This window comes from Culex pipiens, chromosome 3 (assembly GCF_016801865.2).
Source record: "Culex pipiens pallens isolate TS chromosome 3, TS_CPP_V2, whole genome shotgun sequence".
NCBI lineage: Eukaryota > Metazoa > Arthropoda > Insecta > Diptera > Culicidae > Culex > Culex pipiens.
Window position 1 is genome coordinate 115,378,529 of NC_068939.1, and position 60,948 is coordinate 115,439,476.

At 37.4% G+C, this 60,948-nt stretch overlaps 4 protein-coding genes across 6 annotated transcripts; all 4 read right to left on the bottom strand.

The window, feature by feature from the left end:
• Positions 1-13,900: 13,900 nt before the first annotated feature.
• LOC120414013 (uncharacterized) lies at positions 13,901-19,778 on the bottom strand. Its single transcript, XM_052710173.1, has 3 exons — positions 19,398-19,778; positions 15,302-16,350; positions 13,901-15,190 (listed from the first exon to the last, which is right to left on the bottom strand). The coding sequence occupies exons 2-3, from the start codon at positions 16,347-16,349 to the stop codon at positions 13,953-13,955; spliced, it is 2,286 nt and encodes a 761-aa protein (XP_052566133.1). The 5' UTR covers position 16,350; positions 19,398-19,778; the 3' UTR covers positions 13,901-13,952.
• Positions 19,779-22,042: 2,264 nt separating this feature from the next.
• On the bottom strand, positions 22,043-28,755 carry LOC120414019 (glutathione peroxidase-like). The gene is made up of 4 exons (XM_039575035.2): positions 28,683-28,755; positions 22,774-22,974; positions 22,577-22,698; positions 22,043-22,306 (listed from the first exon to the last, which is right to left on the bottom strand). Exons 2-4 carry the CDS (start codon positions 22,955-22,957, stop codon positions 22,118-22,120), a joined length of 495 nt encoding a protein of 164 aa, XP_039430969.1. The 5' UTR covers positions 22,958-22,974; positions 28,683-28,755; the 3' UTR covers positions 22,043-22,117.
• Positions 28,756-29,039: 284 nt separating this feature from the next.
• Positions 29,040-33,152, bottom strand: LOC120414018 (uncharacterized). Of its 2 annotated transcripts, none has more exons than XM_039575034.2 (4): positions 32,994-33,152; positions 32,187-32,424; positions 32,008-32,129; positions 29,040-29,365 (listed from the first exon to the last, which is right to left on the bottom strand). In XM_039575034.2, the coding sequence occupies exons 1-4, from the start codon at positions 33,042-33,044 to the stop codon at positions 29,174-29,176; spliced, it is 603 nt and encodes a 200-aa protein (XP_039430968.1). In that variant the 5' UTR covers positions 33,045-33,152; the 3' UTR covers positions 29,040-29,173. The 2 variants fall into 2 exon arrangements, with proteins under 2 accessions (XP_039430968.1, XP_039430967.1); XM_039575033.2 differs by having other exon boundaries at positions 32,884-33,024.
• A 1,448-nt stretch (positions 33,153-34,600) lies between these two features.
• On the bottom strand, positions 34,601-56,215 carry LOC120414012 (uncharacterized). 2 transcript variants are annotated; one of them, XM_039575028.2, is made up of 4 exons: positions 55,690-56,215; positions 41,156-41,451; positions 36,182-36,551; positions 34,601-36,118 (listed from the first exon to the last, which is right to left on the bottom strand). In XM_039575028.2, exons 1-4 carry the CDS (start codon positions 55,712-55,714, stop codon positions 34,839-34,841), a joined length of 1,971 nt encoding a protein of 656 aa, XP_039430962.1. In that variant the 5' UTR covers positions 55,715-56,215; the 3' UTR covers positions 34,601-34,838. The 2 variants fall into 2 exon arrangements, with proteins under 2 accessions (XP_039430962.1, XP_039430961.1); XM_039575027.2 differs by lacking the exon at positions 55,690-56,215 and having other exon boundaries at positions 41,156-41,797.
• Positions 56,216-60,948: the final 4,733 nt, after the last annotated feature.

Here is a 60,948-nt window from a genome sequence, read left to right on the forward strand (position 1 = left end):
CAGACAGGGAATTTATCTGCGACATCGCAGAATGACACTCTCGCCACAGTTCTTCGTCACCCGTAAAAATGAAAAAAACCCTATTCTACCTGATCAAAACTTGAAAACACACACAATTTTCCAGCAAAAAATGTCAAAATCTAGACAAAATAAAACACATACTACTATAAACAACTCATTTATCAATAAGAAAAAAGTCAAGCTTGTGCTTTAACAGCCTCCTACTTTGTAGTTGTAAACAAAGTGGGATCATTCAAAAATCACGTTACGCATTCTCTCTACCCAGGTAAAACCCAAAAAAATGAAAAGAGTCGTAAAGTCCACCGTTACGAGATATCGATAAATGAACTTCGGATTCATGATCAGGGGCCAAAATTACTCCTTAGAGTAAAGTTTTACGAAAATTGAAGAGGGGTCGGGGCATTTTTTTTCCCCGATTTCGTGTGAGTTGGCGGAGAATTACCCATTACCAAAGATGTTCCTCCAGTTTTTTTTTCTATTGTTCACAACAATAAAGCTTATTTTTTTATCAGCACAATAATGACCTGTTGTACGACCACAAAGGGTTTGAGTTGGATTTTAAAATCAATCATAAAAGTTTACTTCGAGGCCTTTCTTAGCAAACAGTATTTTTTGCAATTCCGTCGTGAAACTACTCACTTTTCCTGTCATTTTTCAACGACGAAATAGCCTACTTTTCTGAACCAAAAATAACAGAATCGAATAGCAACACTTTTCAGAATAAATGCTGAAAAGTTCTACTTTTCAGCACTCAAATGGGTGCTGAAAAGTTGAACTTTTCAGCACTTGTTTCGAAAAGTAACACTTTTCAAATTTTTTTTGATTTAAACGATTTATTGACAAAATACATGAAAATTTGACTTAAAATTTCACTCAGTGTGCGTTTTTTGGAATTGCAAAAAATGTTGTATGGAACTCGTTGCAAAACTTGATTTTTTCAGCACTCTTCGTATTTATCCAACTCGGTGAACCTCGTTGGATAAATGTACGACTCGTACTGAAAAAATCCTCTTTTTGCAACTTGTTGCATAAACTACTATTACTTGACAGCTTTTCATTATTGTTCCATCGTAAATCTTTGTAAATTGTCCTGTCAGTTTCTTTTTTGCTTTTTTTGAATTAAAATTCCCTCCCCCACGTCCCCCTTTTAAAAAAATACTTTAAAAAGATAGGGGGACAAACAAAATTGCTGGTAATTTTAAATTTTCATTGGAAAAAACTTGTGCAATGGATTGTTAATTACCTGGGTGCTGAATAGTGGTTCGCAAAACGGCCTCAATTTTGAACTGCCAAAGTGGAACTAATTTACTGTTCGCCAAAAGTAGAGAGTATTGTTATCGATCATTAAAAATTGTTTTTTTTTTTTGCAAGAAAGTAATATGTGTGGTACATGTAATTTTTGCGATCAAAAACATCGTTCCAACTTTTTTTTCGCGTTTAAAAAAGCCGAAAATTCCGCAGAGGCAGTCATTAAAAAAAAAGGTGGAACGATGTTTTCGGTCGCAGAAATTACAGATTTGTTCAAATCAAGATCTGAAAAAATTAGGATCATCTAGACATTCCTACAAATCCCTGGAAACAAGAATCGTCCCGATTGATTGAGTTATGCTCGAGAACCAGCGAGTTAAAATTACCGTTCCAACTTGTTTGGGAGGCTTGGGCGTCTGTGTATGTTGGACAAGCGTTGGGCGTTCCAGTGTTAAACAAAAACTTATCAATTTAAATTATCATAAGCTTGGGACTCATAATCTTTTCATCTTTATACAAGATTAAATCAATGATTGCATCAGTTTAATCATGCCACCTTGTACCAGAGGCAAAAAACCTTTTAATCCCCGTTGATACCGTTAGTTCAACCCTCTCTGCGCGTCAACTCAATTGACTCAGCGCTTGGCTTCGCCGCGGGGAATATTTTGAATGTTCCGTTTCAATAAGGAAGTGATCCTAAACTACACACACACATCTTGAAGTTCCTCGAAGTTGGCAACGAGGAAGGGGTACCGCTAAACCAGACAATACCGCCCTTAGCTGAAATACCGTTTCAGCATCAGCCAGCCAGTCAACCTTAAATGCTTCGTCATTCCGAACCGGCCACTCTCGGAAACGCGACAAATCTCGCGTAGCACACCTCCAACTAGTTGAACGACGCCGCCAAGTACGACGCCGTTTGACCTCGGCAATGATCTTCAAGAATTGCTGCTGTTGGAGCTGATTTTTTTCTAGCTCACTTTCGGTTTCGCCGATTTCGCTTTTACTTTGTTCGCAGACTGCTGACTGGACCTGCATGCAGTTTGGAGCTTGATTTTTTCCAGTTTTGTTTTACATTTCGTTCGTGAAGCCTAGCTGGCGGGTCGAACTTCGACTTCAGCCGGACCGCGGACTGTAGAGTGGCGCACAGTGCATTGAACTTACGCGGGTGCCAAGTTTGGCATCTTCCGTTGAGGAGTGGTGAGTTGCTTCGAGTGCTCTTAACGGAAATTATTTAAATTTGGCTGATGGATGAATCAATTGATGTTTTCCAAACCATTGGCCATGATTTCATGGTGGAGTGACGTATTTCAAAAGAATTGCCCATACCAAAGCATCACCAAAGTGACGCTTGCCTTCAATTTTCACTTTTTCTCAGGCGATTCCCAATTCTAAGCAGCAGGATCCGATTCAGAAAATCTCCAATAGTACTAAAGTTTGGTCAGCAAGTTTCTTGGGCTATTTAGAATCAAAACCTTGGTAACAAGAGTGGATTTAGCCAAATAAAGGTTGTTGTTTCAACGGCATTTGCGATTACAGTCCAAACTCGATTATCCCAAGGCCGTGGCAAAATTTCACTTCGTATAATCGAAACTTCGGGTAATCGATTCACGATTTTTTTTCGTTGTCATATTTTTGATTGTTGAGCTTTACCTCTAAACTACTCTAAAATTATTTAGAATTTTTGAATCCATAATGGCGGCCACAATGACGGTGATGAAATACTAAAAAAATTAGCGAAATTTGAAAATCAGTAAAATGTAATTATTTTACATGCTGATAAGCAGGTCTCGCATGTTTAGTGCCAAAATATGGCGTCAAATTCGCATTTTGAAATCATTTAAAATGAATTTGACTTAAAATAACGACCAAGCCACGTAGCCCAGTGGTAACGCTTCCACCTCGTAAGCGGTAGATCGGGGTTCAAATCCCGGCTCGGACCAACACAACTAGTGATCTTTTCCCTTCTGGAATCGATTGCTTAGTATTGTATCGTCACAAACTGGACCTTAACATGACCTATGGCATGTTAACAAACCTTAACATGTTAACATTAGGTTGAGAATGAAACTACCACTGAATCTGCTTTGTAAATGCCGGCCCCGATACTCTTCAAGGGTGTTCCCCTCAGGAACTGGGAAAGATTTTTTTTTTACTTCTTAAGATAACGACCATCATTGCCTTGATGTAAGATAAAATAATGCTTGATTCCCCGACAATATTTTGTCAAATTTCCTTCTTAAAGTTCTTTAGAATTGTATCCTCCACACGATCCTAGACGTGTTTATAGTCCAGAATCGATTATCCGAAGGTTTGTATGGGACCTCGGATAATGGAATCACGAACGAATCACGAGCGAATTGTTCTGCTTATTTTTATATTTTCTTGTTTTTAACATCAATTTCGAGTTCTGCGAGCCCATTTTAGTCAAATTTAAATAGTAACATATTTAGAATAAGTAACGCCTCCTTTCCTCTAACTATCCCACATCTATTAGCTATTTCGAAGGTTATTTTTGCATTTTTTTTTCCTTCTCTGTCCAATTCGTTCTCCTTAGTAAGAGTAAACTCTCTCCCCATTAAGAATAAATCAGCTGTTGAAAGGTAGTCCATATCTCAGCTCAGGATAACAACTGCACCAATGTATTTGTTAAAGCAACCAAATAAACGAAATGAAACGAAATGAAATAGTTACATATTTCAAATTTCATCACCGCCATTTTAGCCACCATCTTGAATTTAAGAATTCTAAATCAATTTAGTGTAGTTCAGGGGTTGACAATCAAAAATAAGACAGCGATTTTTTTTCGTGATTCGGTTATCAAAACGGGCTCAACCGGCACAATCATGCTGATTTGAACAAAAAAAAGGGGTTGTTTCAGCAAGAAATTGTATCATGGTTTTCATGGTTTCCTATACCTATGAGGTAGAGGATGATAAATATGTTCTGGAAATTATCAATTGTCTGCAAGGGACGAGTACGGTCCCGACTCGATAATCTGAAGGCCTATGATATGGTATGATATGATATGGAACGCCCAACGCATGTCCAACTTACACGGACGCCCAAGCCTCCCAAAAAAGGTGGAACGGTAACATCAACTCGCTGGTTCTCGGGCATTACTCAACCAATCGGGACGATTCTTGTTTCCAGTGATTTGAAAGAATGTCTAGATTCACATCACTGCCACTCGTGAATCCTGACCTCATACCCATCTACTAACCCCCTCAAACTCATGTGATACTTTGTCGGAGATGCAGTCGATTGGGCGGTCTCTATCACTCAAGTATCGGACTAACATTCCCATCCACTTCCCCGTGACCCTACCACTGGTCGTGGCCGGCGCCGGTATTGATCAGCATGATAGGGGCCTTTGAGAAGTTGCGAAGCGAGGAAAGATAGCTCCCACTTATCTTCCACGGCTCGTGGATGTAACTTCTGGAGGTCCTGGTCAATAACGGAGTAGCAACTGCGGGTGGGCACCTATGCTTATGCTTATGCTTATGCTTATTTGAAAGAATGTCTAGATGATCCTAAAATTTTGCAAAACTTGATTTGAACAAATCTGTAATTTCTGCGACCGAAAACATCGTTCCACCTTTTTATAAACTACTGCCTCCAAACTGTCTCCGCGGAATTTTTGGCGAATTTATTTTACACGCGAAAAAAAAGTTGGAACGATGTTTTTGATCGCAAAAATTACAGATTTGGTCAAATTAAGTTCTGCAAAGTTCTAGAATCATCTAAACATCCTAACAAATCACTGGAAGAAAGAATCATCTTGATTGGTTGAGTTATGCCCGAGAACCAGCGAGTTGAAGTTACCGTTCCAACTTTTTTGGAGCCTTGGGCGTTGGAATAATTGTTTTGATTATTAAGGGTTGCCAAGGTCTCATGCTGTAAATGTAAAAAAAAATCATTCGTAAACGACTATATTTGCTTAAAAATTGGAATCAAAATTATATTTTTTTTTTAAATAATGTAATAAGAAATAATTTCGATGGTTTTGTTCGAACGCGATTCAGTTGAACAGGGAACGTCGGATCGTGTAACCCTAAGGAAGGTTTTTTTTTTTTAATTTATATTTATTCAAATTTCTTTTCCATGTACATTCATTCAGTTAAAATATTATTGAGTGTCCAATCACAAACGATGACTTTTCACCTCAATTTTAAATACTAGCAACTTTCATTTATTCATGAAATATTGTAGCTTTCGCTATTCAGTGATTTCAAATGTAGGAGGTCCTACATGTACAAAAGGGAAAAGGGATACCTTAAAACTAACTTATAAACTATATAAAGAGCGGATCAATGCAGCTGAAGACTGCAATGATTTTTGTCGAAATGCATCAATTATCTTATTGGACATAACATCCAAAGTGTCAACTTCGGCTAATTGATGAAGTTCACTGGTGCTGAACCAGGGAGGAAGTTTCAGAATCATTTTCAGAATTTTGTTCTGAATCCTCTGAAGTTTTTTCTTCCTGGTTAAGCAACAGCTTGTCCAGATCGGCACAGCGTAAAGCATGGCAGGTCTGAAAATTTGTTTATAAATTAACAGTTTATTCTTGAGACAAAGTCTAGAATTCCTGTTTATAAGTGGATACAAACATTTAATATATTTGTTACATTTAGCCTGGATACTTTCAATGTGATCCTTGTAGGTAAGGTTTTTGTCAAAAGCAAGTCCAAGATATTTCACTTGATCCTCCCACTTTAAATTTACCTCATTCATCTTTATAATGTGATGACTTTTTGGTTTAAAAAAATCAGCCCTTGGTTTGTGAGGGAAAATAATAAGTTGAGTTTTTGCAGCATTTGGAGTAATTTTCCATTCTTTCAAATAAGAATTGAAAATATCCAAGCTTTTTTGTAATCTTCTTGTGATGACACGAAGGCTTCTGCCTTTGGCGGAGATGCTTGTGTCATCAGCAAAAAGTGATTTCTGACATCCTGGGGGCAAATCAGGCAAGTCAGAAGTAAAAATATTGTATAAAATTGGACCCAAAATGCTTCCTTGAGGGACGCCAGCACGTACAGGTAGTTGATCAGATTTGCTATTCTGATAACATACCTGCAGAGTACGATCCGTCAAATAATTTTGATTAATTTTCACGATATAAATCGGAAAATTAAACCTTTTCAATTTCGCAATCAAACCTTTATGCCAAACACTGTCAAATGCTTTTTCTATATCAAGAAGAGCAGCGCCAGTAGAATAGCCCTCGGATTTGTTGCTTCGAATTAAATTTGAAACTCTCAGCAACTGATGAGTAGTTGAATGCCCAAGGCGAAATCCAAACTGCTCATCAGCGAAAATTGAATTTTCATTAATGTGCGTCATCATTCTATTAAGAATTATTCTTTCGAATAATTTACTAATAGATGAAAGCAAACTAATGGGCCGATAGCTTGAGGCTTCAGCAGGATTTTTATCCGGTTTTAAAATCGGAATTACTTTGGCATTTTTCCAACTACTGGGAAAATATGCCAAATCAAAACATTTGTTGAAAATTTTGACCAAGCTACTTAAAGTTGCTTCTGGTAATTTTTTAATTAAAATGTAAAAAATGCCATCCTCACCAGGGGCTTTCATATTTTTAAATTTTTTGATAATAGATTTTATTTCATTCAGATCCGTATTAAAAACTTCATCTGATGAAAATTCTTGTTCAACAATATTCTGAAATTCTATTGAAATTTGATTTTCAATAGGACTCAAAACATTCAAGTTGAAATTATGAGCACTCTCAAACTGCTGAGCAAGTTTTTGAGCTTTTTCTCCATTAGTTAATAGAACATTATCACCATCTTTTAAAGAAGGGATGGGTTTTTGAGGTTTCTTAAGAACCTTTGAAAGTTTCCAAAAAGGTTTGAAATAAGGTTTAATTTGTTCGACATCTCTTGCGAACTTTTCATTTCGCAGGAGAGTGAATCTGTGGTCAATAACCTTTTGCAAATCTTTTTGAATTCGCTTCAGTGCAGGATCACGAGAACGTTGATACTGTCTTCGGCGAACATTTTTCAGACGAATCAGAAGCTGAAGATCGTCATCAAAAATGGGAGAATCAAATTTGACTTGGACTTTAGGAATAGCAATATTCCTAGCATCCAAAATTGCATTAGTTATAGATTCCAAGGCTGAATCAATATCAGCTTTGGTTTCTAAAACAAAATCATGATTTAAATTATTCTCAATATGATGCTGATACCTGTCCCAATTAGCTTTGTGGTAATTAAACAGAACTATTGGGTCTGGTAACTGCTTCATGAGAAAGTGAAAAAGTTACTGGAAGATGATCAGAATCAAAATCAGCATGAGTCACTAAAGGACCACAATACTGACTTTGATTTGTCAACACCAAATCAATTGTTGATGGATTTCTAACAGAAGAAAAGCAAGTTGGCCCATTCGGGTATAAAACCGAATAAAGACCAGAAGTGCAATCTCTGAACAGAATTTTACCATTGGAATTTACTTTTGAATTATTCCAAGATTGGTGTTTGGCATTAAAATCACCGATGATCAAAAATCGAGATCTATGCCGAGTAAGTTTATTCAAATCCCCTTTGAAATAATTTTTATTTTCCCCAGTGCATTGGAATGGCAAATATGCAGCTGCAATCATAATTTTCCCAAAAGAAGTTTCAAGTTCAATGCCCAAACTTTCAATAACTTTTAACTTAAAGTCACGTAACGTGCTAGAAGTCATACTACGGTGGATAACTATTGCAACTCCACCGCCATTTCGATTCATTCGGTTATTAGTTATAACTTTATAATCTGGATCACTTTTCAATTAAGTGCCAGTTTTTAAAAATGTTTCGGTCATAACAGCAACATGCACGTTATGAACTCGTAAAAAGTTGAAAAATTCATTTTCTTTCGCTTTTAAAGAGCGAGCATTAAAATTCATAATATTGATGGAATTACTTAGATCCATGATTAAACTTCAGGGTAAGAACAACATCATTCGCAAATTTTAATCCAATCTGGATAGCTTCCATCATGGATGTAGCATTACTCATTGTTTGAATCAAACCAAACAGTGAGTTTTGCTAAAAAGTCATTTTTTCAAACGTAACATCGCCGAGATCAGAAGATCCCAAAGCGTTGCCAGCAGAAAAATTTTCAAATGAAATTTGAGGTACCTGCCCAATTTCAGAAAGATTGGTAGAGGATTTAAATTTCGTGGATGAACCCGAACCCGAAACGACGTTAGCATAAGAAATGCTATTGTTGTTACCTAACTTTTCCACGGTAGGGGTATTTCTAGCATTGTTCGAGTGAGACAGCACGAACGTTTGATTTAAAGATGCAGGTACAACCTGACTTTGAGAAAATTTCGGTTTGGATTTCGGCTGATGCTTAGCACGAGAATCCAAAACCTTTTTTCTGATGGGGCAATCCCAGAAATTTGATTTGTGATTTCCACCACAATTTGCACATTTAAATTGGGTGACTTCTTTCACGGGACAATTGTCCTTGTCGTGAGAAGAATCCCCGCAAACCATGCATTTTGGAACCATGGCGCAATGATCAGTACCGTGACCGAATGCCTGGCAACGCCGGCACTGGGTCAGATTCTGGCCATTACCGCCATGTTTCTTAAAATGCTCCCACTTTACCCGTACATGGAACAAAAACTGAACTTTGTCCAAAAGTTTCAAATTGTTGATTTCATTTCTGTTGAAATGAATCAGATAAAATTGTGAAGTCAAACCAAAGCGAGAAATATTCCCGTTTGATTTTTTCTTCATTGGTATTACTTGGGATGGGGCAAAGCCAAGCAACACCTTAAGTTCGTTTTTGATCTCATCCACCGACAAGTCGTTGGAGAGACCTTTCAAGACCGCCTTGAATGGCCGAGCATTCTTGGTCTCATACGTGTAGAAATTGTGTTTGTGGTTTTTCAAATAACCAACAAAAGTTTGGTGATCTTGTAAAGATTCCGTCAACAAGCGACATTCTCCTCTTCGACCAAGCTGGAACGAAACTTTCAAATTGCAAGTTTCCTTGCAATTCTTCAGTTGCGTTCGAAAGCTGGCCAAATCGGAGACGGAAGTCACAACAATTGGCGGAGCCTTTACTCGTTTCTCGACGGCAGAAGGCTCAGTACGAGGAGAAGGTTCCTTGTCATCAGTTTCGGATAAAACACCGAAACTGTTTGTCAATGGAATTGGAGGATTGACCTCACATTCAGAATCAGAATCAGACCTCAGAAGAGGCTGTTTTCTTTTTCTGTTTCCGTTAGCCGGTTTAGCGTTCAAACGCTTCACCGACGTAACGACCAAATCTTCAGAAGATTTGCGTTTACCTTTGTTTTGACGCATTTTGCAAGCAAAGTTCTCTTAAAAAGATGGCTTCGTTTGTAAAATACAACAAAATTTCAGGCGGGGTTATCATGCTGTTGATAAGGGAAACATCACTAGATCGTTGAAGTGTATGATCGTTTGTGCTGATAGGATATTACGGTCCTGTTCAGCAACGGAGAAGGACAACCATGGGTGGTCTCTCATGCTCATGCTCATGCTACAACAAAATTTCAGGCGGGGTTAGTCTTGAAAAGACTGTTTAGAATTTTGGAAAATAACTCAGGTAGTCTTTAAAAAGACTGTGAATTTTGTTTTGAAATAACTCTGAGCTTAGGTAGTAAAAAATACCGCAGCTCTAGTGTCCGTTCACCACGAAGGTTCGCAAGACACTGGCCTAAGGAAGGTTTATGACCGATTCCGGAACCTCTGCACATGGTATGGGAAAATTTACTTAAACTCAAATTTTGATCACAGGAGGCTGAAAATGCAAACGAGCTAAAAACGTCAAGAAACGAAAAAATACAAGACAAAGTTTGTCGGGTAAGGCTTGTTTTCATATATATTTTCAATATTTATATCGTCTTACAGAAAATTAAAAAAAAAACATAATTTTAATATCGTCAGAACAGTCCAATCATCCAGACATAGCAGTATGTTAAATGTAACAAAACGGGTCATATTAGAGTATATCAGGGCATTATCATCCTTCCTAAATACATATGAGCTTGATTGATACCTTACTAGCTCATAGTAAGTGTTCCAGGGAACAACTTGCAGAAGAATGCTAAAAAAATCTTTTTTTTAAGAATGTTACAGAATTTATAACACCGTTGCTTTTTCTTAATGCTCTTATTTACGATTTCTGTTATAAAATGCTAACATTGGACGTACAAATATTGTTATGCAAGTTTTCAGATTAACTCAGTCTAGAGGCGGCATTGAGTTGTAAAGGTTCTTTTAAGGGCTGTGGAGCATGGATGCCAGATTTACCAAACATCTTATCCTTGTGTGTCAAAAGATAAACTTTTTCACACTTGTGAGTCACAAGTTGTAACAAAAACATGCCTTCACAAATGGACGCTAACACAGAATGTAGGAATCTGGTTGTTTTACTACAAAATGCTATTCAAATGATGTTTTCAGGGATTGCAAAATAGTAGGCTATTTGGAAATGATTTTACAAAGTGCTGAAAACAAAATACTATTTGCGAACAGTTCAACGTTTCTGCACTCAAATACAAATGAAAATACAGCATTGCCTTGGCGTTCTCGATTGCGTGATATTTCTACTCGAAACTAGGTGTCCGAAGGCTTGATTGTTGAGGCAATTGACCACCATTTTTTTTACACCCAAGACTTCATCCACCCGAGATTCGAACTGACGACCTTTGGATTGTTACTCAAATTGACTCCACCGAGAAAGGACCCAGAGAAATGACTCCTACAACTGGACTGAGCTAACGACCTAACCTCTAGGTTAGACCGGGGCCAACATTTACTTCCCCGTCTGACAGAAGGCGTGGTCAGACAAATCTCGTCTCAAAAATGCCACCGGGACCGTCTGGGATCGAACCCAGGCCGACAGGGTCAAATGAGTGCCATAATAAACTTGTCAGCACTGTTTTGCCTTCCTCACTGAGGTAAGGCTATAATCCTGCTCTAAAAATGAACTTTGTATAAAAACGTCGTAGACCCACCTTCATGTATACATATCGACTCAGAATCGAAAACTGAACAAATGTCTGTGTGTATGTGTATGTGTGTGTGTGTATGTATGTATGTGACCAACAAACTAGCTCATGTTTCTCGGCACTGGTTGAACCGATTTGACCCGAACCTGTTGCATTCGACTTGGTTTAGGGTCCCATAGATCGAGTTTTATACAGATTGAAGTTTCAATAAGTAGTTCAAAAGTTATGTATAAAAATGTGTTTTCACATATATCCGGATCTCACTTAAATGTATGTAAACTATGTCTGGGTCCATCATCCGACCCATCGTTGGTTAGGTTATCAAAAGATCTTTCCAATGAGCCTAAAACATTGAAGATCTGGCAACCCTGTCTCGAGTTATGACCACTTAAGTGATATTTATGTACTTTTTGAAGCCGGATCTCACTTAAATGTGAGTAAACTATGTCCGGATCTACCATCCTAATCATCGTTGGTAATGCTATTGAAAGGCCTTTCCAAAGAGTCCAAAACATTGAAGATCTGGCAACCCTGTCTCGAGTTATGGCCACTTAAGTGATATTGGTGTACTTTTTGGATGCCGGATCTCACTTAAATTTATGTAAACTATGTCCGGATCCACCATCCGACCCATCGTTGGTTAGGCAATTGAAATGCCTTTCCAAAGAGTCCAAAACATTGAAGATCTGGCAACCCAGTTTCGAGTTATGGCCACTTAAGTGATATTTATGTACTTTTTGAAGCCGGATCTCACTTAAATGTAAGTAAACTATGTCCGGATCTACCATCCTAATCATCGTTGGTAATGCTATTGAAAGGCCTTTCCAAAGAGTCCAAAACATTGAAGATCTGGCAACCCTGTCTCGAGTTATGGCCACTTAAGTGATATTGGTGTACTTTTTGGATGCCGGATCTAACTTAAATGTATGTAAACTATGTCCGGGTCCATCATCCGACCCATCGTTGGTTAGGTTATCAAAAGATCTTTCCAACGAGCCCAAAACAATGAAGATTTGGCAACCCTGTCTCGAATTATGACCACTTAAGTGATATTTATGTACTTTTTGAAGCCGGATCTCACTTAAATGTAAGTAAACTATGTCCGGATCCACCATCCTACCCATCGTTGGTTAGGCAACTGAAAGGCCTTTCCAAAGAGTCCAAAACATTGAAGATCTGGCTATCCAGTCTCGAGTTATGGCCACTTAAGTGATATTTATGTACTTTTTGGATGCCGGATCTCACTTAAATGTATGTAGACTATGTCCGGATCTACCATCCGACCCATCGTTGTTTAGGTTATTAAAAGAACTTTCCAACGAGTCCAAAACATTGAAGACCTGGCTACCCAGTCTCGAGTTATGGCCACTTAAGTGATATTTAAGTACTTTTTTATTCCGGATCTAAAAAATAGAAATTTTTTTGTACAATTCTATCATATCAGCCATTGTTGGCAATAAGTGAGGAAGGCTCCAACCACATAGGTGGATTAAGTTAGTTTTTTTGTGATGTAATGTAAGTTGTCACTATACAATTGTTAAGTAAGTACATATTATTTAAACGGAATTATAAAAAATATGTTTGCAACTCGTTAAAAAAAACGATTTTTTAGCACTCGTAACACTATCCAACTAAAAGCCTTGTTAGATAGATGTACAACTCTTGTTGAAAAAAACTAGTTGTGTAACCTATTTACTATGATAAATGTTTTAAGAATTCACTTGACATTCTTGTGCTTCGTGGAGATCCTCACCAATCTAGTTAACCGCATATTTGAAAGACTACGTGGAGACGCATGGTGGATCAAATTAATTTCACCAAATGAAGCCAAACGCCATCTTTGAATAACGATCGTACACACTTCAAATCGGAGAGCTTGTTTATACCATAAAAGCTCCAAACGATCGATCGTAAAGCTCATGATCTGTTTAAGCTTTCCGAGGTATTTCAACGGCTTACCTTCACAGCACTCGTCGCGCCATAAATTTCCTTCTCGATCGTTTCCATCGCTCGCTGCTTTAGTTGCAGCTACAAAGAGGAGCAAATAAAGTGGAGCATAAACCAGTAAGCTCATAAAAACTCATATCATACGACAACAGTACACGTAGGAGCAGATGAACCAAAAGGTCACTTGCTCCAGATTGATGCTGCAGAATTGTCCTTGGCGAGCCCAACCCAACAATACGAGCCCGAAAGGTAGAAGAACCCTCCTCACGTGCCTCGCAAATTAAACCTGCAGCTGGCGGCATTCTTTGAATCTTGCAGCAATCTTCAGAATGACACGGGTGGTGTAATCATATGTTGTGCTGAACACTGCTGGGAACCTTGTTGAACGGCTTGACATTGACCAGATTACTGGAAGCAGGAAATTGGGGAGTTCGCTTAACTTATATAACGTGTGACGCATTCTTGGCCTAAGCCCGGCGAAAGGTCTAGGCCGTCCATCTATTTCGGAGTGTCGGTGACATTTTTCGAAACTTGCTCGGGGTGCGTGACTAAGTCATTTGGCGCAATTGTTTTTTTTTTTCGGGGCTTAGCTGACGAATTTGGAGGTGTCTTGAGTTCTAGCGCGAGTGATTTGAATTTCAAATTTTGGGGAAGAAGGGAAAGCCGACGTTTTGTTTTGCTTTTAGTAACAACTTTATTTGACTCGTTTTCGTTTAAATGCAACACTTTATTTCACGTTGTCGTCATCGGCAAACGCTGGCGGTTTGGCAGTGGTGTAGATGGGAAATTGCTCTGAGCTGGATGTCGTTTGTCGTTTGTAACCATGCGAGGGGTACGACTGCTCTCGAACCTCAACTTCTTGTTCCGTCTCGATGGGTCTGGACACTATGATTCGACGGATGTTGACGGTTTTGCTGGTTTCTTTTGCATTTTGTGGTGCAGGTGTAGCGGACAGAACTCGACTTCTGACGTAGGTGTTGATGAGGCTGCTGGACGAATCCGTGTTGGGTCCGTAGCTTACTTCCGCAATGGAATCTCTCTCAGATAGTAGTTTAATGAATTGCTCCTGATTGGTACGGACTTGCTCGGAGGAGCCCCTGTTGGTGATGATGACACTTGGGGTGGATGAGCTAACCTCGTTGAAGTTGGCACTTCGAGAATTGGACTGCAGCTGGGCGGACTGAGACTGATTTTCGCCTCCCAAGGCAAGACGGGCAGTGATTTCAATTCCTCTGACCGGAGCTACCGTCGTGGTCGTAGCTTCTGCTTGTTGCTCCGTGGTCGGTTGTTCCGTTGAGTTCTCCTGGTAGTCGGACAAGCTCTGGTGGGTGGCTTCGGTTGCATAAGTAATGGCAATATCTCCTCGTTTTGGAGGGTCGTCAACGGTTTGGTCGTCACATTTCCTACTATACTTGAGCGGTCCTTGTGCCGTCGAGTGCTCAAGCGGGGCTTCTGAAGAGGTCTCCACGTGTATCGTTCGGCCGCCACTACGGGCCTCAATTACTACGGAGTCGTCGTCGTAATAGACATTACCAGAGTCAGTCGTACTGGGAATAACTGTAGTAGGGGCAGGTGTAGTGACAACGGCCGGTTTGAATGTGGTCACCGGCACTGGATACGTACTCGTTGGGTAGTAGACCGGCTGAAATTGATTCACATAGAACGGTTGCTGATACTGAGGCACTATCGGTTGATATTGAGGTACGAAAGCTTGCGGAACGACATGACCAGCAGTGCTAGAATGGACAATTACAGGTTTCGGAGCTTGTACAGGAACCTGCGCCACCGGCGTTTGATGGTAAACGTTGTGGGTCTGGAAGACCTGCGGTTTCTGGGTCACGGTGGTTACAGTATGACCTTGGCCTTGATCATAAGCACTAACAGGAACCTGCGCCACTGGTGTTTGATGGTAAACGGTATTAGTTTGAACAACCGGTTTCTGGGTCACTGTTGTTATTGTATGACCTTGGCCTTGATCATAAGCACTTACAGGAACCTGAGCCACCGGCGTTTGATGGTAAACAGTGTGGGTCTGATAGACCTGCGGTTTTTGGGTCACAGTAGTTACAGTATGACCTTGACCATGAGCACTTACAGGAACCTGCGCCACCGGCGTTTGATGGTAAACGGTGTGGGTCTGGAAGACCTGCGGTTTCTGAGTAACAGTAGTCACAGTATGACCTTGGCCTTGATCATAAGCACTTACAGGAACCTGTGCCACCGGCGTTTGATGGTAAACGGTGTGAGTTTGAATGACCTGTGGTTTCTGGGTCACTGTTGTTACGGTATGACCTTGACCTTGACCGAAATCATTTACACCGTCCTCTGATTGTGTTTGAACAGTGTGAGTCCTGACGCTTGTTTCAGTCTTCGAAACGGGTTGTTCCAGCTCTACCAAAGCACTTCCAACCGGACGAATGATGACGCGTTCTTCAATATCGTAGAACTGATTCTGAATGGCTGGTCTCCTGACCTTATATCGGCGGGACTTGATCACGGGAAGTGGTTGCTCCGTACTAGCATATACGGAATTTTCCTCCGTAACCGTTTTCGTTATTGTCGTTGTGTGAACTGGTGCCACAGGGGCAATCGGTGCTACCGGTCTTACGGTCACCGCTGGAACATGGACGGGCACAACGGTTGCCGTTGGAACACTGTGTCCGTGATATTGCGTAACCACCGGTTGAACAGGTTGAGGATGGGCCACTGCAACGACGGAAGGACGAGCAACTGTTCCGTAGGAAACAACCGGATGCACAGGCTGCTGTTGGGCAACGGTAACCACGGAAGGTCGTGCGTATGAAGGTCCATACGAAACAGGAGTAAACGCCGCATGTCCATAACCGTACCCATGGAACGGATTAGCTGGAACCGACACCGGAGTAGGCAGATTGTACGAATAATACGAAGGAGTTCCCAGCACTTGGACGTTCTGAACCGGATACTGGTGCGCGGCTGCTGGAACTGAGTACCGAGTTGGGCCGGCCAGCAAACCAGCCTGGTAGTGGGACTGACCGCTCACATAGTTGATACCGGCTGGATTGCCGTACGGTAACTGGACGGATACGTATCCGGCCGTGCTGGCCCTAAAGCACACGTACAGCAGCAGCAACTGTAGAATCATGCTGGAAGGGAAATAATTTACGAAGTTGCGTATAAATACTTTGCGTGACATAATGCAGCTGAAAGAGAAAATTGGGAGGTTTATTGTGTGACCATCGAAAGTGTCACGATTACGGTAGGAGGGTGTCACGATTTATTTTGCTAAGTTGTTGCTTCGTACGGTAGTTAGTGGGCCTGTTTTTTTTCGTCATGCCAAAAAAAAGTATTAAGCGTTAAAAAAACTAATTAAAAATACACCTCAAAATCGTATATGACCGCTTCTTAGCGAAGCTATATCAAAAAGTAGCTTTTTTCAATTTTCAATACGATTTTTTAAATCGTTTTCTTACCTCAAACAGCAAAAATATTGACCTAATAAGGTCTGCAAGCCATTGAATGGGAGAGGAGTTTTTCATAAATCTGCTCCTTTCGTTGTCCCGGCACGCAAAGAAATTGCTGACAAAAACTCAAATTAAACCAATTCGTTCAGTTCAAGGAGCATAAGATTCGTTTTTCAATTTGTGATAATGTGTAGAAGAGCAAAAGTTTAAAAAAAATAAGCTTGCAAAACTGTAGCGATTGTATTGGTGTGCCTTTTAAAAGTTTAGTTTAGGAAAATCATTTATCTTTCCAAATATGTAAAAACATTGAAGGGGTTTCTTCTTTTATTTTGCAACTACAGCCAAAACGCTGAAAAAAACTTTTTTTAAGAGGAGCCGAAGAATCGGTCAGATGAGAAAAACAAACTCAAAATGCTTTCAGGAGCCATGAAGATGAGTACCCGATATCTATCTATCTGGTGCAAAAAAATCATTAACATATCTCATATTGAAAAAATCAGCCATCTTTAAAAAAAATCATTAAGAAAACTTATTATGAATTAGTTTACACCATACATAACCTCATTTCTTATGAAACTGAGGCCCTTGCAGATAATATTTAAAGTTTATAGCGCGTAAAGTTATAATGTCCCATATCCAACAACAGCAAGCTGAGAAAACGCAAGGCAAGTTTGTCCCACACATAAGGCTACGAGTTAAGTTTTAAAAAAATCTAGTTTTTCTTCAGATTTTTAGAACAATGTACGATTTTGAATCGAACTGCAAACAGTTTCAAAAGGGATGAAAATGCATATAAGACATTTATGCGAACAAGGGCAGTGAACCGGTGTAAAATGTATTTTAAAACACTTTTTTTTTCATTAAAATGTTAAAACCACTGCTTGCAACCTAATTTTGATTTGCCCAATCCAAGTATTTTTCATAAAACATTATTTTTACGGACTAAATATTTTATTTTATAATTTTTGTTTTTTTTTTCTATTGAACTCACTCTAATAATTTAAGAGAAAAAAATAATTCCGCTGCTAACATTGTGTCCTAGATCAACCAATAAGGCAGTATCAAATATTTTTCAAAGTTTATGTCACTTTGTTACTAACCCTCTACAACCCAACCCCGCCTTTAGACAGGCTTCGATTTAAAAAATCGCCAAAAATCCATTTTTCAACCAATTTTCGATCTTTAAAAAGCATTGGAAAGAAGAACTCTTGAAATTTTAGAAAATTTATGAGTTGGAAGTTTTACTTGTTTTATGTGACTTTGCCAATGTTTTTAAAAATGTCATTTTTTAAGGGTCAACTTTGGCTGTGTTTTTACTAACATTTCCTATATTTTAAGTAAAAATAAATATGCAGTAATTTTTCTAGTGTCCCAGGCTATGCCTTTTTTTAACTTAAATGATAATGGTGCCATTTAATAGCAGAAAATGTGAAAAAAGCAAAAAATTGAAAAAGTGACTGTAAAAACATGAAAAAATGAGATAGGCAAAATGTAATGATGATGTAACGGTAGTAGAATAGGCCAAATACAATCAAAAACAAACATAAACTACACAAGATAAATGCAAATTAAAATACTAAAAATGATACAAGAAAAACATAAAACAAGAGAAGTAAAGTTTTTCGTAAAACAAAAGTTGCTCGAAATGACCTCCTGAACACGGGAAAAAAAATTTCGAAAAAAAATGGGCAGTAGAGTGTTAAGTCTTAGTAAATTGCACTGTTATGATGTCCTTAACACTGGAACACCCAACGCATGTCCAACTTATGGCCTATCTACAATCACTTAGCTTAGAAAATTTCACTTAGCTTAGGAATTTGAATCAATGGAAATGAATCTGAGTTTCTACAATGGAAAAGTAATCAAATTAGAAACTGACGTTTGGTTTGGAAAATTTTAAAATCTACAGTAAGTTGACGTTTCCATATCAAAGGTAAACAAACAACTGCATAGCAACGTATATCAGCCCAGCAAGTTTTCTAAGTTGATTGTGGATGACGAACGTAAGTTGCAGACTTTCCTAAGTAACTACTTTACTTAGATGTTCTAAGCTAAGTGATTGTAGATAGGCCATTACACGGACGCCCAAGCCTCCCAAAAAAGTTGGAACGGTAACTTCAACTCGCTGGTTCTCGGGCATAACTCAACCAATCGGGACGATTCTTGTTTCCAGTAATTTGTAAGAATGTCTAGATGATCCTAGAACTTTGTAGAACTTAATTTGATCAAATCTGTATTTTCTGCGACCGAAAACATCGTTTTAGACATCCTAACAAATCACTGGAAAGAAGAATCATCTTGATTGGTTGAGTTATGCCCGAGATCCGTTGAGTTGAAGTTACCGTTCCATCTTTTTTGGAGCCTTGGGCGTTGGAATGTTAACATTACCATTTTTATGCATTTTCATGCAACATTCAATTGGAAATTATAAAAAGCACTGCGTTTCTTTGTTCGAAGTAGTAAATCACTTTTCCAGATTGATCACAAACATCCCCAAGGATATAAACGATCATCTTGTACTTGATCATCCATTTTCAATTCGCACTTTTGCACTTGAACTCGGCGCTTCCGTTTTTGTTCCGGCATTCCCCGACCAATCACTACATCAGATCACACGAGACTCGTCTGCTCCAATTAGGTCTTAAAAATTCAAACTATTTCACTGTCATAGACTGCGTACGTTACACCGGAATCCCTCGGACACATCTCAGCCAGTCAGCAGAACTTACCTGGGTCGCGTTCGGCAGAGAACTCAGGCGTGCATCGGAGGTGGAAAAACTGCGAAACGAGCGCGCGCAACCGAACTTGCAACGGTGATGGGCAGCGAAAACGAACTGATTATAGCAACATAATTTGCTCTGCTTTTTATAGATTTGCTCCTTTTTGTTTGGGCGGTGCGTGCTCTCGCGAGGATCACGAAGCTATGCGTATGTATGTGTGTATGAGTGTATCACCTGGGAGGTCACCAAATGGTACTGGTCAGGAGGACGACGGTTCGTATCGATTGATGATCGAGCAAATGTCATGCATCACATGCTTTGCTGGTTGATTTTATTTGCTTACAACACCTGAGAATTTGGAGATAAGATGACAAAACAACAAAAAAACATCTACATGTGCTTTAATCTTAAATTAGACAAAAAAGCTCATATTTGGGAGAAAATTGTGTCTACTGGATACCATTTTGCCATAATAGTGGTATGGATTGTGGATGCACTCTTTCAAAGTTGTTCATAAATGTTTGATTCTATGGTGTAAAAGCAAATTATGACTATTTTTTTCATACGCTGCCATTAACACAAAAACTAATATTTCTCCAAAAAAAATACGATTGAGATACTTGAGCACAACTCGAGCATGGGTAAATAACAAGGGAAATGGGTCAAGAGTTGGGCTACAATGTCATTTCATTAGATTTGACCAAATTTTAGAATACACCCAGAATCCAGGGTTGTCTAATTGTTCCCCTCTCTTTCCAGCTCATGGGTAACAATGAGACACTTTGATTTTTCTTCATGAAACTATTAAAAATCCATTTCAATTTTCCACACTGGGGTGCTCAGAAAAAATGACCCCCGGCTCCACACGCGAAATTGGTTGAGGTCAACCCATTGATACCCGAGCCTAAAGCTGGAGAAAAAAAATGTTCATACAAAAATTACTTTTTTTAAATCGTTAATAACTTTTCAGGATCGATTTTTGCAGCTTTGTTGTGTTCTACAAAGTTGTAGAACATTAAATTTTCCAATGAAAATCTCACTTTTGGGAATATTTTGATGGAAGAAGCGTGCTGTGCAGACCAAACCGTAATAATATTAGGTGTTCTATACATTTTTTAGATTTTTCCCATACAAACTTCACCTTTAAGTATTAATGGCTCATATTTTTTTATAAGATGCTGATGAAAAAATACAAAAATCATTGAAAGTTAAAATCCAAAAGTGCCTCATTGAAGACTACGCTACCGTAGTGCATATCTTTAACAAAATTATGACTTCAATTATGGTACGAGCCATTTTCAGGAGAAGTGTTGTTATGCACTTCCTAAATAAGACATGCAATCTAGTATTTTGTAGCAGAACAACAACTTTTACTAGTTATAAAAAAAAAACAAGATATTCAGCGATTCCCCACGAAAACAGCATGATTCGAAAAAAAAGTTCTCCGATCTAGCTCTATTTTTTTCTGGGGTTGCGTCTTTTAATTACGAAAATTTTGGTACCCTAACATGTATAGGTCATCGCTGAAATTTTAAAGTTATCGCAGTTTCAGTGAAAAAAGTCGATTTTTTCCCGTTTTTGTCATTTTCCCATTTTTGCGCGTGGCACGTCGAAAAATCCAGTTTTTATTTTCAAAAAATCGTATCTCAGAGTATCGATGACATAACTTCACCATTTTTTGATATGGTATGTGAAATTTTTCGAGGTATCCGATAAAAATATTTTCAGACATAGACTCTTTGGTCACGAGACCTTCAGAACAGCATTTTAAGTTTTCATATGACCTTTTCAAATGTTAAGCTAGATTTTTGAAACTTCTTACTATTTTACTCAAATAGCCTTTCTTTTGCGTCTAGGAAAGCTAAAATCGGATGAAATGGCGCGGAGATATGATTTTTTGAAAAAAGTGTTTTTTGAGAAAATCGACGAAAATTGCCATTTTTCGAACCACCCTAACACGGCGTAGGGCACCCTAAAGGCCAAACAAAAAAATACGAGTCTAATTATTTCAGCCAAGGATCCCCCAGAAAAATTTTGAGCCCGATCGGAGAACTTTTTTTTTCGAATCATGCTGTTTTCGTGGGGAATTGCTGATTAACAAATAATCACAGAAGTGTTTCTAGAGAAAAGAGAAAGAAAAACACACAACTAAATATGAAAAAAAAATTAACAGGTTTCATACACCTAAATCAATGAATTTTCGAAGAGTTACTATGACCTCACATTTAAGTACTATTTTAATATTTTTGGAGGATATTAAAGTACAGTTCAGACTCGATTTTCCGAAGACCTTGAACAAATTTCACTTCGAAAATTGTTGTTGTCATATTTTTTATTGTTTAGCTTAAGTATGACAATTAAACTACTCCAGGACCGTCCTGGAGTCATTTGGATGAAACACAGGGATGATTTGTCTGTGTACACTTACTGAGGCTGCGACTCAATACTTGTGCACAGCCAAATTAGAAGGTCTAGACTCGACTCATTATCAGTTGCGCCCATATAATACTTGGGGTGAAGACTCGTTAAGTGGATCCCGTGAGCACGAAACAAAAAAAAAGGTTACTAACGTGCTACTACACTCTCACGTTTTGATGCATTAAAACAATTATGTAAATGTGTGATATTTTTTTATAAATGCAAATAAATTGTCGGTAAAATTAGACTTTATTAGAGATTTCCATATTCACTTAGCTATTCCAACATACATTAGACGTCCGTTTCAACGATTATCGACAGTGCTGATCGATCACATCCTCCAGCAAATAGGGATGCACGTTTGTCCCGAATCGCTCAACGGGAACCCCATTTCGGTCGGTCAGAAACATCGTAAAGTTGCAGTTGATAAACGCCCCACAGTTTCCTCGCTTTTTCTGCTTCAAGAACTGGTACAATTGCGTACATTTAGAGCCATTGACCTGGTAATGAGAGAGCAATAAGGAAATCATCGATTAATCACGCTGCCGCCAAAAACGGATCGCACTTCTAATTGAGATGACATCGAATGCCACCCATCACCACCGCATGCAAGTTATGGGAAATGTAGCTCAACCAACACACAAAAAATGTTGGAAACCGTGAAAAACAACTGCCATACATTTCCCGCCTGACCATATCCGGCCCGGTGTCAATAACGAGCTTATCCTTTTAGGTCAAAATGGTTAGCCGCAGGCCGGTAGAGTACTCACTTCAATCTCAGCAAAAACATCTCCAACCTGGCGATTGCTGTTGCTCTCGAAAAAGGCGAAAATTTCGTTCGCAGATTCACTGGCGCCGAATTGGAAGCATGGAAACAGCAGAATGTTTAGATCTGTCGAAGAATAAAGGCACCAATAAAAAAATGCGATCATGATTGATAATTCCCAGCACGCCGCGGCCCACAAACCTTGTCTGGTTTCGTTGTGATACTTTTTGTGCAGTGACGCTAGGATGTTGAACACTTTTTCACACGCCGCATCCTTGGTGGAAAAGTTCACTATCAAGCAAGGCGTTCCTTTGTACTTGCTGAGGCTGACTTCGTTCCCGTTGAGGTCCACCGCCGAAAAGTCGAATATGGTTTTGGCTTCCATTTTGGTACCAGCAAAATCTATGATGTTTGAGATAATTGAGCATTAGGGTGGTCCAAATCTCTAAATTCTAAATTTGAGCTCTTTCTGAACACGGGAACCCCTCCCTCTAAGTCTAAGCCCATGAAATTCATATGGGAAAAAATGTCAAAATGACCGGAGGAAAGCAACTGTTCCCGTTTTTTAACCAGTGGAGGTACTTACCATTTTTCAGATGTAGAACTTTCAATAAAATTGGAAAAACTTTCCCGAAGACACCATATTTTTAGCTTCCGAAAATTGTCAGCAAAAGCCAAGAAAAAACAATGATGTATTTGAGCATGTGCGTGCTCTTTTGCCTGCTTGTCTACCTGACAGTGCACCTGATATGTTGCGCGGGTAAAAAAACCCTAAAATGTGGTATCTTCGAGAAAGTTGATGAAGGTTCTACATCTGAGAAATGATAAGAATCGGATAACTATGGCGCCCTCCACTTGTAAAAAAGTAAAAAGTTGCTTTTCTCCATACATTTTGTCAATTTTTCCCATGCGAATTTAATGGGCTTAGAGGGAGGGGTTCCTGTGTGTTAGAAAGAGCTTAAATTTGGAATTAAGCCTAGTGATGGGCGAATCTTTGGTTCCAGCGGGTAGCCCAGAAGAAGCTCGGATATGAACCACCCTATTGAGCATTATCAAACTGTTTTAGATGATATCAAACTATGGCAAAAAAAAAATTTGTCCTTAAAATAATCCAGATTTTAATACGGGTCATTAGAGTATAACAAAAATGACTTTTTGGCGGACATTCATGGATTTGTTCCGGTAGGCATACTGAGCCCAAATCCCAAACATGAGCTAGTTTGGACGTAACAGGAGCTGGCGCTTTGCATTTGAATTTGAAATAGGATTTAACCCATATTTTTTATTTTAATTTAGGCCATTGAAGGATTTATCTTCGACATTACTGGCGTGTAGGCCAAATCCTTGCGCATCTTTTGGTATATATAACATTGAAGTTTGAAGCACCCTGGAGCTCGGTAAAGATCTCCAAAGTTTGGAAATTTTTCGAAAAATCGGTCCCAGCAAAATCAAATGGCGTCTCGGGCGTCGCGAGGTGCGATGGATATCTTAAGGGTAGTCCAAACTTCAATGTTATGTATACCAAAAGATGTGCAAGGATCTGGCCTACACGCCAGTGATGTCGAAGATAAAGCCTTCAATGGCCAAGGTTCCTCAAAAATTTACATTTTTTAAATTTTAAATTCAGATGCAAAGCGCCAGCTCCTGTTACGTCCAATCAAGCTCATATTTGGGATTTGGGTTCAGTAGGCCTACCGGAACAAACCTCTGAATGCCCGCCAAACAGTCATTTTTGCTACATCCTAATGGGTCATTCTCTGCCAACTCACACGACCCCTCTTCGATTTTCGTGAAAAATTGTCCTAAGGGATAATTTAAATCCCGGATATCTGGTTAAAAAGCTGTAGAAAAGTGAGTTGAGTTTATTAAAATCATTTAAGGCTGCTACAAATATTTTTAAAAGTTTTTGTCACCTAAGCTGGCAAAAAAAATATTTTTACAATAAACTTCAAAATTTCAATGAAAATTCAAGTGAAATCAGCTGAAATCTAATTAAAATACATTCTTCTGCGTTTAAAATCATTTTTAGCATGTTTGGGTTTATTAAAAAATCTTAAATTTTTTTGAAAATTTTCGATGCAAAATCTTTTTTTTCGATACAATTTTTATTTTTGTCAGATCTTAGATTTTTTGAAAACTAGAGATTGCAAAACAACTGAACTAGTGTAAAATGCATTTTAAAACACTTTTTTTATTTAAATGTGAAGACTATGGCTTGTTATTTAAATTTTTATATTTTTTTTATTTTTTTGCCCCCTTCCCCCTTGACCTCGGCCAGGGCCGAGGGACAAACACTTTTTTAAATATTTGCATCGGCCTAATGTATAAAAAACCAAACTTTACATTTTAACACAAAGTACTGTATTTAAACTCTTTTAATAAATAGTAAACAAGTTATATACATTAATCAAAATTCAAAAGAACTTGTCGAAATAAAATTCGGTATTAAACATTACAGTGATTGTGCCATTCAAAATCTAAAGACTTGAGACTTCGGTCACTGTGACATTGGAGCAATTCTCTACGAAATCGGTCTTTTTTCTTCAATTTTAATTTTTGTATTTTTTAATCCGGCTGAAACTTTTTTGGTGCCTTCGGTATGCCCAAAGAAGCCATTTTGCATCATTAGTTTGTCCATATAATTTTCCATACAAATTCGGCAGCTGTCCATACAAAAATGATGTATGAAAATTCAAAAATCTGTATCTTTTGAAGGAATTTTTTGATCGATTTGGTGTCTTCGGCAAAGTTGTAGGTATGGATACGGACTACACTGGAAAAAATAATACACGGTAAAAAAAAATTTGGTGATTTTTTTATTTAACTTTTTATCACTAAAACTTGATTTACAAAAAAACACTATTTTTAATTTTTTTTATTTTTTGATATGTTTTAGAAGACATAAAATGCCAACTTTTCAGAAATTTCCAGGTTGTGCAAAAAATCACTGACCGAGTTATGAATTTTTTAATCAATACTGATTTTTTCAAAAAATCGAAATTTTGGTCGTAAAAATTTTTCAACTTCATTTTTCGATGTAAAATCAAATTTGCAATCAAAAAGTACTTTACTGAAATTTTGATAAAGTGCACCGTTTTCAAGTTATAGCCATATTTAAGTGACTTTTTTGAAAATAGTCGCAGTTTTTCATTTTTTTAAATTAGTGCACATGTTTGCCCAGTTTTGAAAAAAATATTTTTGAAAAGCTGAGAAAATTCTCTATATTTTGCTTATTCGGACTATGTTGATACGACCTTTAGTTGCTGAGATATTGCAATGCAAAGGTTTAAAAACAGGAAAATTGATGTTTTCTAAGTTTCACCCAAACAACCCACCATTTTCTATCGTCAATATCTCAGCAACTAATGGTCCGATTTTCAATGTTAATATATGAAACAATTGTGAAATTTTCCGATCTTTTCGAAAAAAATATTTTTGGAATTTTCAAATCAAGACAAACATTTTAAAAGGGCGTAATATTGAATGTTTGGCCTTTGTGAAATGTTAGTCTTGATTTGAAAATTCCAAAAATATTTTTTTCGAAGAGATCGGAAAATTTCACAAATGTTTCATATATTAACATTGAAAATCGGACCATTAGTTGCTGAGATATTGACGATAGAAAATGGTGGGTTGTTTGGGTGAAACTTAGAAAACATCAATTTTCCTGTTTTTAAACCTTTGCATTGCAATATCTCAGCAACTAAAGGTCGTATCAACAAAGTCCAAATAAGCAAAATATAGAGAATTTTCTCAGCTTTTCAAAAATATTTTTTTCAAAACTGGGCAAACATGTGCACTAATTTAAAAAAATGAAAAACTGCGACTATTTTCAAAAAAGTCACTTAAATATGGCTATAACTTGAAAACGGTGCACTTTATCAAAATTTCAGTAAAGTACTTTTTGATTGCAAATTTGATTTTACATCGAAAAATGAAGTTGAAAAATTTTTACGACCAAAATTTCGATTTTTTGAAAAAATCAGTATTGATTAAAAAATTCATAACTCGGTCAGTGATTTTTTGCACAACCTGGAAATTTCTGAAAAGTTGGCATTTTATGCCTTCTAAAACATATCAAAAAATAAAAAAAATTAAAAATAGTGTTTTTTTGTAAATCAAGTTTTAGTGATAAAAAGTTAAATAAAAAAATCACCAAATTTTTTTTACCGTGTATTATTTTTTTCCAGTGTAGTCCGTATCCATACCTACAACTTTGCCGAAGACACCAAATCGATCAAAAAATTCCTTCAAAAGATACAGATTTTTGAATTTTCATACATCATTTTTGTATGGACAGCTGCCGAATTTGTATGGAAAATTATATGGACAAACTAATGATGCAAAATGGCTTCTTTGGGCATACCGAAGGCACCAAAAAAGTTTCAGTCGGATTAAAAAATACAAAAAAAATCGAATGACCGAAATCCTAGAGAACTGCTCATTGGTTTATTTTTAACGGCAAAAGTTGTAATGTAATGCTCCAATGACAGGGAGGTGAATTATAACATGTTTTGCGGGAAAAAATGTTTTAACAACTTTCAACCCATAATTTTTGAATGTTGTTAAAACAGGTTTTGCCTTAAAACCATTTACAACTCGCCAGTTTGCACAGGGTGAAATATTAAGTTATATTTTCCAACAGTTTTGCAGCCGGCCATGTTTAAGAGTGTATGAAGATCACACACCTATTTAATTAGAAATGTCCTTTTCGATTTGATTTCTGAACACCAGAAGCGGTTTCTTACGTTTTCCTGGTAGCACCAGAGCACCAAAACTTTGACATCGAACTTCTCGGAGAATATTTTAAACTGCTTCTTTTTGCACATGTTCAGGAAACATATAAACTAACTTTTGACCAAGCTTCATCCATATTGATAAAGTACAAGCTTTTTTACGTACCAAAACGTAAAGAATAATCGGGAAAATAATTGAACACAATTTTTACAAGCTGGCACAACTGACACAAAGGCATTTTAGATTAAGCAAAAAATGTTTACGAGTCATTTAGACCTTCGGGGCTCAAATCCCGGTTCGGACTAACACAACTGGTGATCTTTTCCCTTCTGGAATCGATTGCTTAATAAAGGGAAGGTCACAAACTGGACCTTAGGAAGACAATGTTAACATTAAGTTGATTAATAAACTGTCACTGAACCCGCTTTGTAAATGCCGGCTTCGATACTCTTCACGGGTGTTCCCCTAGGGTGTAATATCAAAATCGATTTTCCAGCACAGCTCTTTTTCAGTTCCTTTTGGGGTCCTAAACAACTCCCCAAAGTTTGGGACCGATTAGTTTAGTCCTCACTTTGCGCAAAGCGATTCAATTTTCCATATAAATTTGTATAGAGAAAATCATTTTTTTGGATTTTAATATTTATCAAATCCACGTTTTATGCTATATCAAAACCGGACTCTTATTTTTTTCCATACAACCATATTACACCCTAGTGTTCCCCTCAGGAACAGGGAAAGATTTATTAACTGATTTTTCAAACTGCGTTAAAATCAATACTTTTGGACTTGGCGAACTCTGGATTGTGAGTCCAGTGCGTGGTCCGATTGATCCACACCGGCAGACACTGGTGAAGGACTAGTGCACATTTTTTAAAATTTTGCATGGATCCAATATGTGTGGGCCAAAGTGAAGCTATTCCAGAGATATTGGTCCAAAATTTATTCATTTACAATATTTTAAACAAGTAAAAAGCTCTGGACGTTAAGGTAATAATGTAGAACTGTTTTAATTAAAATCGTGTCCCATGCATGATGATGCTAAAAAAAATGCAACAGTCAGTGGAAAAACTTTCAATTCAAGCGTAACTCTTTTGGTGGTGAGATTTTCTTTGTAAAATAAATGAATCACTATTCGCATAATCAGGTCCCAAAAATGATGTTCACGTCAATTATAATATTTTTTTGTGGGAGGGTGTTTTTCTGCAAGCTGTTATAATTATAGTAGAATGTTGCTTTAGGCGAAAAATTTAATTTTATGATCCTGTCGGGCACAGAAATGCTGAATCAAATGCTACACTAAAATCAAATCAAAAAGAGCTTATCACTTCCACTCAGTTTGCACAATTGTTTCTCATGATAAAATGCATCATTACGTTTTTTTTTCTCTATTTTTCACAAATGCCGATAACGATCCAGGTGCTTCCCACCATTCGTCACAAACTTAACTTTAATACTAAACATGGTTCCACATGCGATAGAAATAAATAAGCAAGGGAAGTCAGCCTAGCGATTGCATATTCATTAGAAGTTCGGCATACGACAAACCGAACAGTTCCGAGCCGGAGGTCACTGACGAAAAAGAAATCGACCCATCTTTACTATGGAACTGGTGGAAAAATACAACTGTGCTTTCGGACACGTAATGTTTGCAAAAACTTTGGATATCCCAAACAGGAGGAAATAAAACAACTCTCTATTTAGTGGGAGACGAAAAATAATGCTGTGGTTTATTTTATTTTTTATTTTAAAGCATCAAATTTGAATATTTTTAATATCGGACAAAATTCAACAACAAAAAATGCAAAAGCGGTGCAGTTAATAAAAATCACATCTACTGGGAAATATTATCGCTCACAGCAACTCTCTACAGCAGCTTGTCAATATCCTTCACAATGTCCAGCGGGTTGGTGGTCGGCGCAAAACGGCCCACCGGCTGACCAGCCTTGTCGACTAGGAACTTGGTGAAGTTCCACTTGATGAAGCTGCCCAAGCTGCCACCCTGCTTGTGCTTCAGGTACTTGTACAGCGGGTCGGCTTCGTCGCCGTTGACGTTGACCTGGAAAATGTTACAGGAAAGAATGGTTAAAATGTGAAATACAGATGATTTTTGCAGCAGAGTGTGGCGAGGCCCTGACCCTGTTGGATAAATAGGACGAGTGCTGAAAATATCGAGTGATATATAGAGTTGAGCAACTATTGCTGTATTAAAAAAAACACCGATGTAGGGGAACTATACCCTTTCTCGGCTTATTTCTATTATCGGCCTATCAGCACTTTGATCATGAATTACAGCTTAAATAAAGTGTTTTTGACTGTTCCAAACCAATAAATAGCTCAAATAAAAGTGAGCAAGCAACTAATCATTGTTGATACATCTGAAAATGATGATTTAATAGCGGAAAACGGCAAAAGTGATTAGAATTGATCGAACTGCTCAGTGTGATTAAAATTGGTATATTTCCCTTTCTGCACCAAAATAAATCTGCATATGCCGGTTGTTGCCATCTTGAAGCCACTGAAGGAATTTTTGATCTCAATCAATTGTGTTTTAACAATTAATTGGTACAATCATTGACGTCCTAGTTGATTAATGACGATTTCCATAACTTTACAAGGAATGAGATAATCGTTACCAAAAAGTATCAGCAGGTGTAGGGTACTATTCTTAACAACTAGTAGAAGGAATTTTGATAGCGACTCAAAATTTATATCTTTGAACAAAAAATCGTAACAATGATGGAAGTCTATACGTCAAGCATCTGTTCCTATTTTGAGAGAAATTGGTTGAGATTAACTCATTGAGCCTAAAATTGGCGAAATAAATGTTTTTCAAGCTAAAATGGCTTCTTTAAATCGATAATAATAACTCAGTTTTGCAGCTTTGGTATATTCTACAAAGTTGCAGAGCATGCAATTTGCAATGAGAATCTCACTTTTGGAAAAAAAATGAAAGTAGCGCATCGTGAAGACCAAACCATAAGGAAGTTGGGTTTTCCATACTTTATTAAATTTTTCACATACAAATTTCACCTTCGAGTACCAGTGGGTAAATGTTGACCGATTTTGCTCAAATTTGCCCCAGAGTCCTAAAATAGCTCAAGGAACAATATTCAGCTTTGATATACGGATAGAAATCCTTGAAAACATTACAATGTTTATTTATATGTATATTGTATTAAATCTTTATAATTCAGCTATATTTACTTGTCGACCTCAGCTACAAGGGACATACACTTCTAACAAATATTCGCAACGGCCTAAACTGCACATATTCGCCTTAATTGTCCCATATACAATAAAAGTAAGCTGAGAAAAACACTAGACAAGTTTGTTTTACACATCAAGAAATTTCGCCAAAAACGGGATATCCTCCAGTTTTCGGAACAAAGTACAGAACGGATTCGGTAATTCGAATTTCGCTAAATCGGATGTCCGCTAATTCGAATGCCCGCTAATTCGAACGTAGTCAAATTAAAAAAGCACTCAACCGTCAAAACCAGTTGTCAAACTGATGCTGCCGTTTCAGCACCATTGTTTGACAACAGCTGTCAGCAGTGATGTCAACCATCGCGACGCTCATTTCTGGTTCGCGGCACATTTTTTGTTTGTAGTGCTTTTCAGTTACGGAATTTGACAAAGTTGTGTATGAAGGACTTGTAGAACACACCAAATCGTACAACTTTGCTGAACATAGTATTGATTTTTGATGAAAACAAAAAAAGTTACAACCAAAAACGCGTTAAGCAACCGAAAGCATCGCGAACCATTGGTCCTGAGGTCTGGAATCGTCTTGTAACTTTTTGCGTATGAATTTTACCGCTATACAATTTTCTGAAGAAATGTTGCTGTTGGTGAATTCTACAAGTGCTTCGAACACCATTTTGTCGAATTCCGTAACTAAAAAGCACTATAAACGAAAAATGTGCCGCGAACCAAAAATGAGCGTCGCGATGGTTGACATCACTGGCTGTCAGTCGTTCCAATTAGCGAATTTGGAATCGCTCATTCGAATGCAGTTCAATCCGAATTAGTGAATCCGCTCTGTACTGTGTGAAAAAACACTCGATTTTGAACCAAACTGCTCCAATAACGTAAAAATAATGAAAATGCATATGGGACATTTATGTGAACAGGCCAGTAATACATAAAAAATTTAAAAATCTGAGACCAAGTAGGGGAAATATACCCATTTTAATCACACTGAGCCGTTCGACCAATTCTCATCACTTTTGCCGTTTCTGCTATTAAATCAACATTTTCAGATGTTTCAACAATGGAGAGTTGCTTCCTCACTTTTATTTGAGCTATTTATTACTTTGGATCAGTCAAAAACACTTTATATAAGCTGTAATTCATGATCAAAGTGCTGATAGGCCGATAATAGAAATAGGCTGAGAAAGGGTATAGTTCCCCTAGTTATTCTAAAGCGAAGAACTTTTGTATGATGTATAATCTCCATACCCACAGGCAACTTGGTCATGGAATCGAATGTGAGCGCTAGGTGAACTGCTACAAATACCGGCGCTAAGAATAAAAATAATTCCCTCTCCCTCCTTAAGCACCGGATATTTGTAGCGGATGTAGGGACACTTCGCATAGACGCCTTTGCTCCAATCACCTCACTAAAGGTATGGAGCGACGAAGGCAATGAATTTTTAGTGTAATTAAATCTACCAAAAATAAAACAAATAAACTCACCCTCGCGAACACGTCTCCAACCTCAGCTTTTGCGCTCCTCAAATGACACACCATTTCTTCTCCATCCTTCTCGGGCATTTGAGAACCAAACTGATTGCACGGGAACGATAAGATTTTGAATTCTAGAAAGATGTTTTTTTAATAAAACTGAACTAATTTTTACATTAGTGTTGAGGTACCTTTATCCTCGTACTTCTTGGACAATTCCGTCAGCTCGGCATAGTTTCCCTTGGTGAGACCACACTGCGACGCAATGTTAACGATCAGCAGCACCTTGCCGCGGTACTTCTCCAAGCTGATGTCGTTTCCCTGGCCATCCTTTACCGTGAAATCGTACACCGACGATGCCTTCTTGTAGTCCGAAGTAGATTCCTCCGCCATTTCTGAGCCCGTGTACTTGTATCGATAGCCGCAGTACTAAGTGGATAAGATTTGAATCAATTATGAGGGAATCGACAAGTGCGGCCGAGGCCTAGCGTGATATAGCTAAACACAAGTTGATTACACTATTATCTGACATTTATGATTCATATGTAACCTTGAAATAGTCTAATGATTCAGCAGAAAAAATAGTCAATATTACGTGCTTTACGCGAAGCAAACAGATAAAAAATCAATTCCAACGGGGTCGTTATCAGCAAACACTCAAATGAGCAAATAAATTAACATGACCTGTGATTGATACAGCAAACATAAGGTAACCCACACAAACATTTAATGTAATGATTACAATGAAAGCGTATTGAAAAAGATCTTCTTCAAAAATACCAAAATATATCAGAATGGTGTTGTAAAAAAGACAAAAATAAAAACAAGAACCAACATATTTACACACAAACCAATTACATAATAAAGAAAATAAAAAAAGAATCATACAGCAATAAATGCGACTGCAACAACTACGCCGAAATTTGTACGATTAACCATTTGCACCCGAAAAAAAATAATCAACTTGCAGAGACCAAAGGTACCAAACATGTACTTACACTGAATTTCACAACACTACTCTGAAGTTTCCGTACGATGATGGCTCTCATTCGGGATTGACGTCGCTCACCGTGATGCTACGAAATTTATAAAAAGCCGGCTACGATGAGACTGAAAACGGTGATGTGCCGCAGAACGAAGAGGGCTGAGAAGTGAGATTGGTTAAAATCATCGCATCACAACTCACTGGCTGGCACTCACTATTGTACCTTATACGCATAGTTGGCGCATGCGCGTGGAGTATCTGCTGTAGAAGTTTTAAAATAATATTTCAAATCGAAACAGCAGTTGGCCCGAAGCAAGTTACTTTCTACAAAAAAAAAATGTTTTAAACACATTCCTAATTATACCCCTTCGTGGTGTAGCGGTAAGCATGGTTATTTGAAGCAATTTTTAAATCGCTTACAGTCGTCAAGTTTTCAAGGAAAAAACATTGACCCCCGAAATCCACAAATTCGGAACACTTTTTTACGGATGCAAACAAACTTTGGTTCTCTCTCGGAGTTTTACAAAATAATGAATTCACACACTGAAACTAACGAAAGTAAAGCTTAGCTATGATTTATGAATGGTCTGATAACATTTTCTTTGAAAATATCAGTTAAATTCACAATTGTGGGAGGCACAATAACATCCCACAATTATGGAACAGGCAATTTGGAGGCAGTGTTTTGATGCTTTGAATAAAATTATATTGAAATGCAGTATTTTGTTCTAAAAAGACTATTTTTACTAGTGAAATAGCAAGAGAATGTCATTATATATATAACAAAATTTCCAATGAGTATCTCACTTTTGGGAATATTTGGATGCAGGCAGCTCACCATGCAGACCAAACCGTAAGAAAATTTTTGTTTTTTCATACATTTTTTTCCATTTTTTCCCATACAAACTTCACCTCAGATTAGAGCAGCAGCGGTAGCTGACTGGTTACGGTGTTCGCTTTGTAAGCGAGTCCGATTCCCATCTGCTTTCAACGAGAAAGTAAAGGAATTATATATTCGTGAAACTCTGAATATAATTGAGAAATCAAAATTGCTCGAGCCGGGGTTCGATCCCCCGTCTTTTGAATTGGTAAACAGAAATGGTAACCACTATACCATCGCGGCTTGGTGAGCTAAGGCCTAGACTTAGTACTCTTACTACTAACTATATACGCGCTGGGATTTTATCCACTTAGCAAACATTCTTCAGGGCGGGGCTTGTCGATTCAGTCTGAGGTACCTAGCGCATCACTTGCCTGCGTAGAAATGGGTCACCAAAGATCGACAGAATTAACACCATCCAAATGCCTATGAGTTATTTGCATGTATAGAATAAAATAAAAAAAATACATGGAAACGACTCAATTTGTAGGAAGCGACCGCTTGGTCCCGTTTGTTTGGTTGAACATACACACACATACACAAACTTCACCTTCGATTATCAATGGGTAAATGTTGACCGATTTTGCTTATATTTGGCACAGAGCCCTAAAATAGCTCAAGGAACAATATTCAGCTTGTGGAGCGAGGTTTTGAAAAAAAATAAGACTCAAAAATAGGATTTAACCTAGGTTAAATCAGGGTTTATCATACTTGTGAGATTAATAGTAAAAATGCATCAATCGAAAGTTGTTTCAATAAAATATATTTTCGCATCAATTTAACAGCATTACACGTGTAGTTTCATTTATAAATTAAACATAACAATTTCAGTTTGCTACCTCCGCTGTCCAACCACAACTAACATTTTGTGCATGGCAAGCGAAAGTACTATTTAAGTTAGACTAAACACTAAATATCTCATACTCGCTTAGCTACAAACTACGACCTATTCTAGTGTTGTGGAAGCACCACTCCGGCTTACGGAGCCGCCTTGTTCGGACCCCGAATACCCGCCGAGAAGGGGTCGATGTGCAGCGGACGCAGGTAAGTGATGACTTGACTCGGATTGTTCTCCGCCGCAGCAATCTGGTGCTGGTGGTACCGAGAGGCTTGGGCCACGGGGCCATGGCGTCCAGAGGAGGCAGCACCGGCAGCGGCAGCAGCTCGTTGCTGCTGGGCTTGCTGTTGTGCGTGATACTGCGAGATCGGCACGGGTACGGGCACCGGCACCGGAACTACGGAATAACCCGCATCGACCAGAGCTTGGAATTCCTCTTGGGTTAGAGGTCTGTCAATTTTGGGTGGGATTTTGTGGTGTTGATGCTGCTGCTGCTGCTGCTGTTGTGGGGGTGCTTGTTTTTCGGCACTTGAGGGCGCTGAAGACGGAGACACTCCGGTCTGTTGGGACACGTAGATGGCCGATCGTGAGGGGGCTTCAACTTCTTTGGACTTTTGCGCTGAGTGTTGGCTCTGTTCTGCTTGCTTTTCGCGGGCAATGTATTGGGCTTTCTGACGGTGGGCCTGAATTTGCGCTTTGCTGGGCTTTTCGTGTTGCAGTTGAGGCGCTTCGACGATCTTCATCGGATGCGACGGGGTGTGCTGTTCAACGGGTTGTTTCTCCTGAACCTGCTGGTGAGGGTAGTAGATCTGGAGGTTCTTCTCCTTTGGGACGTAATACTGAATTTTGGGCGATGGAGCTCCAGCGTGTGTCTTTTCTTCCGAGTGAGTTTGGTGCTTTGGTGAGACTTCAGTAAAGTACTGCTGGGGAGGATGAGACTTGGCACGTTCTTCCTGGGCGATGAACTGATACCTTTGGGCCGGACTTTCAGCGAACTTGTGGGGTCCTACCTGCAGATGAGCAGCGTTTGGCTTTGGTCCGGTGTAAGCCTGAGCGAACGGAGCAATGTATTGAGCCTTGATCGACTGTTTTGGAGCATGTTCGTGTCCGTTTTGGGACGGATAGGCATATTCTGCGCTTGCCTGAGGGCTTGGCACATACCGAGGGCTCTCATGGGGACTTTGCCTGTGTCCACCACCAGCTTGATGATAAGCTACCGGGCGGTTGGACTCAACCAACTTAGCTAGTTCTTTTTCAAAGGAAAAAGCGCTAATTGGCTTCGACACAGGCGTTACTGACCCAGTCGGTTGGATGCTCTTGTACTGAATACGGAACTGCTCGGGATCGGGCTGCGAGTAAGCGTGTCCGTGCTCTTGACCAGTCTCCAGCAATTGGACCGTTGGGCGGTACTTTGGTAGTTCTGGAAGGTACAAATTAGAATTAGTCAACGTGCGAGTTACGAGCGATCACCGCAAATGAATACCATGCTTTCCGGCTGGCCTCGTGTACTGCGGCTGTTGATGTTGCTGTTGATGATGCTGCTGATGGTGTTGCTGTTGCTGCTGCTGTTGAGCTTGAGCCGCGGCGTGGTGATTTTGGGCCTGGGCTTGCTTCACGATTTGCGCGTACTCCTCCTCCGTGATGTACTGGATTTGATTATGCTGCGGTGATTGATGGTGGGCCTGTTGTTGTTGAGGTTGATAGTATTGCGGCTGCTGCTGCTGCTGTTGCTGTTGATGTTCGGGCTGAACATTTTGAGGTTCGTAGGAGTGGTGTTTCGCGTGCTTGGCTGGCGCTACGTGTTTCTGGTGATCGGCTAATTGCTGAATCAAACTGAGATATTCCGGGGGAAGCTGCAATGAGAGATCGTAAGACACTTTGAGTACAACCTTGATTGATTGAGCACGATTGAACTTTTCAACAAATGGCGCTGCCAGCCGCGCCTCTTTTTTTAATGCTTGCCATCCACAATGAAGTGTCTGTAATATTGATTTATGAGCTCAGGTGCAGATGACAGGCTTGCAAAGATAAGTCAATCAATATTTGCCAAGTAAAAAATAAATTTTGTTCTATTTAAGTCCAGTTTTGAAAAGTCAGTTTAGTTTTTGAAATGCAGATAAAGAAATGCTAAATTGCGGAAATGATGCTATATCAGGAACATGTCTTCATAGTATCTCACGACACAATGTAGTATTCAAAACATGTCGTTGTTCTTCTAACAGTATATTTGTGATACTGTTCAAACATCTCCAATGCTTGAAAAAAGCCATCCAACCACGTACGTAAATGCGCCAAAAGACTGTAAAATTAGCACACCTCGCAAGACAGGTGCTAACACATTTCTGAAGATGTGCATTATTCAACCCGGCGGCAAAGATGCGGCACGACGACGTTCTGCTGCACGTTTCTTGCCCCCTCCTCAATCGAGCTCGGCTTCGGCTAGTAAAAACAAAACTAATCGAAACATAATAAGCCAGCCAGAGCCAGGTAAATCGAGTTTCTAAGGTAAATGTTACTTGTACCAGTGCGCGAAACCGGCGAGCGAGCATGTAATGGAAGAAGCCCAGCATCGCGCGTTCTTCTTCTCATGGGAATCTCGACTCTTCTACGACTTTACGGTGGGACAATATAATTACATAAGATGCGGTCTATAGCGCGGTTCTGTCTTAAATGGTAAACGTGCATCACGTTTCCAAGTTTAATCACTGGAAAATCAATCGCACCAATATAGCAGCGCTGGCTTTTGAAGATGATTCAATTGCGGGGGCCCACTTTGCGACAACCGCGTTTGGAGGGACAGCAACTTTAAATGTTCCATAGGGGTTTTGTATAGAAAACAAATATTTTTAAGAAGGATTAGTTCAGATTTTAAAACGTCCCACAGGATTCTTTTGCATCTTATGGAAATACATTTTATGATTTATAAATATGTTTAAAAAACGTCAAGTTACTCATATTATAAACGTGCATAAACGGAAAACGAACTCCAATGAATTTCTTACATTGCTTTTCATTTAACACTTGAACGCAAAAGGACCGTTGCACGTTCATAAGGCTATTGGCTAATCAAAATTGCAAACCAGAGCGTTTGGTACGGTATGCCCACGCATTCTCCCTACCCTGTAGATTCTGTGAACCCTCTCTGCGGTAACCCTTTTGAAATGTAAGTCTTGATTTATTTATTTTTAAAATATTGTTTTCGAAAAGATCGGAAAATTTCACGAATGTTTCATATTTTAACATTGAAAATCGGACCATTAGTTGCTTAGATATCGACATTGAAAAATTGTGGGCTGTTTGGGTGAGACTTAGAAAACATCAATTTTCCTGTTTTTAAACCTTTGCATTGCAATATCTCAGCAACTAAGGGTCGTATCAACAGAGTTCCAAAAAGCAAAATGTAGAGAATTTTCTCTGCTTTTCAAAAATATTTTTTTCAAGAGTGGGCAAACATGTGCACTAATTTAAAAAAAAATGAAAAACTGCGACTATTTTCAAAAAAGTTACCTAAAAATGGGAATAACTTGAGAACGATGCACTTTATCAAAATTTCACTAAAGTACAGTCATCCCACATATTCGGAACACCCACAAATTCGGAACACTTTTGTGATAATTTGTCAATAGCATACCAAATGCATATTGACTAGTAAAAGTAGTACTTTTAAAACAAAAAACTCCATCTCAAGACTATTACATTCAGAGCAGAAAAACACTGCCTTCAAATTGTATGTTCCATAATTGTGGGATGTTATTGTGCCTTCCACAATTTTAGAACACCTGAATTTAACTGTTATTTTCACACAAAAAAAGTTATCAGACCATTCATAAGACATAACTATGCTTGAGTTTCGTTGCACAGCTAAAAAAGTAGTAATCCAGCTGCGTGTAAAAGGCCTGGGTGTAAAATAAATATTGCATTATTTTATGCAATTTTATGTGATTTTACACCCTGAAATATGTAGCCCATCATACTGGGAAACCTACTTGACCGAAATGTCAAGCTCATATATGCGTTTATCATTACAATTTTTCATCGGTCTGATGGCCGAGCGGGCTAAGGCGCCAGTCCTTACTGTTGGTGCTGGGTTTGAATCCCGTCGGTTGCAACTTTTTTTTTTGTGTTTGCAAAAAATGTACATGCAGTGTGTAATATTAAGTGTTTATTTTGACGAAGGTGATGTGCATGCTTTTGCATGCGATTTTACCATCGGATTTTTGGCTGTGTGGTTTCAGTGCGTGAAGTCATTATTTTGTAAAAATTCTGTACTCATGGAGAGAACCAAAGTTTGTTTACATCCGTAAGAAAAAAGTGTTCCGAGGTTTTTGTTTGATTTTTCGCTCCGCGTTTTTTTTTTTTTTCGTCTTCTGAGGATTTCCGTCAAATTCTTATCGGCTAGTTCTTGACGAACTTGTGAGTGTCAGTGCACAAGGTGGAGATGGTGGAGATATCCGGGATTCGCGTTGCGTTGCTGCATGTCCGGGAAGACGTCGCTGACCTGGGATAGAGCCTCAATCACGCAGATGACGAGGTAATCTCGCCTGTTTTGATGCGGCCGGATTGGCAGAATCTGGCTGTGTCTTTCGAAGATTTTAAGATTTGCTGATTCTTGATGAGAGCTTTCCATCATTATTTGCTAAATGATTATATTCCTTTATATTATTATACTATAAATTCAATAGCCCTCCTACCCCTTCCTCACTTGCCCATTCCTTAATCCCATTTTGCCCAATTCCACTTCCCCCTAAACATATAATTATCTGCCAAATTTACACTTACACACCACCCTTAACTGATCCGGAGCGTTTGGTACGGTATGTCCACGCATCCTTCCTCCCCTGTAGATTCTGTGGGATGTGATCCGTTCACAGAATCCTCTCTGCGGTAAACACAACGCAGTAGGGCTGGCCGCTTTAATTTTTGTATTACATTTTCGGGTGATCTCGGATGTATTGCAATTACAGTCGACCCTCTGGTTGTCAATATCCAAGGGACCGTCGAGGAAGAGAAGCATCAGTTTACAGAACGATTCAAAATGAAGACTCGATTGAAATTTATTTTTTCTTGCTGACCAGCTATAGGAGAGAATCATGGCAACGTCCAGCAAACAAAAACAAATAAATGTCAAACACCCTTCAAAGCTTCGCTTCTTAAAGAAAAATGTCTATGCAAGCCATGAGAAAGTAAAATTATTGACAACCGGAATAGATATTTAAAGCAAATAGAATCCAAGGGACCGTCGAGGAAGAGATCCTTCAAGCAAGAGAAAATATCGAGGAATAAAGACAATCGAAGTATGCAGTTTGAAGGGACTGAAGAATTCATCGGTACATGGAGCATTATTGATATCGAGAAGATCGACAGCCAGAGAGTCGACTGTATTAATATTGACAAGAAAAGTGCTTGGGGCGTAATCTAATCTCAAGACTTTCCAGCATGCTTTCATCGGACTGGCTGCGTTTGTGTTAGATTAGATTAGATTAGATTAGATCCGTAAGAAAAAAGTGTTCCGAATTTGTGGATTTCAAGGGTCAAAGTTTTGCTTCAAAAACTTGATATAAAAGTTAAAATTTTGCAGTTGTTCGATACATTAATCGAAAGATCGCAAGAAAAGCTTTCAAATGAAGGAAAAGGCGAATCATTAAGTTCAATTATCGATTTGCTATGATTTTTTGAAAATTGGCCGATCTGTAAACTGTTCCGAATATGAGGGATGACTGTACTTTTTATTGCAAATTAGATTTTACATCGGAAAATGAACTTGAAAAATTTTTGCGATCAATTTTTCGATTTTTTGAAAAAATCACTTTTGATTAAAAAATTCATAACTCGGTCAAAGATTTTTTGCACAACCTGGAAATTTCTGAAAAGTTGGCATTTGATGTCCCCTAAAACATATCAAAAAATAAAAAAAAATTAAAATAGTGTTTTTTTGCAAATCAAGTTTTAGTGAGAAAAAGTTAAATAAAAAATCACCAAATTTTTTTTACCGTGTATCATTTTTTTCAGTATAGTCCTTATCCATACCTACAACATTGCCCAAGACACCAAATCGATCAAAAAATTCCTTCAAAAGATACACATTTTTGAATTTTCTTACATCATTTTTGTATGGACAGCTGCCAATTTTGAATGGAAAATTATATGGACAAACTAATGATGCAAAATGGCTTCTTTGGGCATACCGAAGGCACATAAAATATAGATTGTATTGTACCTAAGCAACGTAACCACATTTCAATGAATTTTTTAAGGTGGTCCGTGAAATCAGTTTGCACAAAAATATCGATGCATGCCGATTAGAATGCATTCTATCCCACTTGGTGACCGAAGAAAAGTTTTAAAAAAGTCATTTTTGGCTCAATGAGTTGTCCTGTTGTCGTCACCCGTATACCAGTCTTCAAGTCCTAGTTCCTTGCTTGCTGCTGCAAACCAATCTCTACACCATATAACTTACATCTTGCACTTGTTCCTGGCCACTGCCCGGACCAGCAGAGGACGCCGCTGCCTTCGGCTGGTGTGGCCTAAACAGCAGCTGACCTCCGGCCTGCTGGGCATAGTAGTGGGCCGCTACGTCCGGATCCTGGAAGTAGGCCTGTTGCTGCTGCTGCTGGCGCCGTTCCGCCGCTGCTCCCTGGGGCAGTGTCCGCGTTTCGTGGTCCGTCTGGCGCTTCTCTTTGGTGGCCACCGCCTCTTGGGTAACGTTCTTTTCCGGTGCCGCCGCCGCCAGTATGCCACCTATCGCACAACATCCTGCAGAAGAAGACAAAAACAAGCATCTCTTATTAGTGGCGGGCTCGCTGTCTTTCTCGTAAGACAAATCAAAAAATAATTTCGATCCACCACGCATTATAACACGGTTTGATTTAGCTTTGGCTTTGGTGTCGAATGGGAATGCGCTTATTTCTTGGCGCACTGCGTGACGTAATATTTGGAGCGGTGGTGCTGCCAATGATGATGATGCCACAGGCCAATTGTCTTTGCGTTACACTTTGGTTCAGTTTCTCATCAGCATTCCGCGCATTTTCACGAAGCCCAAATAAAAAAACAAACTAACTCAGTCCCATTCAGCGCTGAATTATGCGAGGGGTGATGCCGAAGCCTATGATTAGAATATTACATTACCAATAAATGCTATTTTTCATTCAGACAAACAAAAAACTAGAGCAATCATAAGTTTAGAAATGTGAAAATCTTGTCCTGAGATAGAATTCCAATTTTATGCATCTCTAAGGTCGTCATAGACCTAACTTACTACCCTGGTCCCATCATTCGAAAGATGCTTCGGCGAGGGTATCATCGCCTCGTGAACTGCAGGTAAAATCGACCGACGGCCATGAGGTCACCGTGAGCGCGTTTTTCCTAAGCTCCGATGTGCTGGCGGATGGGAACTCGTCTGCGGTAGAAGAGGCGCTTTGAAAGAATTCTCTCGTGAGACCGCTCGTTGTTTGTGGGAATTCAAGGTGGAATTTTGCTTACGACACCTGACCCAGCACTGTGGAGTTGGACGGCGTGGGAGGGTTCTTTCGTCACCGCAAGCTGCATGACGAACCCTTCGCACCTTTGCTTTAATTGAGACCCCCCCTCGGCTGTGCGGTACTTGCATAAAATGGTAAGGTCTTCCGCAAACATGCGGAGATAATTGAAGGGCTACAATGGCGGGATTCCTAACAAGAAACTACAAATGGAAGATTTGTTCACGGTTTTGATGCGTGTGGTATGTTTATTGCACTTTATGACGCCTTTCCTATTCTTTTTTTCGAATGTTTGTTTACTCAAAACGTTTGTCATGCACAATATTGTAAATGCATTTGAAAATGTTAAAAGAACACAGATTAGTGTGCTGACCACGGGGACGCGCTGTCTCGTTTTTGCATGCTCATTTTCGTTTATTTTGTTTCGCTGTTTGTGTGCTTGGGTGCGTGGTTATTATAATATATTATATGGGTGGAGGGATTTTATTAAATGATCATTATATTGCATTGAGCATGAGCATGAGCATGAGAGACCACCCATGGTTGTCCTTCTCCGTTGCTGAAAAGGACCGTAATATCCTATCAATACAACTGACCATACGCTTAAACGATCTAATGGTGTTTCCCTTATCAACAGCATGTATGAATGCGTTGAAAAGATAAAACATCAAGATCATTAAAACTAGATCTGAAGAAAATAGGTAACAGTCATTGGCCACCAACGGCGCCCGCCATCTCAGTTTGTAGATCTCGGGGGGATTGGGACGGGAATGTTAGTTAGCACAGGTTGCTACAAAGGCTGGGTTCTATACGATATCCACACCCCCACGTGTGCCGGAAAACTACTTCTACTTGGGATTTTGTTAGTGGGAAAGGGTAATGGCCAGGATTCATCATAGAGGATGATGATGCGACCCAATAATCAACCAATTTTGTTTAATGATGTGATGTATTATGCATTCTCAAGGCAAACAGTCGGACGATGCGGATGAGATTATTCCCGGCTATTTGGTGTTGAGTTTAGCATAAATGATTCAATCTTAGACAGCAGGCTGTGGAAAGATAAAACCAAATAAAATGTGAAAACGCGAAACCGCCCGGACCGAAAAACACACACAATCGGGGGGAAAACAAAGACGGAAACGGCAACGAAAATCCTGCGTGTTGACTGCGACGCGCACCGTTCGAATTCTCCAAAGCAACTGTCAAACATCGCGAAATCGTCCGGGTCGAAATACAAACAATCGGGGGGAAAACAAAGACGGAAACGGCAACGAAAATCCGGCGTGTTGACCGCGACGCGCACCGTTCAAATTCTCCAAAGCAACTCATTAAATGATCGTTATATTGCATTGTTATATTTAATTGATTATATAACCACACTATATTTTACACTAAACACATTATACAAAACACTTATGAAACTGTTAACTGGAGCGTTTGGTACGGTATGTCCACGCATCCTTCCTCCCCTGTAGATTCTGTGAAATGTGATCCGTTCTCAAAATCCTCTCTGCAGTAAACACAACGTAGCAGGGCTGGTCGCTTTATTTTTTGCAATACATTTTCGGTGTTCTCGGATGTACTGCAATTATTAATAATTACAAGAAAGTGCTTGGGGCGTAATCTAATCACAAGGCTTTCCAGCATGCTTTCATCGGACTGGCTGCGTCTGTGTTAGATTAGATTAGAACACATTCGCATTTATTCGATTGGTTATTAATAAAATTCGAATGAATAAATTGTAATAAAGTTAAAAAGTCTATCCTGCTTGTTCCTAATGTAAACATCAATTGGCGTGAGCGGTATAGACTCTTTGTTTACACTTCGGCATTGGCCTTCTTTGCTTTATATTAAGTTTTAACAAAGGAAATATGTGCGATTCATTCAGAAATAAAAATAATATTTTAGCAGGTTTGAGATAGTTAAGGGTAGTATTGGGTTTTTATGAATAAATATCATATTGCCTCAACCAAACATTAAACAGTTCATTGGATACAAAACATGTTCTAGAATCGAAATTTTTGCAAGCTTCAGGAGAGATACTTATCATTAGCATGAAATGATCAATGAATAAAGCAGTATTATGGCAATCTTATTAATCTTATCTTTTTTAAAACGTTTTTCAAATACCTTGATAATTGTTTTGTTAAAATAATTTGTGGATGTTTTTCTTTTGTTTTTTTTTTCTTTTGTGAACATATTTTTTATTGCTGTTTAAATATAAAAAAATAGCGACACTGTGTTGTTGAACATTCGGAATTCAAAACACACGAATTTTATTGCTACTTTCAAATGCATTTTCAGCAGTAAAACATTTTAAAGAACTTTAAGAGCGTTTGGTACGGTATGTCCACGCATCCTTCCTCCCCTGTAGATTCTGTGAAATGTGATCCGTTCACAGAATCCTCTCTGCGGTTAATGCAACGCAATAGGCCTGGCCGCTTTTATGAGTGTAATACGTTTCGGGGATGCTCGAATGTACTACAATCATTAATATTGACAAAAAAGAACATGGGGCGTAATCTAATCACATGTTCTTCCAGGATGCTTTCTTCGGACTGGCTGCGATTGTGTTTGATTAGATTAGAAAACATTTTAAAGAACTTTATCTTTATTGCATACTCATGAAAAATATGACTTTTGGAATTAATAGTCCTTTTTCGACTTTAAAACATGTTTTGTATCCATGCTTGCCAAATCTATTTATAATAATCTATTTCTATTTTTTCATTACAAAGCAAATCGCAAATTAAAAAACTCAGTTAAAACTAAATTTTCAAAATGTTTTGCGATATGTAACCTTCTACAAAGTTGTTTCTTGTTTCATTTTGCACATTTTGATGAGTAAATGACACATAAAACAAATCGTTTGACAAGTTTCGTGACGAGTTAGTTAAAAATTTCCAATAAATAATTAAGGAATTTAAATCAAAATACGTAAAAAAGAGATTTCTTAGAAATTTCTCTAAAAAACATTTCGTTTTTCGGAACATTGGGAAGCTTAGAAAATTTCCTAAAAGGCACTTTTGAAAGAAAAGATACCATTTTTTCCAGAAAAGTTTGTTCTAGAAAATACGAAAATACGTTTCAAGAAAAAAATTCAAAACAAAAAGTATTACGAAATGCTGCATACAGTGCAAATATACTGCCCATGTTCGCATAAATGTCCCATATGCAAAAACAGCAAGCTGAGAAAAACGCAAAAGAAGTTTGTCCCATACATAAGGCTACGTGTTAAGTTTTCACGAAAAAACTGGATTTCCCCCTGTTTTCTAGAACAAAATACTGGATGTTATAGGCTCTTTTGAAAGAGCACACGATTTTGAACCAAACTGCATCAATAACTCGAAATCGATGAAAATGCATATGGGACATTTATGCGATCAGGGGCAGTATAGTACTTTCAAAAATTTGCCAAACATCAATGAATTCATCATAATATTGTTTTCCTAAACTACCACGTTTTGTACCGATCTGTGGTACTAAATATAAAATTTGTTTTAAGTCTAGAAGTCTTTATTTTATAAAACATAAGCGTTGAACAATGTATTCTGAATTGTTTACAATCGATTTTACAAGTTTTTTTTTATGAAAATATCAAATTAGGAAAAACATTTGTTTGCCCTGATTTTTTTTATTTTTTGAGAAGGGGACACTTGAAATTAAAATTGAAATGGCCTTAGGGGCATATACTCTGCAAATGAGATTCAAAATTATTATTAATAAAAAAGTTATAGTTATTTATTTTCACTTCAATTTGAACAGCTTTTGCTTTTTCTTCAATGTAGTTCTATGAAAGAACTGTAATTTTTTAAACCACTCAAATTGGGAACTCCATTGAATCATCCATCCTTAATGTTGGTTCGTTGTTGCCTTGATTGTGTTTATTTTTAGCAATAATTAGCAAAAATCAGGTGGAGATGAAAATTTTAAATATAATATGCATTGGCCCGAATTATCGATACTAAATTGGATAAATTTTAGATCAAAATATACTGTAAAAAGGAGTGACTTTGATAGCCGGGGTGACTTTGATAGGTTTGAGATTTTTCCGCAAAATGAAGAGTACAAATTAAATACGTTTGGAATGGTTTGGAATCATACTGACCGTGGTAGAGAAGTAGGGGAGAGTGGGGAGATTTGATCCCCTTTTTTTGTATCGCACGTAACTCTGTCAATTTCTCACAAAACTATAAACTTTTTGCATGAATTGAAAGCTTAAACATTCATCTATGTTTGGCTAATAAGGGTATTTCATCAGATGAACTCTTCGAATCATGCCAAGCGTTTTAAAAAACTATTTTAAACCGGCATTTTAAAAATGTTAGGGGAAACTTGATCCCCTTTTCAACATTTTGAAGAAATCTTAAGCAAAATGTTTCTTATTCATCCAAACTTTTAATTTTCTATAAGTTACAGAAATTTTACATAAAACCTGTACGTTTGTGTTCAAAATATAACAAGTTTAGTATGTAAAATATTTAAAAACTTAAAATATTATTTTTTAGACCAAAATTAAGCATGTTTACAAAAGCTGGAAATTTTTTGAAAAAAGGTTCAAACTGCAGTAAGTTATGTACAACTATACTAAAGAAAACTATGTATGAAAACCCAACCCAATTAATTAATCTTGAAGCTGATACCAGTGACTGTAAAAATGCAGGGATCAAGTCTCCCTAAACGCACTTTTTTAAACAATTTATTGTAAAAATAGTATGACGATAAATTAAACACCAAATGCGTAAGGGTTTTGGATTTGATAAGTTTATCAAACAATTCATGTATAAACAATATTTTTTTGAATAATTTTTGAGTGTTTTCTATACATATCAAAACAAAGAAAAAAAGATCTCTTGAAAGTTTTTTGCAGCTCGTATTAGAAAAATGTGTGTAACTCAATCTAAACATTTTTTAATTTTTTTCTTTGTTTTCTACACTGAGTTTTAGTTAATTTCGCACATTTTTCTAGAACAAAGATAATTGTTTTATCCACATGCTGACGAGATACAGGCTTGGGATCAAGTGTCCCCGGGGATCAAGTCTCCCCACTATCCCCTACTCAAAGTACCTCAAGAAGAACTTTTCATAACATTTTGAAAAGTTTAAAAAGTTAGTTAACTATTATTATAAAAATGTTGATGAAAGGCACTTTTCCAAACTTCTCAAAGTGTCATGATTTACTCAATGAACTTGATTTTTAATCGTAAAATGGAATGTCTTTTTGGCTTCTTTGGACAATTTTCCACTAGGAGGAGGTAAAATAATTTTGTAAATAATAAATGATATGTGTTTTTGAAACATAATTCAAAAAAATCTCCAAATTTATAGGCAATTTCAGTTGAACAAATTTCATATAAAATGAGAAAACTTGTGATTCGTGCTTCGAATTCAGTTTGAAATGTAATATAAATCGATAATTTTATGAACAATACTAGATTTAACGAATTTCAGGCAAAATTACGACTTTTTCACAATTTTACCTTAAATTTATATGTATTCTGTTATAAAGCTTATAAACTTAGTTAACTAAATATAAACATTGATTTTTTTTCTTAAAAACTATATCAGCGGCCTAAGTGATGGTACATTCAACGTAAAAATAAAGTTTGAATACCTTTAATCTGATTTTAACAAGAAACACTATGACTATCAAAGTCACCCTGGAATTTAAAATGCGAATTTTTAACGTGCCGAGCTTCCGTGGCCGTGAGGTTACGGGTTTCGCCTTGTAAGCGGAAGGTGATGGGTTCGATTCCTGTCAGGCTCGGCAAAGTCAGATCCCTTCAAAGAGTTATTCTACTCACTGGGAATACTGACCGGTAGGGGATGGGTTTCGACTAGCGGCGTGCTGGGTTTCCAATCCAGAGGTCGTGAGTTCGATTCTCGTACCGGGATGATGAACTATTTTTCTAAACCATTACAGTTGAGAAATTTTCCAAAAATAAATAGAAATCCTATCAAAGTCACCCCGGTTTACGGTACTAATGCAACAGTTTGAGAGAAAACATATTTTTGAATGAATACAGCTTGATCGCAAAAATTATGCTTGTCTTCAAAATATTCTGCCATTTTCCCAATCAAATGAAACAAATATTTAGTACTATCCAAGGATACACAAATAGTCTATCTTTTCACCCTAATGTTAACGGTGCACATCAACCAGAGCTTTTGCACCAAGATTTCTTTACAGACATTTTTGTATCTTCAAAAATACGGTAACTATCATTATGATTTTTTATTCATCCCCTAAAGTGTTGTGCACCCTCAAACCCATGCATTTAAAAGCTCTTCTAAAATTATCACTTTTTCTAAAGTAGTATCATATCGAATATAAAAACATCCGATGAAAAAATCTTCAAAATCAGTCGTTCACTTCCGATACATAACCAAAGTGAGTTGCTTTCAAAATTAAATGGAAACGTTCATTTCTTTCGAAAAGTATGATTCAATCAACCGTGTAAATGGCAGATCAAGTTAATCAAATAATTAATTGCTTCAAAGCGATTACAATAAAGTAATTAGCTGCGAGCAAAACTACGCCAGCATGTAACATTATGGAACTCGACATTTTTTGTTGTGTGCTTCATTGTCTCGTTAAGTCATCATCAAAACGATCTGGTGCTCGCACGGTGGCCGGCAATCCGGTCCGGCACCACGCGGAATCGTCCGGCCACATTACCTAACGTGTGCCAACGACGTTGAAGCATTTGCGGGCAAGTAATTTGTATTCGCCACCAGCGCGCGGCTGCAGAACCAGTTAATCGAACGTGTGTCTCATTTCACCCCGCCGAACAAGATCTTTCTCTTTGGTGCCGTCCTTGCCCACGGCGGTTAATGAGAGGAAGGTAGGAAGGAGAGGGGTGGCAGGGTCGGTCAATGGCGCCAATAAATTTTCACTTACTTCATTTGCGAAAAAATAAAACCAAACACGTTGCACGCTGCACTCGGAAGGCTCGAATCATATCCGGGGACTGTTGTGAACATCAGTGTGGTACACTCAGTTGCAAAAATAAAGATTAATAATGTAGCTTTTTTTCATTGAAAATAAAACACAAAAAAGGGAACTTTCAAAAGAAACTTTGCTAAATGTATCGTAAATAAAGACACAATATATGTGATTATAGTGTCCGTTAATTCCGTTGTTCTGTGATTCCTAAAACTGGGAGTGTTCACTGCTACTTGCTTTAATCGAACAACAGAGAAAATAAATAACGTTTCTCTGGATACAGAGTATATACAGGTATCCAGCGCGAATTATTTTATTTTTAGATTAAAAGTAGCGCAAAACTTTTGCAACTGGATTAGCGCCATTTGCATTCTTTGATGAATTTCTGGTTTGCATAATCACTACTATAAATTTAATTACGTGTGATGAGATATCGTTTAACCTGTTTCTAGCACCCTGCCGTCGACCCCATGTACATTGCATCTTCTGTGCTGTTTTCGTAACAGAAACGTGTTTGTGACACATTTAATAATAACATACATAAGCGCCGTTAAATGTACAAAAAGCACAACCCGTGATTAAAAACCTCTCCAGCGCGAACTGCTGCAGTCGCGCCAAACCACTTTGCAGGCAAATAAAACGCATAATAATCAACGGTTTCGATCTTGAGCCCAGGCAACATCTAACATTAGTTTTTTTTTTCAGCGAAAGCACCACAAGAGACATGGTCGCGCTCGCAAAAAAATAAAACCAGACCTCCAAGTGTCATTAATCTAAAACCAGACTGTCAATCCCATATTGAGCCAATTTCCTCCACACCGGCGATGGTGGTGGTGATCTTTCCGGTTTTCCACCCTTGTGCTGACCGTAAAAGCTGATGAGACATTACCACTTCCACTCTTGCGCGCTCGAATGCCAACGGAAAGTACTCATATCTGATTCAATTATTGTGTAACAAAGAAATGCAAGCGAAAAAAGATAGATGCTCCGATCAGATTTGTCACCCGCTTGTCGGAAAGGAATGCAAACCACGTGACACGTGATTTAATGGGTGTTGACGTGCTGATTGTAGGAATTTTGAAAGTTAATGCAGCGCTTATACAATGGTAAACCGTTTTGGGAGTTCCGGAGTAAACGTCATTTGAACCTCGACATTATTATTTTTTTTTAATTTTTTACTATGGTTTGAATTTAAAGAAACTCTTGTTGAGGAGATTCTAGAAGGCACTTGAAAACAAAACGGGGCTAATATTTTCAAAGGAATTGTCAAGATTATGTTTGCATAACCATACCGATTAATATCCAGTTTTGTGCACTTATCATTAGAAGTGTTCATTTACTAAACAAATATAATCCATTAAAAAAAAGATATGATAAACAAATGCTAAGGACTTTCCAGAATAATTATCACAACTGTATGAGGTTGGGTTTTTGCCTTGTTTCATTGAAGTGACTGATGTTTGAAAACATAATTTGTTTTTGACGCGGCCGGATCTGATCCGGAAGTAATACTTGATAAAATTTAAAAAAGGAAGCCAGATAAAAATATTTAAAAAGAAATATTTCAAATAAGATTTGAATAATTTTATAATTATAAAGAAAACTATAAATATTTGTTAAGCTATTTTAATTTAAAATTGTAAGCAATTCCTTATAATCAATAATTTTACAAAAAATATCATTGGTCGCTGCAATTCAATTTTAGGTTTAAGTTCCTCACACTTTTGTTCATTCGTTCATTGAAACAGTTCATCCGATTGAGTGGCTTATATGGTCAAATGACTGTCCGTTATCATCGAACCATCGTGCACAGCAAAACAATATCATGGTAATATTACATCTATTATGGCAGAAAATGTGTGATTTTACCTCTGAAAATGTCTAACTTTGCTTCTTTTCTGGTGTAATGTATCTTTTTCAGTCTATATTTAGGTAAAATTATATCAATAAAGAGGTAAACTTTCAATTCATTGTTCAAAAACTTTCTTTAAAAAATTCAAGTTTACGTAAAAATAAATTTTTGCTTCATGATTTCATAAGTCACTATTTCTAAAAATTGAAAAACTACTTTTCAATTGCAAATTCAATTTTGCATTAAAAAATAATGTCAAACTTGTTTTTGCATAAAACTTCGATTTTTTCCAAAAATCACTATTTTTTTCAAAAATTCATAACTCGGCGGCAGATTTTTTAACCATGTTTCTCTATGGCTCAAAAGTTGTGGATTTTTGTCCCCTAAAATATATCAAAAAATCTCGAAAATCAAAAAATACGTATTTTGGGAAATTGAGTTTTAGTTTGAGTTTTTTTCCGTGTACCTATTTTTTTCACAAAAGTCCTCAACAATACCTACAACTTTGCCGAAGACACCAAATTGATCAGAAAATTCACTCAAAAGTTACAGCTGTTTGAATATTTACATACCAAAATTGTATGGAGACTTGTATGGGTGAACCAATGACGCAAAATAGCTTATTTGGTCATAGGGAAGACCCCCACAAAGTTTAAGTCAAATAAAAAAATAAAAAAATAAAAATGGTCGAAATCGGCCGATTTCGTAAAGAGTTGCTCACATGCAGTTTCCTGAAGTCCCCGCCAGAGGCGCTGTCAATATTGTTTACGTGTGGTTTTTGAAAAGGTCGTATGACATAATTACATAAATTTTGTTCCCAAATTATGTTTTTGTTAGTTTTCACAATCTTTGCAAATATATGCGAGATAGTTACAAGTATAACGTATTTTTTCCACATTTAACACTTATTAGATGCATAATTCAAAGTTCTGCTTGACCATTCAAGCAATACAACACAACACACTGAACTAAACTAATCAACTGAATAGCTCAAGTTTCCTTGAAACAAAATAAAATTAGTTTGATCCGTTCTGACCGTTGGTTTAAAATTAATTACGCTTTTAGGATACTTACTAAATTTCAGTCGCAAATTATTTAAACTAGCTGTAATTTAACACCAAAGGGCTGATTTGCCAACATTAGGTTCTCGATGGAATTAAATGGTTCCCAAGTTCAAATTTGAGATTAAACCTTAATCTTTTTACATAAAAAAGGACTGAAAAAAGTTTTTATGTCCAATGCGCATACGACCTTTTCAAACGCCACGCGCTTAAAACTTGGTTCGATCTTGATTCGATGTTGACTTCACTTGCTTTATATGAGGATGACAGTCGTGACGTAGCCGTGCTAGTAACAGATCAGTCAACCAAACTATGCTTAAAAACTAATCGTAAAACATATGTTATGACAGCCTTGTTTACTGATCTTTGATTCAATTTTATTCAGGTTCATAAACTAAAATTTAAAGAAAACAAAGTCAACTGTTGAAAATTTATATTTATATGTTTCTTCTGTAGCCAACAATCCAAGTTTGTACATGTACACCCAAACCCCGATGGTATGGTATAATGTAAATTTACCCAATTTCCAGGCAAAAGTTCACATTATTTTTAAATTTTTAATTTTTTGCATTTTGAGTATTTTTGAACAAACAAACACTCAAAAAGCAAAAAAATAAAATTGGGATTGCTTGACCTTTTTAATAAAAGAAACTCTAGATTTGTAATACACAAAACTTGTCCACTTGTCCTGTAAACCTAATTTTTAAATGAATATGAATTCTGTAAACTTTAAAGTGTGTCCAAAATTAGAAGCTATTTTTTTAATCATCAATTTGCAAACTATTTTAATGATAAGCACGAATATTTTTTGCGGCCTAATGGCTTCATGATTGTGGCTTCTGCCTCTCAAGCAGAAGGTTCAGGGATCAAATCCTGATCGGTTTATTTGAAATTTGGAAACTGGAATTGAAACTTAAAATAATGTCACAAGCGAGGTGATTTCGAACAACTGTGGTAGATTATCTCGATATAATTCGTAATAAATCTGATTTTCACCAGATTCCAATGAAACATTGAATTCGACATTGTCAACATAACGCAACTCATACAAATGATTAATGTAGCATTATTTTTCACGATGAATTGAGCTACTTAGCATTGGTAAGCAATAAAAGGTACATTCGTTAAAAGCTAGACAGCCAACATTAATTCCCTGTCTGCGTCTTGTTTTTGCCCTAATGAAAAATAGTAGCGTTAGCGCTACTTAAACTCGAGACCCCCCCACAGCTGCGGCCATCAGGAAGAGAGCCCGCACCGCGCTCGGATGGTATTATTTCGTTTCAATTAATTTTAACTACTTGACAGCTGCCATGTTGTGCAAACAATGCAACTAGAAATCCCCTCGATACCTGTTCGATGGTAATTTAACACCTAGGTCCACGCCACCTACATAGGTGCATGTGAACTCTCCACCCCGTAACAATACAAAGTTGGTTATAGCTGATGCTAGTAGTTAGCTAGTAGTCGACTTGCAGGAAGATTGGTCCAGGCGGAAATTGTACGAGGCGGCGCGCGAAGAGATGGTGGTTATTTTACACAACCGAGCCGAGTATTCTTCTCGTGTGTCGGAGTTTGGGGCCAACAGGTGCAGACAGGCGTCGCCACTGATGGCCATTTGAAACGCCTCTTCCATGCTGCTGAGCCCATGTACCGTGAAATGTTTCCAAACAAACCCATTGTGCAGTTTGTTGTGGGAAAGTTCCTGCACCGTCTCCCACAGAGTGCACAGTGCTTTCTTGTCTGACCCGTCCCGTCCCGTCCGTTGGTTGTTCGAAGCGATCTCATCCAGCTGACTTAGTTTTCATGGTTCTATGAGTCGGGGTCTTCAGGTTACTCTCTGCAATGCCGTCGTCTTGCATTACAGCTCGACTTAGAAAGGACGGCATACCGCGGTAGACCCAGAGCGTTACCTCATCGAACGTCGTCGCGTCGTGCACAAGTTCGGTTGATCTGATCCTGTCCTATAGTCCGTGTACGAAACGTAACGCAATGTACGACCCAGTCAACCAGTCTGTACCAGTCGGTCGGATGGCATTAGAAGACACCAGGCCGGGTCTTGAATTTTACCCTTTCTTTCACTTTCGTCACAAATAATTATTACGAAACCGAACAGCATTATGCCATGCTAATGGCTGGCGCAGTTGTTCGAAGATGCTCGCTTTTATATTGGAATTTGCGCGCAAAATTTGCATCATAAAAGTGGTTCATTGATCGACGATTTTTGTTTTGTTTGTTTTTGGGTTGATGTTGTTTTTGCTCAGTTTATCTGAACCAGTTCAAGGTACATTAATTTACGAGTTTTCGAAAACACGGTACCATTTTTAAAATGTTTATCTTATAAATATTTTAATTGGCATTTAAGCATTGAAAATTTTGGAATAGGTGCGTTCAATTATTTTCTATTATTTTAATAAAAAAGGATCTCAGCAATTGTTTAACGGATCTCCAAACTTGTTAGGGCAAATTAATGGGAATATTTCAAATCGCTATGAATGTGTTTTTGTGTCTCAAGCTAGTTTAGGTCGCACTTTTTTTTGAGGAAAAAACTTTTTGTGGAAATTCATCAAATAATTCAAAAATATTTGAACGATTTCATACATGCAAGCTGTTAATAAACCTAGGCAAACGTATTTTGAAATATCCAAATTTTGAAGTTTTAGTGAAAAAAAAAATATATTGACCCCAATTTTCGGGTCGAGTCAATCTTCTCAGAAATACTTCACATAAATTTGAAAAATTGGAACTTTATATATACACTTAATTTGTAGATCTTTTATGATTGGGAGCTCTTTTTTCTCCGTGCAGTTTTTTTGCAATTATAATTTTTCAAAAATCAAAAATTTGACGAAAATTGTAATGTTTGTGAAACAAAAGCTTTTTAAAACTGATTGCAGCGGATTTTGCATTTGAAAAATATTTGCAAATACTTAATCCATTTCCAAATAAAATATTTATTAAACATTACAACACATAACTTCTAAAAACCTACTGCCCTCTAGATTAATTAGATGAGAAAAACAAACACATAATTTAAAAAAAATATTAGAAAAAAATCACTTCCAAAATTGACCTAAAAAAATTATACTTTCCAAAACATTGGCAAAGTATTCTTAAATGTTAAAATTTCTCCTTCAAAATCGTTTTCAACGTTTAAAAATTGGTTTATTTTTTTCATTTTTTTTTTGTTCAAAGCGTTACAGGATATTATCTGAAAGGGTTAATTTTCACATAACAATTTTTGTTAATCATATATACCAATAATACAGCCTTTCAAAATATTGTCCCAAATATCAGGGTTTGAGCTCTTGGATGTAAAATTTAAACTTACAACCAGGTTTTCTCCTAATTATAATGTTTTTTCTTTTGAAATTTGGGTTGTTCAGTGTCATGTTTGCCATAATTCAGACATTTAAACTAATTTTTATCTACCAAGCCATGATTTTTTACATTTTGTGTTCCCGTTCCTCCAATTTTTTTTAACTTGTAAGAAAATAAAAAAGAATAAAACCATTTTATTACAGATTCACGGCAATTATGCAAATCTTGGAATTTCCATCACTTTACAATAATTAAGAATTCATTGTTGTCTTTGCATCTTCATGCACAAAATTTTTTGCACTATTTTTTTAAATATAACAATAGAATTCAACTCACCGATAAACACCAATTTTAACCACATTTTGCACTATTTTCCCCAACTGCTCTTCTGAATGTGAGTAAGTTCTTCTATTGATCCAGAACCAGAAAGATCTTCCAGCTAAAATCCACGATGACACTCAGATTTTTCTTCTTCTATCCACTGAACAAGCACGACCGAGCAACCAACAAAACCACGATCTGCACTGCACGAAGCCTGAACGTGAATTAACGAGTCCTCAGCGATTTTCCACTACTTTTCTTGGGGAGCGAATTTTCCAACCGACATGCTTAGCGCATGTCTACCAGCGCGCAAATTAGACGGATGTGGCTTTGTAGTTGGCATTTATAATATAAGAAATCACAAAAGCGCGTCTCTAACGCGAGTAACGAAGCCGAACGAAATCAACCCGACCACGGGTTTCGAAGAGTTCTCTCGATGCTCTCGATTGGGGGGATCTCCCCCAAGTTGACAGAGACCCCCAGACCTGGACCCGAGACGAGAGCACGAGAGAGAACCCCAGAGAGACCTCCCAACGGTGCCGACGAGAGCAGCAACTTGGTCAAAAGCCACCCATCGAGAGAGTGAGAACAGAAAATTTTGCAAATTCCACAGAAAAAAGGGAAAGGAATCATCATTTGGAGTGTTATGTTATACGATTTGATGCATTTTGCACTTGCACGACAAAGTTGGGATTCAATGCACACTGCAATCAATTCACACGGATCAATTTCAGCAGCGTGAACTATGCAGCAGATTTCAAAAACAAACTGCATGCATTTCCTAATCAACCAGCACTTGTATCTTTCTACTTTTCATAATCTGTTTTGAAACTTTATTCACCTAATCCATAATGTTTGTGGAATACTTTATTCACCTAATCCATAATGTTTGTGGAAAACTGAAAAACTATTATATCGAAGCTATAATAGTTTTCTTGTGGAAGAATATTATTAGACGTTCTATACGAAATAATTATTCTACTGCATGTAAAAATGTAACGTAAAAAAATGTCTTGTAAAACCTCACAACTTTTCCAGTTGTGTTTGTGTTTCTTTGATTTTTTTGCCCGGAAAAATCTACTCAGTAAAGGACGATCCCTTTATATTCAACCTGTATATTTTTATCTACAAACAGAATCCAATTTTATAAATGCTCAAGATTATTCATCTACACGTCCTTCAAATAATGCCCTTTACTCTAAAAAAAGATCATGAAATTTTGTTTTAGAGAATGAATGCAGAATGAATGTATCTTTAGCACTATTGTAACTATTTGTTAGGACTAATAAAAGATATAGTTTCACTAAAAATAACCGTTTTTTGGATTTTTTGATTTTTATTTTTAATCCCTAAAATATGTAAAACAAGTTTATGGGAACCAAAAAAGAAATCTGTAAAGCCATGGAAAATTACTGGCAAACAATTCTGCCGGCAAGTATTTTTTTCAACAAACAGTGAATAAAAAAAACACAGAAAAAAATTAGTTCCGAATATAGGGCTTTTGCACTGTAAACGTGAATATATTCCTTCGTGGTTCTCATTAACGATTTCGAGAATTGATTTTTTTCCGTGTAGATGTGTAATCGAAAAAAACTTTTTTGCAACTCCATTGTGACACAATTAACTTTTCCTCTTGTTCAAAAAAATATTTAGGGTATATGACCCTATTTTGGACCTAGTACCTATTTTTATTAATCGAGGTAGTTCAGGCTTTCAAAGTACGATTTTATTGAATCCAACCAACAGTTAAGTGTAAGCAGGATCGTGTTGTAGCTTACCTCTTCCAAAAATGTTAACATTTTTGATTATTTCCGCTTTTTCTGCCACTTTTTCCAATGCCATTCGTATTTCCTACCATTATCCTAGCACATCGATTAGGTCCAAAAAATCCGGCTTCGTTGCTTATCAGATTTGTCGCGAGCCTTGACGACTTTTTCTGTTTTGCACTGACACCAAGCAATTTCGTCCGATGTCCGAGCAATGTAACTGTTGTTTATTTAATTCTTTTATGTTTTTCGTCACTAAACCATTGAAATAATTATTCTATTAACGAAAAAAACTCAATTCAAAATATTTTTTCAAATCAGCCGCGTTGGATCAGTTTTTAGAGCTACTTTGCCGTCTGTTCAAGGCTATCACAAACACATGTATAACAAGGTGTTGCCAGTTTTGTTTATTAATTTATTTCGATATTTCATTGAAATTAATTGAAAATTTTTAATTTACTATTTTGAATTACATTTCTTTAGACTCTATAGAATAGTAGTCTTGGCATTGAAAATTAAATTATTGTTTTTAGATTGATTCACAAAACGGCTGATCATCAGCATATTGGCATTTGAAAATTGAATGAAACTTAACAAACTTCAATTAATAATTTATTTAAATTTGAGTGCTTCTCATCCCTGACACTAATAAAAGCTGATTTGAAATCCGGACACTTTTGTTTTGAATTCCGGACACAAATTTGGACTGGAATTTTAGTGAATGGAGGGTATCAAATAAGCTGCTAACATCAAAACTATCGATAATTTATAATAAACATTTCTGCTTTGCCTTCCCGTTGTTTCGCTGCTATGAAATATTTCACAGAAATGTTTTACATTCTTGCTAAACTCATATTTTTATTTTATTGTGTTGGCATTAAATACAGCGTCCAAACAAATTTGAAACGAAAGTTGATATTAGAATTCATAACATAGTAACATAGTTAGAATTCATAACAAAAACACAGTTTTGACAATTGTTACGCAAACGTATATTGTGGATTTAGCTGGTAGCTGGATTTTCTGGCATCTTTTCGCGGTCATTGGAAACGGTCGTGGATAGACCTAGGGGTTCCCAATTGGAGTGAAAAAGTTCAAATCATAAAAAATGGATTATAATTTTGATTTCTAATCATAAGGTATTGATCGTACAATATCCAAATAATTGATAAAACAGGATGAGGTGTCCGGGTTTCAAAGTGTCCAGGAATTCGAAGCATGACGTTATTGTACGATCAGTACCTTGCTGGACTCGGTCGTTGGAAACGACCGACGAAAAAGGTAACGGGCCAGATGCGGGCATAAAAATGTCAAAACATTTACTCCTCTTACTTCGTCTCACCTGCAGCTTTGTTGACAAGCAAACGGAGCACGCGGTTGCATGATGGCGGCATCGAGCCAGAATTAGGGGTGATTAGAGGGTGACGAGTGGGAATTCCCGGGAAAAATTTCCCGGGAAATTGACCATTTTTGGACCTCTCCATTCCCGGGAAATTCGGTCGAGACTCCCGGGAAATTTAAACTTATAAATATCAAAGCAAAATTATATAAACTAATCAGTAAAACATTTGAAATTTTTTAAAAATTGAATGTCCAATGTTCGATGTTCAAGTTCGAATAAACCAATGTTTCTCTTATCTTCTTATTCATAAAGTGTAAATTTTAACTTTTTTTTTATATTCCAATAACTATAATTTAGAGAAGCCAAAAAAAGATGGACCCCAAAATTTACCTTAAGTTACACCCCAGATACGAAATCAAATGTTTTATTTTCAAATATTATTTTTTCTAATTATTTGTAAAAGGGAAAAGCTTTTTCAAGTTAAGTTCATTTTCCATATCTTCTCTTGACCATGGCAATCCAATCTAGTTTTTGCCTTCCTCACATTACTGAGGAAAGGCTATAAAATCACTCGAAAACTGAACTTCTCAATTAGACCTCCTAGACCCACCTTCATGTACACCTATCGACTCAGAATCAAATTCTGAGCAAATGTCTGTGTGTGTGGTGGGATGTTGATCAAAAAATTGTCACTCGATTATCTCAACATTGGCTTAACCGATTTTGTCCGTTTTGGCGTCATTCGATCCGTCTTGGGGTCCCATAAGTCGGTATTAAAAATTATGCAGTTTAGTTAAGTACTTCAAAAGTTATGCTAAAAAAACGATTTTAACAAAAGTCCGGAAGATTGTAAAAAGGGTGGTTTTTGTAATAAAACCCGGCATGTTATACATTTTTAGAAAGGTATTTAACGGTACACATCAACCATAGCTTTTGCACCCAGATTTCTGTTACAGACATTTTAGTATCTTCAAAACTACGGGAACTATCGTTATGATTTTTTATTCATCCCCTAAATTACTGTTTTCAAAGTTATTTACAACAAATTTTGACTATTTTTACGATCAGATTCTTGCAGGATTGGGTCCGTAAGTTTGACAAATTTGGTATAAGAAGACAACAACTTCTTTGGTTGCTGTGCACCCTTAAAACACCTTTCCAACGCGTCCAAGACATTGAAGATCTGACAACCCTATCAAAAGTTATTACCACTTAAGTGTTATTTATGTACTTTTTGGAAGCCGGATCTCAGATATCATGATGAAAACGTTGTCCGGATCTATCATGCGACCTATCGTTGAACAGGTAATCAAAAGACCTTTCCAACGCGTCCAAAACATTGAAAATCTGACAACCCTATCAAAAGTTATAAGCACTTAAGTGATATTTATGCACTTTTTGGAGGGCGGTTCTCAGATATTTTGATGAAAACAATGTCCGGATCTATCATGCGACCTGTCGTTGGATAGGTAATCGAAAGACCTTTCCAATGCATTCAAAACATAAAAGATCTGCCAACCCTATCAAAAGTTATAAGCACTTAAGTGTTATTTATACATTTTTTGGAGGCCAGATCTCAGGTATTTTGATGAAAACGTTGTCCAAATATATCATGCGACCTATCTTTGGATAGATAATTAATAAGCCTTTCCAACGAGCACAAATTGAATTGGAGATTTGACTACGCTATCATAAGTTGTAAGCACATAAGTGCCCTGAAATAATAATGAGATGAATAATTAGTCAAATTGATAGAACACTTAAAGGTCCGCCCTATTTTGGATAGCATTACCTTTTAAATGTGAGGAAGGCACCAACCACCTAAGGGTGGATTAAGTAACGTTTTTTTTGAGCATTTGGGTTTTCCTGATAACTGTAAATATTTCTTCAATGAATATTTAATGTTGCACTTAAAAATTACAAAAAAAAAACAATTTAATTTGTTGTGTTGAGTCGTTGTTTATCATATTGAAAAATTCCCGGTAATGGGAAATTATATTTAAGCTATATTAGTTATTTTTTTTTACAAAAATCTAATAACAAGTTTAATAACCTTTTGAAAAATCACTCAGTGCGAATTAAGATTCGTAAATATTTTAAACTACAATTTTGAGTCTTAAAAAACTCAAGAAACGATTTTGTTTTTGCAGATTCAGAAAAAAAATC

What these genes read in the sequence shown, in the direction of transcription:
- LOC120414013 (XM_052710173.1), bottom strand. Translation starts at nt 16,349, where the DNA reads ATGATTCTACAGTTGCTGCTGCTGTACGTGTGCTTTAGGGCCAGCACG. An exon ending in TGTAAGTGCTCATGGTCAAG is followed by an intron (nt 15,191 to 15,301) that starts GTCATACTGTAA and finishes ATCAAGGCCAAG; the next exon opens with GTCATACAATAACAACAGTG.
- LOC120414019 (XM_039575035.2), bottom strand. Translation starts at nt 22,957, where the DNA reads ATGGAAGCCAAAACCATATTCGACTTTTCGGCGGTGGACCTCAACGGG. An exon ending in TCACAACGAAACCAGACAAG is followed by an intron (nt 22,699 to 22,773) that starts GTTTGTGGGCCG and finishes ATTCTTCGACAG; the next exon opens with ATCTAAACATTCTGCTGTTT. An exon ending in ATGTTTTTGCTGAGATTGAA is followed by an intron (nt 22,307 to 22,576) that starts GTGAGTACTCTA and finishes TCTCATTACCAG; the next exon opens with GTCAATGGCTCTAAATGTAC.
- LOC120414018 (XM_039575033.2), bottom strand. Translation starts at nt 32,985, where the DNA reads ATGTTTGGTACCTTTGGTCTCTGCAAGTTGATTATTTTTTTTCGGGTG. An exon ending in TTGCAGTCGCATTTATTGCT is followed by an intron (nt 32,425 to 32,883) that starts GTATGATTCTTT and finishes TTATCCACTTAG; the next exon opens with TACTGCGGCTATCGATACAA. An exon ending in CAAGAAGTACGAGGATAAAG is followed by an intron (nt 32,130 to 32,186) that starts GTACCTCAACAC and finishes ACATCTTTCTAG; the next exon opens with AATTCAAAATCTTATCGTTC.
- LOC120414012 (XM_039575027.2), bottom strand. Translation starts at nt 41,548, where the DNA reads ATGCGTGGTGGATCGAAATTATTTTTTGATTTGTCTTACGAGAAAGAC. An exon ending in GCCAGGAACAAGTGCAAGAT is followed by an intron (nt 36,552 to 41,155) that starts GTAAGTTATATG and finishes CTCTCATTGCAG; the next exon opens with CTTCCCCCGGAATATCTCAG. An exon ending in GAGGCCAGCCGGAAAGCATG is followed by an intron (nt 36,119 to 36,181) that starts GTATTCATTTGC and finishes TGTACCTTCCAG; the next exon opens with AACTACCAAAGTACCGCCCA.